Below are 72,089 nucleotides of genomic sequence, written 5' to 3' on the forward strand. Positions count from 1 at the left end.
ATGTATCATTAATAATATATATTTGTATCATTTGCATTGTGTATGGCATTAATTTGTGTTGCTGCCCTCATCCTTATGCAAATGCATTCCTTGTCATTTCTTACGTTCTCTTCAGCAACTATCTTCCACTAAACATGGGCCTGGGAAAATCACAATAGAGCAAATTTGGGCCCAATTATGCATCATTTACTAGTCATGGGAGCTGTCTCTTACAATTCTCTAAACTAGTTGATTTAGAAATTGCAACCACAGAACGAGTGATAAAATGATTTGCATTGATTTAGGTGAAATATTGAAAAGTTTCTATTGACTTACCAAACCATACAAAGAGCAAAATGCTTAATGTTGCCAGGAAGACTGACTGCCATATTGCCAGTAAGGAAGAACACTTGAGTGGGAAGACAATCATTTGGATGTTCATAGGTGTTATTACATCCATCATAAATTACCTTAAGGTCATCTTGATAAGATCTACCTAGCCAGAGACGGCAGTGATCCATTGGAGTTGCATTGCATCTACAATTTGAATAAAGAGCTCAATATTACGGGTGGGCACTCTATCGGTACAATTAGGAAGGTCATTAGTGATCAAACAGCAAAGATTTCAAGGTTCTTGATGGGACTTGTTGTGATGTTATCACACATTGCCCCATTGCAAATGGGGACCCCCCACTTTTTGCTTTCTAGCGTAGTTGTCTTAGTTAGTCGTCTAGCTTGGCTGTTGTTTCTTGAGCTATTAGCCCCTTGCTTGAGAGGAGATGCAGTGCAGCTTCTTGGTCAGGTCAAGGTATGGGTCATAGGAAAGCCTTCAAAGGTCAGGATGTCAAGCAAGTGAAGAAGTGGATGTAGGCTAGAGGTTGTTGAGGCAAACATGATTTGGAGGAGTCTAAGTAGAAACCTTCCTTGCTGGCTCAGATTCCCAGCATGCTCCTTGTCCTCCAAAAACCCTGACCAGATCTTGAGGATATTCCTCACCATCCCAAATCCACAATATAGAAAGATGGCTTGAAGTTTTTGAGAACAAAGTGTGGTGAATGAAGATGGGATGTTTTGAAAGAGATTTAAGTGGAGAAGTCCTCAAGAGGAATGTAAAATGACAGTGAAAGATGAACATTCCTGGCTTCCCTAGATCCACGGCATATCCTTGGCAAGTGTCCCTCACCACCTTCCCCCTCCATTCCATGGCACACTGCATCCCTTGCCCCCCCAAATCCACAGCATATTACATCCCTCACCCATCCTTCCCCACAGCACATCCTTCATGCATCCTTCCCCACGGCACATGCCTTATCCTCCAAAATCCCCGATCCTTCCTAAGGCACATTCCTTACTCCCTTCTTCGCACAACATATGCCTCTCCCCTTCAAATATGCGGCACATGCCTCTCCACTCTAAACCCACGGCATATGCCTAGCACCCTCAAATCTGCGACAAGGCATGAAGGTAAGATGTGGTGCCAAGGTGGATAAGGAAGGCCGACTTTGAAGCAAGGTGTGTCATTTAAACATCCTTTTCATTGAATTTATGGTGGAATGTGTTGTTTCTTCTACATATTGCATGGTTTCTTGTTGTATCCTCATGTTAAATGATGTTGATTAGATGGATGGAAGCTATTGTGGATGATTAATGGTGAAATTCGCATGTTCATGCTACTAGTATTTCACTAATTGTGAAGTATCTTGCATGGTCAGCTGAACTCTTTATAAGCTTAACTTCGATTGCTACTTACCCATTGATATGCATCACATTGATGGTCTCTATGTTGTTGGTGGTGATTTGAACATCATAAGATTACCTTAGAAAATCACACTAAACTTTGTGGAGTTGTTGCTTTGCATGGAAAAGAAAAGTCTAGTAGAGTTTCACTAAACCATTCATAGTTTCTTACATTCCTAGAATTAGACTAGCTTCCTAAACCCTATCTCTTTTTCCTTTTGTTTTTAAGTTAAGTGAATTTCCACATTCCAGCAACATTCAGACATTCAAGTATCAACATAAGTCCCCTTGTGATTCCAACAAATCACATCACAATCATTGAATCTATCCATGTATAAAGTCAAGACCTGACTATCAAAACCTTGGGGTCATCTCGTTTGATCACATTGTTTAGCATCCAAGAGGTCTTTGTTCAAGAGAGGATAAGATACTTAGTATTTTATTCTATGTTTGAAGGTGTCATAAAAACACATCAACAGGACTTCCTTGGCACGTACAAATATATGACCAAGAATTTTGAAAGAAAATTCTTCATACAATCAAATAATGCCTTGGAACAAACAATCTATAATTGGCAATTCTATGTAAAAAGAGCATTTTTGTCTCATAAGTACTTGATAGCCATAAGCAAGTTATACCTCTCTTTTTTCTTTACTTAAAGACTCTAGTTTGTAGTTTTTAATTCTTTCCATCTTTTATCATATAAAATAAGTGGTAAGCAGACATACTAGTAAGTTATACGACGAGTAGGAAGTGGAAGAAACAAAGCAAAGTGGCCAATAATGACAGCCTATCCCTTTTCTTCAGAGGGAGAAAATCCCATTAAATTCCATGGTGGGTTTGATAGAGAGATGTCGAAACCCTAGGGCCAAATGTGTTTAATGCATATTAAGTTTTTCACGTTGGAAGGAAGGTTTAAAGTCTACTATTGTCATTTTCTGTTGCTTAATCATTTTCACCACAATTCCATAATTAGTTTCCCTTTCTTTCTGTTAACTTCTCTGGATAACTTTATCAAAGATGCCATTGAAATGGCTAAATGCTCTAAGAAGAAGCCCATTCCCCTTCACTAGGGGCTTATCTTTGGTCTTTACCATTTTCCATTTGGCCTTGTGTCCCCTAAGCCGATTGTCGTTGTTGAGAGCCCCCCACGCTCTAAATCCCCTTCGGTCGCAACTATTCTGGATTCCCCTGGCAACCATAAGAGTAAGAAGCGTATCCAACATCCTAGCACTGGCAAAGGCTCCCCCTCTGAAAGCAATGTGAACACTAAGACTCCCTCACAGCTTGCCACCCCCACTACCTCTAGCTTTCTTACATCTCATTACGAAAAATCCACTCCCAAAACCCCTCATACTGTGCACTAACTGCCCAAGGTCTCTGCAACCTTAAACATGGCCTCTCTTACAAGAATTCGGGTAAAAGGGGAAAACTGAAACAAAAAATGCCCCCTACTAAAAAAGTGAAGACAAATTTGACCCAATTGAAGATTGAGGATATTGATACGGAGAAGGAAGCGGCTCAAGAAAACTGGGATGAAGAGACTAAGGACATCCGTGGTTCTAACCCCAAGAGATCAAATAGACTTGCGGGCCGGCCCATAGCTAAGGACAAGGAGATGATGAATGTTGATGGTAATTAGAAGAAGTCTGAGACAAAGGGGGAGTATGAAGAAACTGAGGAGAATGAGGAAAGCTTGGAGAACACTATCAGCAACCGATCAAAGAACTCTCATGACTCGGACAACACCAAGGTGGCCCCGACAGACCTGTCTAGAGATGCCCACCAGGCTGGTGATTCACACGCATGCACTAAATGCAATGCTACTGTTGCTGAACGCTCGGCGCTTAAGGCTAAGGTGTTGGACCAAGAGAAGAAGCTAGTGAGTGTCTCCAGATTTAGCTCTAAAGTCATGCATAGGTCGGCCACCTGCAGGAGAAGGAGCTCGGTAAAGATGGTGATAAGGACAGAAGTTATAAGGAACTGTTCAAGTTCATCACTGAAGAATGGGGCAGTCTCTTTGCTTAGCCCCATCCTGACTGTTTTTTTGTGTCTTTTTGGTCTCTTCATTTAAAAACTCTATTGTTGCTGGTTATTTACTCTACAAACTGTTCTGATATTAAGACTGGTTAATACTGTTAATGTGTTGTTAATGTGTTGTTAATGGCCTGCCGTTCTACTTAAGTTGCCTTTGGGCTGTTTTGTGTTAGGGTCAGCACCCTTGTTTTGCTGCTATATCAAAATCAAGTTAAGAAAAACAGAATATGAAAGGTTACTGTAAAATATCACAGGCATGCAGCAAATTGTGTTCAGAAAACTAGCACACAATCATACTCGTGGCTATCCAGCCATCTAAAACTTAAGATGTATAAGGAAAGTGTTATAAGAACAACTTAGTATTTCCTTTGTAACAAATAAATTTTAGACGGCTTCAAAGACGCTTCCCACAATCATATACCACTGGCCAGAGAATAATTATTTCTGGCAGTAAATGAATTAAACATGACTAAGGAAAATGTTTTGTTTTGCAACAAGAAATAACATGTACAACAAATGCAATAACCAAGTGTCGGCAGAGGCGCAAATTTTCCTAAGCATAAAGATGTGAATTCAAGAATGTTCTTACTTCATCAAAATTGGTTTCCAAAACAAAATGCGAAACATGAATGCTAGGAAATCTAAGAAAATATTTAATATAGTAATTTTACATAATATTTAATAAAGTGGTATATGAATTATCAAATTGTCTAAACGTTACCCAAACTATGGAATGTCAATTGACATATATTATCAAAAAGGAACCAAGACATGCCTTGACTTGGTCAAATTCCAACGTGCCTCTAATATTGATCGTTCCAACATGCCTCTAATATTGGTCATCAACTCCTACATAGCGTACATAACTGAAAAGAAGGATAAAAATAACCCTGAAGACCTGCATAAAACTACAGCATATCAGCAACATTTACTCAAAACTACAGTTCTTATAAAATATAACGACAATCAAAATTCTCTGATTGTAAGAAGGAAAGGAAATGATATAAGTAGAAAACAATGCAGTAAACCTCTTTGCATAAAACGCATACAATGAGTTAGAATCTCTTTACAAATCCTAGATATATAAAATTAATTGTCACCAAATTTCAATTACCCAATATGTTGCAAAAACTAACACTAGCCAATCAGTTTAGGAAACATTGACTCTAAAAATGTTCCCATGTTCTTGATGGTGTTGCTGAAATGGAATGCTGGAGTGCAGAGATTCAGCAATTATAGAAGATAGCCACAGTTGAATTAATTTCGGAAGTCTACATGTTTCCAGAGGTACTGATAAATTAAGAACTAGATCATCCTGACACAAAAGTTCTGTTGCAGGGTCATTTTTGCAGGCAGATGTTAAGTGTCATAATGGATGTCCTTATTACATTTTGAAGACCCTTGTGTAGATGAGGCAAGATATAAGCATCTGAACATGAGGTAATTGAATAGATCATTCTAAAAGCAATTGAATTGCAAAATCAATGTCAGTAATCCAATTCCCTATGAGGCCTTCCAGAAAATTCGTTCATGCTCATGAAACAATTGCAGCAATGCTGTGATTTATTTCAAACCAAAATAGTGACAGATGTAAGCAAGTTCATGGGCATTCATTGCATGTTGGTAAGAGGAAAGTAAAATGTTTCGCATTTAAACCTCACTACAACCTGATCGTGTCCAACCTTTCATTGCACCCATTGTTCCGGATCACACACATGACCATTAGCCTACACGGTTGACAAACTGTCTAAGAAATGAACATTTGCATTACAATCAAATTGAAGACCACCCGGCACATCATCCTGAAAATTGATTTTTTAACCTGAGACAAAGTAGAATACAATTGCAAAGAATATCCAAAAGTATCAAGTAGTCATGCCTTGCTCAAGATGCTGGTCTGATTGCAATAAAGAATCTCTTCTGCAGATAAACCCGTTTATGCCTCCTGAGCAACAGCAATTTTGTCATCCCAACCCTATTCTTCAGCTTTACCTCCACATTGGTCTGTCCGGGCCTCTATCATTGCCTTCACAACAAGTGCATTTTTATTCAATGATTGCTAAAATATTACTTTTCGTATCTTCAGTTTTTCTATAATTTTCATGAACTTTATATGCTGCTTTGAAATTTGAATTTCATCATATTACGGTTACCTACATTCACTTTTGCGAAAAAATAACCTTTTGGATGCTAGGTCAAGGAGGCCCATTATTCTCTCTGCACTTTATTTATCTAAAATAGAAATCCTTGTCCAAGTCTTGATCATATTCATGCCACTTGTCAAAAAAAATTCCGGCGCATAAATTCTATCAATCTCTTGAATAACTTGGAATAAGGCATTGGTTAGTATTATAGTTGGAATCAAATCAAAAGATGTGAAAGAAATATTTTCATGCTAGTGGGATTTGAAGTCAGGCGTAGGGAAGCTGATAAATCATTTTAGTGTAATGTAAGAGATTAAATGTTGAATCATCCTTCTATCTTATTATTATTAAAATATATGCAAAGTCGAAAAGGCCCCTGTAAAATGGGAGCAGCATAGAAATCTATAATAAGGGTAACCTTCATGCTTTGATGTAAGGGTGGATATTAAACATTAAATGAAGATAAGATCTGTAAATGACATCAAAATTGTGTGTAACGGTAAAATGGGAGCAGCATAGAAACTATGTTTTATAATAAGGGTAACCTTCATGCTTTGATGTAAGGCCGGATAATAAACATTAAAGGAAGATAAGATCTGTAAATGACATCAAAATTGTGTGTAACAAGGTGATAATTATTGAGGAATATTTTACATTGAATCTTGCATTTTTGTTTGTTGGATTGAAAGTTTTAGCCTATACATTGGCAGCCAGACAAAAAATTAATTTGTAATATTGGAGGAATTAAAATGCATGTAAAACAGGCATATAAGACGTCTGAATCTCTGATGTCGTCATAAGATCTTGGAGGCCTGTTACTGTCTCAGGTGTTGGTTCTTACAATGGCCCCAATCCCATTTGTGAGTTCCACAGGGAATTCTGTGAAGATTGATCTTCACAATAGTACAATCCTATGTCTGCCTCCTATGATAGTGGTTGGAAACTTCCTTCTTCTACTCTCCTTTCTTTTGTGGTGATCTGGGAAACTTTGTGAAAATGATTTCCTGGCATTTAATGTTGGTACAGGCCAGGACAGATCACAAAATAATGAAACAGAATTTATTCATCAATTGACAAAAGAGAGGGCGAGCAGAGAAAGCCTGAACACTTTCTCCAACAAAAGGTGGGCTTCTTGAATTCGTTGCTCTACATAGTAACTCCTGTCAGAGAAACCACAAGAGTTCACAGGATCCCAGGATCTCTGCAGCACCGATTTCCTTCCACACAAAAGTAATAATTATGCAATATTTTCCAAAGAATGGTGCAAGGGAACCTTGATTATGAGCATATGATATATCATGTACAATAAGGGAACCCTTGTATATACAGGGGAGGGTTAAACATAGGAAAACATAAGATTATAACATGTGTCTTAATATTATAACACGAGACACATATTAAATGCCCTAATCAAACTTCACCAGACTAGCTTGAGAAGGTTCTAAAACAAAACCGGATAGGTAGAAAACCTCATTTGCACCAACACCTCCCCTTATGTGCAACTTAAGGAGAATGAGAAAACATGCAAAGATGAGTGTTGGCTACAAGGACTGATAAGATGCCCATGTACAAAAGAATGTCTCATAAACAGAGATAAGAGAAAAAAACCTGTAAAAAAAAAAACTCCTGTCCAAAAGATAGAAAACAAGAAAAAGTGAAAGGAAAGAAATACTCAACATGATCCCCCAAGGACACTTCCATCACCAAGATAAAATAGATACCCCCCCGCCCCCCACATAGGAGAGAAGAAGAGAGACTATGCAGCCCCCCCACAATGTATAATCTCCTACATCAATGGGAGATGCTCGACAAGGGATGCTAAAAATGATCCAATAATATCGAACAATGTTCCTCCCCTTAAATAGAAACAAATACAAAGGTGCTTGTAGGATGTCTTCCCATTTCAAAAAGGAATATGAAGGAAGAAAGATCATGATATATGATTCTCTGAAATCTGCACAGGCGTTGCCATGTCAATATCAAAGGATGACACAATCAAATTAGGAGATACAAGCCTAATCAATGAAGAAGGTGACAAGCTAGGACCAGGTGGAAATTGATGAAGAACAAGATCCAAAGCCAATAATGGGGACAATAGCTATGATGGAGATATCATCAACAAGGAAATGAATGCCTTCAAGTATGTCTGTCAAATCTACAAAATGGGACTCACAAAACAGACTTGATATATTTATCAAGTACTCACCCTAAGAAGCTAAACTACAAGACAAACATGAATGTCCTGCAAAACTGAATCACGAGAAGCCGTGGATGTAGCAACACTGAACTCTAATAAAGCAAGAGAAGGAAATGTGATCTCACTGAAAGTTGTACAACCACATTCGTCATCCCATGATGAATGTCCACACAACATGTCTATGTATGAAAAATAGATGTGTTGGCTAATGTTGGAATGCAAGAGTCCTCAACCTTAGGATATTGACTTGTAGATACAGAAGACAAGCCCTTTGAATCTAGATTTGGAGTCATAGAAGCCAAAGAATCAATAGATGTCTTTGTAGGAGAGCATCAAGAGAAGCTCCAATGACATCACCACATCCAAGACTTTCCAAATAAGCAAATTCCTCTACTATATTATTGTCATATAGTAGGTTATTAGAATCATCAAGGGGTACAAGCTGTCCATAGTAGAATCTACTAGGAATGGACATTAATTTGCATCTCCACATATCTCCCAAATTACGGTCCAAAGAGCGTGAGGGCACTCAAAATGTGAGATAGAACACATAGTGCCAAAATCAACACTACAACCAATCAATCCTACAACATGATCATTCTTAATAGCCCATACTATCTTCCACAAATTAGCACCTAATTCAAGGACAAGTCTATAGAGAAGGGGCAAGAAATGAAGCCACTTGAGATGTTTCAGGATATCGATGCCAAGACTTATAATTCCCTCCACTCAAGGTGATAACAGAAGAATGAATTGAAAAAACTATTATTGGCTAAGATAGACTCCTCATGAACCAATTAACGATCAAATCATGTGAACATGGAATCGAAAAAAATAATGGTCCCATGCTAAAAAAAATTCAAAATACAAGTCGAGTACAAAAATAGATTTCAAACTAAAATAACATGTAGCTAGTATAAAATATAGAAAAAGCAAGTGGATGGCTGCAAAGTGCTCAGAAATAACTTTCCAATGCCTATAAGAAGTCAAATAATGGACTATGTGGGCGAAAATTATGCTTCCCAAAAGAAACTGCCCCTTTATAGATGAAAAAGGCACCCTATAACTATCATGGTGGCAAGTGGATAGCATTGCTCAAGGGAGGGGAGATTTGGTGGCAGATTTGGGTAGCTATTGGCTGGAATGGGCAAAGGTCTGGCAAAGCAACCAAGTGGAGCAATGGTTGTGGATTAGTGGCAAAGTTAATGTTCAGCGGAAAATCCGAGTGGAGAATCTAGATGGAACATTATTCTAAACAGCAATGCAATGGCAAAACCCATACACTACTCGATAAATCCAAGCACTCCAGAGCAAGGCCAAACCACCTAGTATGACTAGAGTTTTCTTATTCAAACCCATGAGGACCATGTTGTACTACGGTGCCTAACAACTATGTTGTTAGAATTGACCTAAGCATGACATGAGTTAGTCAAAATCTGACACAATACAATCAACCACACCCTTGCTAGAGGTGCCCACCTAGTCACTCCTACACCCATGAAAAGTGCCAATCAAGCAGTGGTGGAATCATGAGTTGTTTTGATCATGGGGAGGTAAAATGCCATAGATGGTGATTGTGTTTATTTGTATGGTCTATTTATGGGTTGATTTGATGGTGGTTATGGTTTTCTTAATTTAATTCTCAAAGTTGAGAGACTAAATCTTGTACTAAATTTAAAATGGTGTTTGTTGTCTCCCTTAAAATCTCTAAGTCTTGTCTTTCACGAAAGTAGTTTACGACTTGACCATGAAATTGAAATATTCTTAAGATGTGGGTCCTTACAATGTTTTGCACTATTTGTTGTAGGATTTGGGTTTGTTCTTGAACAATCTTCGATAAGCTTTTCCAAAATTGGCAAGTTTTCCCCAATTTTGTCTAATGTATGCTTTAATCGAATCTTCCCTCACTCCAAGACATATTGGGTGCAATCATAATTTGAGGAAGAAAGATGACTTGTTTTTATTGTTTGTTTGTTGAATGTTGAATGTTGTGTGTCTCAAGATGAAATCAAGGGCTTTCTTTCTTGGTTGGTTATGTTAACATTGTGTGTCTCTTGATGAGATCATGGGCTTTCTTTCTTCGTGTTTGAATGTTGAACATTGTGTGCCTCACGATGAAATCAATGGCTTTCTTTCTTGGTTGGTTGAATGTTTTGTATGCACGTCATGATGAGATTGAGAGCTTTCTATTTTCTTGTTTTCTAGATTTTTTTGGTTTTAATGATGTTTCTAATGCAATTTATGTCTACATGAATACAACTTTCTTTAGTATTTTCCCAAATTTTAAATGTGATGTAATTATCTACTTTACAAAAAGTAAAATTATTTTATGAGCGCAATAATAGGATTGCTTTTCCAAAATGCAATTTTTGTATGTTTATAGTCTTTTTGAGTTTAGATTTTGAATGTGAAAGTATCTAATGAAAGAAAAATGAATCTAATTTAACAATAATGAAAATGAAATTTAGATCTAGTAAAGCAATAAGATTCTAATCTAGCCAAGAGAAAATACCAATTTTACTTTCCCAACAGCAAGAGTGTTTGCTAATTACTAATCTAACTACCTTTCCAAAGCAAATAAAGAACCTATAAAACAATGAGCAACACTAGTACATGGATTCTTTTTTCTAGAGCAAAAACCAAATGCTTCATCCACTTATTTCGATGAAGGCTTACAACGGCGATGATGAGCATTTATTTAAGTGTCTTATCATATTAACTGGGCACGGATTCAGGGCTGTTTTTGAGAGTAATAATTGAAACCAGAGAAGAAAAATCAGAGCAGAGAGTAGGAATTCCAATGACTGTGAAGGAAAAATGGGAGGGAACAAAAAAAGGTTTGAACCAACCTCATGTTCGGATTGGAAGAAGAACAGAGAGGTTTGGGAGATTCTACAGGAGGGGGGTTTAAGTGTGTTTATGGAGAGGCTTAGTGGTAAAGACCCAATGGTCACTAAGCACTTTATAAAGAATTGGAAGAGTGGCAAAGTTTTGGTGGGCACCCAAATGATGACAGTGGATGAGGAGATTATTGCAAAAGCCACGGGGATGACAACAGAGGGCTTTAAATTCTATAGAGATCGTAGCGTCTCTAATAAGGCAGCGGATAGATTTCCTGTCACGGATGGCGAGAAGAAGAAAATGGTGAAGGTCGACAACTCCTATCACTCCCCAAAACGCATCTGTAGGCCATGGAGGTTCGTTTTGTTTGCTACAATAACCTACATTACGCTGGATGGGAGATTTACGAGAGCTTACAGGCACCATTTTGTGCTGCTCAACCATTTTTGCCATGGTGAAAAGGTAAGCTTGCCCTATTATCTTGCTTGTTCCATGGACCACGCAATTAAAGAAATGTAGAAAGACCCTAAGGGCGACCATGCTCTTCATCAGGGTCTTATGGTTCTAGTGTATAAATTGCTGAAAGGGAAATGCATTGATAAACCTATTAGAGGTAAAAATGCAAGGGATGAGGAAACGGAGAGTGAGAATAGTGGTTTTAACTTCGACTCGGAAACAGAAGGTGAGTCGGAGGAGTTAAGAAAAAAGGGGAGGAATAAGGGGAAGAGAAAGAGGATAGTGGTTGATCCTGATATCTCAGATTCCGAGGATGAGTCCTTCGATGGAAAATTCATCAAAAGCAAGAAAGGTAAAGGGACTGGAAAACAAACCCAGAGGAAGAAGAACATCAGCAAGGGAGGTAACAAAGATATAAATCAAATTTTGATTGCTTCTGATGAGGAGGCAGAGAAGGATAAAAATGACAATGTGCAAGGTAAGGAGGGGGATGATATCCCGGTTATGGGTACAAATGAGGATTTGAATACTCAAGGTTTGCAAAAAGATGACCAAGAGGATAAAAGGGGAAAACCTAGTGATTGTGTTGGGGATGATGAGAGTATTAAGGGATTTTGTGATACAGTCAGCAGAATGGTGAAAGACATAGGTAGCTTGAAGAAAGATATGAATGTTATCAAAAGAGCCACGATAGGCAACAAACCTCTGTCTGAAAACGTTAAAAAATTGGCGATGGCAATCAACAATGTTGAAGCCATTGAAAACATGGTGAGTAAAATTCTTGAAACTGAAAAGAAGGTTAAGGAGATGGAAGGAAATAAAGATGCGAATGGGCTGGAAATTGCTATGAATAATCTGGGCAAAAGAGTGGACAGGATGGAACTAACTGTGAAGAAGATAGCCGAACAGAATTTCCAGATTCTCAAAGCCTCTGTGGACAATATGAACATTTTGATTAACAGATTTGATAACATCAAAGATAAAGAGGGCAACAAGGACCAATTGGATAAAAAAGGTCATGGGAAGAGGACTAGAGCCAACACCAGGAATCAGGGTGACATCAAGGGACGAGAGCTGGATGATTTGAAGACCTCTGCGAACAACATGAAGCAGATGGTGGTTCACGCTGAAGACATTATGAAAAATATCTAGCTGTCTCAGTCTCAGTCTCTGTTTTTGTCTTTGTGTTGTCCTTTTGCTTTCTTTTTGCTGTCTTTTTGCGGATCTTTATGTTATGTGTTTTGAGATCCCTTTTTGGTTCGAATGGGATCAGTTTTTGTTGATGGAGTGATCAGGCACGGTTCTTTTAAGCTCTAATGCTCTCTCTTTTTCCTAATATGTAAAAGGTTTGGGTTCCTTTCAAAAACCTGTTTTTTTACTTAATCAAAACACTAGTACATGGATTGTGTCCTTAAAAATCTAGCATAGTATGCATCAAGACAAGAATACTAAGGGAATATTGGTGATGGAATGACAGAAACTTAGAAGCAAAGTTGCATGGACACACATGGATACAAATATGGATACAGTATCAGATACAGATACGGCCATTTTTTTAAGATCACCAATATGGATACGGCTGGATATGACATTCATAAAAAACACATACAAATATATTTAACACAATTTTCTAAGTTATTAGAGGAGAATTTCATTAATAGACACATAATTGCTACATAAATAATTATAGGAGTTTAACTTCCTACATTATAGGAAACTCCCAAACAACTTTCCCAAATATATTGAGTTGTTTTAGCAACTCAACACAATCGTATCTCTAATATATTAACCTACTTAACAAACTATTATATGCATCCTATGATGCAATATTCCTAACACCCCCCCATATTGCATCCTCCAAATAGTGGACCAACAATACTTGATGACCACGTTTAGTAGTTCATCATAAGGTATGAGTAGGGGCATACTCATCTACTCGTGACAAGCAATAATGGAACTAGCCTCACTATGCTCACTATACTTTCATCCAAAGATAGGGACTAACACATCTATCCAAGGTCTTACATCATGTTTGGATAGGGGCAAACACATCTATCCAAGATCAAGGTTATGAACGGGGACACAAATATCTGCTCACAACAATTATGATTGGGGACACACATATCCAATCATAATCACCAACTCTTATGATTAGGGACAAACACATCCAATCATTTACATCATCTTGTGAATGGGGACAAACACATCCATTCGAAAACAACCAAATTGACCAATAATAGTGATTGGGGACAAACACATCCAATCATTTACATCATCTTGTGAATGGGGACAAACACATCCATTCACAAACAACTAACAATCGTGATTGGGACAAACACATCTAATCACAAATACAAACTTTTGATTTGATTTAGAAAATATATTCCTCCTCACTATTTTCGTGTGGAGGGGAGGGTCTTCAGTAGCCACCTCAAAAAGGCATTCTCCGTCATCATCTACAGCCAATGCCTTATCTATATTTAGCTTGCCATCAAGACCATCCTTCACATGTTGAGTGCAATTCATAATAATGTGTCCCTTCTTGCATAATGATTTCCCTTTGATGTAGAAGAACTAGATTTGGAGAATTGTTAGGCATATTTTTTCCATACAATGCAATTTCCTCTACAGAGTCAATTTTCTTAGCTCCGTCAATCAAAGTAGATATTATTTCTTCTAGGGTAGCATCTACTTTGTTTAATGTGAAAACAATGTTGCCATAACTAGGAGGCCTGCTATTTAACAAAATAGCTTTTGAATCATCATCATCATCTACTTTAGCATTTATCCCAGCTAGTTGATTCAAAAAGGAGAAAAACTTACTGATATGTTCAACAATTTTATCACCTTCCATCATTTTTTAGCCTGAACAATTTCTTCTTTAAATTCATCATTGCACTCATTGCTTTTGATCCAAACAAAGCATTCAAACCATCCCACACTTCCTTTGAGGTCTTTGTTAAGTTGATATGGTGCAGATATGATCTAACAGTCCAAGACCAATCAAAGCTATTGGTCTTTGATCTTTTGCAATCCATTTTGTGCTTCCATCGACATCATTTGGCCTTGTTGTTGCTCCACTTACTACATCCCACAGATCCTTTTCAATAAGGATCAATTGAAATTTGATTTGCTATGTATTAATAATGAACCCTCAAATTTCTCTATCAATGTACCTATTTTTCTCCATTTAAAGAAATACTATTTGACTCCCCCCCATAAAATAAATAATATTGAAGGTGTCAACTTCCACCAATAATACACCTTAACACTAATACAAATTTGACAAAAAGACCCTATTTTTAATACAATTTGACTCGATCACACTTAGAGACACTAAAATGATAATAACTGATGATGACAACCTATCATTAAAAACTGCTAAAAAACTTAACTTTAATCGAAAAACCAATGTAGCCAATAATGGTGAATATACCTTTTCAAACAAGGTTGAGTTGGTTTTGTTGCCCTTTTTATAAAGAATAATTGTTTTCACCACTTTTCAGACGTTGCATTAGAAGAAATCGAAACTGCCACAACTGACTCCTTCATGTCCTTCATGTTGATGGGGATGCGCTCTACAACAGGTCACACTGTTGGATCTCAAATCAACAGATTGGATAGGTCCTAAGGAAATTGCAACTCCTATGATCAAACCCTCCAATTGACTTGACCAACTTATAGAGTGAACCTATTTGGTTACTAACTCCCTCACTTTAGGCTCTGCAAGACCTAGGCGGGTATACCTATTCACTAGTGGCTTTCGATGACTAATGCTTTTTATAGCAGATTAAGTATCTTGATCTAAATTCTTCCCTACCTCAGAATGGCATAGGTCCCTAGGATAGGTGGCTTTTAGATGAGTTCAAGATTGTTGTTGTGGAAGCTATTCGATCTTTGTACTTGAAATTTATATGTATACTATTGCTAATTGGTTCTGTGAATCCTACTCACTTATCCTATAATTTTAATGCAAAGGTAATTAATATGGTGACGGTTGTGATTTGTAAATGTTGAAACTTAGTAGCTTCGGTCAGATAAATGATTGAATGAGAGACTTCATTTATCTCTCATTCAATCATCTACCTTATCGATATAACTACAATTAAATATATAGACCTCATAATCGATAATATTACTCATGCTGTGATTAGACCAGAATTATAACTACCATAGCTATCATATGGTAGCATCGATTAATGCTATCATATGATAACTATAATAGTTATCATTCTAAAATGCATGTTAAATACCGATCATTTATTTGTTAACTTATCCCGATCATTTATCAGGCATCTATAACTAATTCATGTTGCACCGATCATTAATAGATATCGACATATTAAATATCGTGACCGATAGCTATCGGCATAACTCACGATAAAGAGAAATGACGTGACCGATAGTTATCGGCATTAACATATGCTAAGTGTTAATCTTAATTGAAACGATGTCTATGCACCGATCAAGGCATAGATATCGGCATATTAAATATCGTGACCGATAGCTATCGGCATAACTCACGATAAAGAGAAATGACGTGACCGATAGTTATCGGCATTAACATATGCTAAGTGTTAATCTTAATTGAAACGATGTCTATGCACCGATCAAGGCATAGATATCGGCATATTAAATATCGTGACCGATAGCTATCGGCATAACTCACGATAAAGAGAAATGACGTGACCGATAGTTATCGGCATTAACATATGCTAAGTGTTAATCTTAATTGAAACGATGTCTATGCACCGATCAAGACATGTCTTGATCGAGCATGTCTAAAAGACATGACTGATCAAGGCATGCCTTGATCGGTGAAGCACGGGACTATAAATAAATGCAAACAGAGTGTTGAGGATGCATCGAAATTATTAATGTTATCTTCAGCAACCTATGACATAAGAAACAGAGAATATCAGTAAAGAATTAATAATATATATAACTTCAGACTTGAACATAAATTTGAATATCATATACAGTAAATGACCAGTGTCTTATCTGTTGTTTGGGCTACAGAGTCTTAAATTTTTTTAGGACTTAATGTATGATTTGTGAGACAGTTTTTAAACCTACCCCCTTTGGTAAATCTATCAGTCACTGTTTCTTATTAGATCTGCTAAATGTTCATATCATAAACCGCTTGAATGAATTTAACCTTAACCTTAAAGGACCATTGAAGGAAGAACTACAAGGAACAATTACAATCCACAAGTAGATCCTTTTAATCCAAATTTATAACATAGGAACATAAACTTCACTGTAAAAATACGAATTACCTTATCTCCTTTAGATAATATCACAAACAACTGCCTACAGAAAATGAGATAATCCACAAGACATATGCAGAAGAAAAACAACTAATTCTATTAAAACTTCAAAGTGGTACAATAGTATGCCAGAGGCTATAGTATATGTCCAGTATCTAATATTCTAATAATATCTTCATTTTACAAAATTTGCTCATATAAATAAGTGAGCAACACCTATTCTATGAGAAGCTATGTCCCTTCATCATTAACAACCTGATTCCAATTGCTTAACAAAGTGAAAGATAAAGAGATTAAGCATGCTAAGATGATTAATATAAATGTCACTCTTATAGCATCTAACAGCCACACTCTTTCTTTTCATATCTGTCTCCAATGAAAAGAGATCAAACACTGCCTGGTTGACATGTGGGGCTACATCTTCATCCTGGTTAAATCTAGCCACGGCTTTCTCCTTAATCTATGCAAATTCCTTTTGCCATTGCTCTAATGGAGACAGTTCACCTTCCTTGTAGACAACCAGTATTGTTGCAACACAATCTTCGTCCAATATTTGGAGATCTTTATTCAGTGTGTCTGTGTATTTGTCATGCTCCATCAAGTATTGGTCCCCTTGAACTCTTTCTTCTGCAGTCATGGCCTCATTGTCCTTCAATACATCTTGCAATCTTCCCTTTAATCTCTCATGCTCTTTTAGATCTTTCACAGTCCCTGTGTATACTTTCCAATATTGGTTAGCATGTGGCAACATAGCTTTGAATCTGTGCTCAATGACATCATTTGCCAATTTGTTCAACTTCTGTTGGGCATTGGTCAATTGCTTTGCCAACTTTTCAGCCTTTATCCTCCAGTAGGCAGCATCTGATATAGCATCCAAGAGCCTTAGGTCGGGTTGAAAACCCATATCTGGTTCATATCCCCCCATAATAGGAGTCTTTTGTGACAACTATCCTTGTAGCCTCTGGATTTCTTCAGTAGCCTTCTCATACAAGCCTCTGTAAGTGTTGTTCTCTTTGACCAAAAACTCTGCTTGTTCCTAATTCAATTTTGCTACATCCACATTCAATTTGGTTGTGATCCTGGGATCAGTTTTCCCAACTTGCTGGATCATCAGGTGGCCAAAAACTTGATCTGTATCAACAAGTATGGGTCTCTTCTTCTTCGGATACAAGGCCCATATTATGAGAGCCTTTTGATCTGGATCATAGCCTGAGCCCATAAAGATCTTGTCTATCTCCTCTGGTATGATCTGCTTGTTGGGATCTTGCTTCTTGAGGAAACCGTCAAACAGTAATGCAGACCTCATGTCCCACCCTGAGTAGATTAGCACACCAGCATCCTTGAGTAGCTGCCTTCCTTTCTCAGGTGTCATTTCTTTCTTAGCAAGGTCCACCTCTTCTTGTAACCTTTGGGCTTGTTCCTCCTCTGTTTTCTCTTTCATAGTATTCCTAATTTGTATTCCTTTGTGCTGGTATAAAAATGTATCAAACTCTTTAGAGGAAATGAAATCATCATTAGCAATGAAACCTTCATGTACAAACATCCTTATATCTCCAACATCTTGGAAATTGTACTGTCCCGTCATCAGATCCATCTACACACCACCCTCAAATCTAGGAGGATACTCTTCTCTAGGGGAGTCAACTGGAAAAACATTAGAAATAGATTGAGGAAACAATTGGGCCAAGGGCTCTATATCCCTGATAGTTTTGATGTGCTTCCCATAGATATAAGCAGGCACTCCCTCAAGCAACTCTAGCTCATGCTCCATAAGTTTATTTGCTTGATCTAAGGGATCTTTGATGTTTTGAAGCATGTCCTCGTTTATTCTCCCTCGGAAGAGCTTCCATTTGTAGGCTTGTAACACTCGCTCATACTTAGCCCTTTTTTCATTAGCTTCTTCCCTTCTTATGTTTCTGATGAAATCATCAGGTATGAGCGATACATGCTCTCCAGCCTTAAGTTTCTGGGATGACCTCGCTGCCCCTATGTATCCCTCTGGATCAAAGTTTGGCCTAGGGTCTCCTTCTACCATCTTGTAATAATCCAATTTATCCTACAGCAAACCATAACTCTTTGAACTTTTGACAATAAAATCTAAAAGACCAGTAATCCAGGCACGATGGATTGTTTTCCATGATCAGTGAAGTGTTGGGCACTTACCATTGACAACTGCCTGACAATCTCTAGGCATGCCATTCTGTTAGGCACAGTGATAGGCAATACATATGGTTTTCCCTCAAATCCATACACTCTTATTTGAGTGCAATCCGAAAAGCAGTAAAAATCTCCCCAATTGTGCTCAATTGCGATGTCTTCACCATAATCCTTTGGCCTTAAGAATCTCTTAATTTCAGGAGACAAAGCATGATCACACGGGTGTCCCAATAATCTGTGTAGTGTCTTAACAAAGTATTCCTCGAAGTGCCAGTACTGGTTGTTGTTGTATCTTTGGTCCCATGAAGATATCCATAGTTGCACAGGCTTTCTTATCCCAGCCTTATCATATGCCCTGATGTATAATTCATCTGGCCATAGCCCTTTGTCTTGTCCAACATACAACAACATGTGCATAAGAACAGAATAGTACTTGTAATGTACATTAATCACATCTCCTTTCAGTTTTTCTAGTCCATGATTGATGGCATCAACAAGATAAGTAGAAAAATCAAATAACCGGGGATCTTTAGATTGCAAATCTGCACAGATGACCATGCCCGCTACATCCATCAAGGGATGAGCCTCTATTCCCAGAGCCTGAGCAGCGCAGTAGTATGTATACTTAAAGTAGGGATGAAACAAATTGACATCATAGGGAGCTTTGTCATCTTTACCAAATGGTACTATCGATCCTGCAACCCTAGGTCTATGGATAGGGAGTCTCCACTTTTTATAGATGTCCTCTAGGTTGAAGTACTCTTGTGCCAATTTCTTAGTATCAATTTGCTCTTCGAATCCCCAATCCAAATCAAACACAGTGTCAATAATTTCCTTGGTAATTGATACTATTGGTCTCCCCGTATAATCATATATAGTCCTGGTCTTGGGGTCATAGTTGTTGGCTAAGGATTTCATGAGTTCAACATTCACAAAGACATTAACCACTGCCAATTTCCCCAAATTCAACCTCCACAAGTTATTCACAAGCTCAGGTGCCCTCCTTCGTATATACCCATAAATAAACAATTCATGACCCCTTATCTCTGTCCATGTATCTCTTAGGCCTTCAAATCTATCCTCCAAACCTTCCTCATCTATTTTAATTTTCTTAGACCTAAGGCTTGACGCAGGACATTGGTCAATTAGGTCCTGGGCCAGAGAGCGCCCTTTCTTTTTCTGCCTCTTAGGTTTGTCTTCCGGGGGTTGGGTCTCTTTAGCTTTCCTAGCCCTATTCCTTTTAGAAGATGACCCCTCCATAATCACTACAGAGCTCTGAGAGTGAAAAAACTTACTTGAATTCTGGGTAGACCACTCGTGAATTTGATCTCGAATCATCTCGACTCTCCAAGGCTCACTACGAAGTCTTCAAGTGTTGCTCAAAAGTGTTTCCTCTTTTGTCAATTTATCAAGCATTCATGGAGACTTTATCAGTTACCATTACCAGTTGCACAACGGTCACAGAGGCATTTATTTGAATTTATGATGAAGTGACTTTTTTAAGCTTTGTATTGATCCTCGCAGCAAAAAGTAATCATTCGTCTAGTAGCACTTCATATTGTCCATCGATGCTCATCAATTTTATGGCCGCACCCTTTTTCGATGGAATCATGTACTTCGGTGGCTTAACTTTATCTTCCCTCGAAATGTCATGTTTCATCAAAGTCCCCTAAGTTTCGATGAAACCACAATGCTCCTTAACGATGACGGTAGTTTCATCGAAACTTAGGACCTATTACATCAAACTCAAAAAGAACATCTAGGTGCTATTACTAGTGGATAGATTGAATTAAAGGACCTATAGGTGACCGAAAAAACCAAATAGATCATGGCCAAACACCCTTTAAGTTCAGGTAAAAGTGTTGTTGCAAGCGTAAAAGTATGTTCTCTTCTATAGATTGGGTGCTCTTTGCATGATCTTTTATCTAAAGTTGTTAATTCTCCATTAGAAGACAATTCTGAAGTGTGATGAGTGCACCCCTTTATTTCACAGAGTAGAGCAGGAGGTAATTGCCTCTATTTATACAATAGGTTTTAAAAGTCCTTTGCAGGAAGTAAACCTGATTGGTTCTTTAGTTTTTTTATAAACTAAACTTTTAGACCTTGAAGTGGAGGAATTTGAAGTTGATATAATAAAAATCTAATATTCTTTAATATTCTCATACACAAAACTTTTAATATTCTTATTGTTAATATAATAATTTCTAGATAGAAAAAAGAAATAAATTAATAATGTTACTAAGTAGTTGTTTTTATTTTTTAATACCAGGTAGTTGCAAAAAAAAATCTGAAAACAAATTAAAACTCTGAAAACAAATTAAAACAAGTCACTCTTGGAGAAATTTCAAATGGACAACAAAAAAGTCTTTTTTTTTAACAATTCAATAACAAATCAAACAGATCATAATATTCAAAGAAAACAAACATTCCAAGATCTTTTTTGGGTCTTCATGCAATAATGATCTAGATGAAGAAAAATAAGAAATTGAAGAAAAAGTTAACAATCATGGCAAACAAAGGGAGTAGAAAACAAAATTTCTCATTTAATGGTTAAATAAATTAGTTTGGTTGAATTGTGTCAAATGGATGGGGAAAAAATATGAAGTGTGAATATTGTGGAAAATATAAGTTATTTGTGCCAAGGGATATAGGAATGGTTGTATCAACTTATGAAAAATCAATTATGCATAAAGATCCCCACGCAAGATGAATTGACGTTATAGAGAAAAAAATGAAACATATTCCAGATCAAATTGTTTGTATTGAGAATATTAACAAGGAAAGAATAATTGCAACAATGAAAATGACTTATTTTGTCTATCAAAGAGATTTATCTTTAGCTAAGTATGAAAATACTTGGGAGTTCCTCCTAGACATAAATACTCCATGTATGCCAAAGTCACCAAAATTATGTTTCACACAAATCAGAAGGCTGAAAATGATTTTCTTTATTGTATATCAAAATAATTTATCAAGTTCAAAGAAAGAATATGTTAAAAAGTCATTCTTCAAATTAATGGCTAATGAAACTGCATAGATAGCAGACTCAACGGGTACTCACCATTTTGTTTGCCTAAAAAGTAACATACCGAATTTTTTTTGGAAAGTACTTAACAATTTTTTGGTGAGTTTTTTGAATGAACTTGGCAAGTCCATGGAATAAACTGGCAGGATGCAACAAGGACACGAGACACACTTGAGACCCACAAAAAACACTGAAAATCTGCTTTTCTTTTGCTTCTAAAAGTCAACACACCCCTTTCACTTACTCACATAACATTCTTACATACATTTGAGCTAGTTGTAAGAATTTTTTGGCGAATTTGAAGGGCAAATTTGAAGAATTTCAAGGACAAGTTAGCAATTTATTTTTGGTTTTTTTTTTTCCAAGCATTTAAATTCATTTTTGCTGCTAAATCTAGCATGTAAATTGTAAACAATTCATAATTTCATAGTATTTAGTCAATGTTACTAGGGGATGTGTTTCCTAGGTGAAAACCAGGTGTCTTGGATACGGAAACATCCTAGGGACAGGGGGACGGTAAGAGAGGTCCCCTCATGTATTAACTATTAAGTTACATCATGTATATGAGTTTATGAATTTCAACTCTCATTTGACCTCTCAATTCTATGATGAATGATTTATCATTGTTATCATAAGAATATTTGAAATTTCACTCTATATTTTAAATTTTCCCTTACTTTTATATAGCCATCCCCTGTCGTCCCCAAACATGGCCAAAAAAAATCCATACCTGAAAACCGTCTCCCCGTCCCGTAAACTTGGGGTAACATAGTATTTAGTAGTATTTATGCCATTACTTCCAAAAAAATGGATTTATAAGCAAGTTTTTGTTGATTTATTCTGATTTTTTGAATGAATCCACTGTTTTTTTCTACAAACAAGTTATTTTGCTGGTTTGTGCTTCTTTTTGGGAATAAAATCAGAAGGTTATACTGAATTTATGCTGATTCATACTAATTTATGCTGATTTATAATAACTTACGTTAAATTTATGCTGATTTTTTTGTATTTAAAAAATAAAAATGTTATTCTTTGCACTTGTAGATTAGATACAATAGCAGATAGAGAACCCTTTGGCTTTGGATCAAGCTCCCACTGCATCAAGCTCAAGATCAACCTAGTCAATACCAATTACTAGAATTCATCCCCCAAGAGCTGGAGACTCCACTTGGAAATATGTCATACAAGGACTGACACCTCAAACAGTCATTTTCATAACATTCTAGAACCTATATCATGGAGGCATCAATCACCTCAAATACCATCTTGCAAGCATTACTCGTCCCCTACGACAAGAGTCACAAGACCACTGAAAAAATAAAATGAGAAATGAATGCACACCTTCCATTGATGGAGAAAAAAAACTACCAATGGAGAAGACAAGAGTAGCCATAGCAACATCCATAACTAGTGTTCATGGTCCTCAATTGCAAGCAAAAACGAAAGATGATACAATATTTGAAGGTATAAGGGCTTTGTTCGTGGTCCACACATACAAAATACATCAACATCCACCTCATATATTTCAAGTAGAAGACCTACACGAACACTGCAAAGCATGTTCGTACCCAAAAACACGCCTAGAGAACAACGGTCATTGGAAGGTACAAGATGGAACAAGGAGCTGCACCGAGAAGAAAATAAGCCATGTGTCAACGTTTGGTATTTCAACAACCTTCCTGCACCAAGAAGCAAATAAGCCATGTGTCAACGTTTGGTATTCCAACAATCTTCCCTTCAATGTGGCTAACAGACCATACTAAGAGAATTTGATAACTGCATTGATGGTGACAGGAAAAGGCTACAATGCACCCCTCGAAAAGTCTTAAGTGGGAAGTTGCTCATGGATGCAATTGAAGATGCAAAATTAATTGTGGAAGAATAAAAGAAACAATGGTGAAAGCATGGCTGCATTATTCTTTTAGATAAGTGGAAAAATGGAAAGAACTACACCTTTCTCAACTTTTTGGTAGCTTCAAATATTAAGTAATTTTTATAAAATCATTTAATGCCTCCGAAAAGGTAAAAAATGCAAAAACTTTGAGTATAATGTTGGAGGAAGTTGTCTTAAAGGTAGGCACAGAGAGGGTAGTACAAATTATAACTAAAAATACAACATATATGGTGGCTAGTAGATTGCTCTAGGAGAGCATTAATCATTCTTTTGGACCCCTTGTGCAACACATTGCCTTGACATTCTTTTGGAGGACATAGGCAAAATTGATTAGGTGAGACTAGGAGAGGCATTGATCATTCTTTTGGACCCCTTGTGCAACACATTGCCTTGACATTCTTTTGGAGGACACAGACAAAATGATTAGGTGAGACTAACTATAGAAGATGCAAAAAAACATAACAAAATTTATTTATAATTGCCATTGAGTTTTGTCATACCCCCACCTGAGATTATGATGCAGGACCACCGGAGTAGTTCAAACCAGCATTTGGACATCGATCCCGGTGAGACATCGATCCCTGTATTGGCCTGGTATTGGTTTGTTCTTACCGGATGGTTGGAAAGGAAGTTGAAGCAGCTTGTAGACTTGTTCAAATCGCCGAATGTGAGGCAGTGCAGGGCTTGCAAGTAGGCCGTCGAACCTAGAGCTTGAACTTGAGGCAGTTAGTGAGTGGAGACTTGAACAGATCGTCGAACTGAGGCAGGCTGCAAGGTGGACCGGTGGATCGCCAAGGAGAGGCAACCGGACCCTATAGTCAGACCACCGAACCCCTGAGGCAGTTGCAAGTACCTACTGACAGATCGCCGAACCAGATCAAGTGATGGGACTCACTTTTCAATTAACCCCGAGAGTCTGATGCAAGAGCACCGGAGTAGTTCAAACCGGCATTTGGATTTGATCCCGATGAGACATCGATCCCGGTATTGGCTCAGTATTGGTGTGTTCTTATAGGTTGGTCTTGCAATGTGTGGCGAAGATGAATCGGGTTGCGGGTGGTTTCCGTAACTTGTGGATCATTGAGCGATGTTGTTTTGGGCCTTGTCCGATGTTCCCGGAGGACCGCGTGAAGTTTTATGCATTTGAAGATGTTCTTGGTGATTTGGTCCGACATGTTATTGTTTACACGTTTCATCATGAACCGGTTGGTCTTTGGCCGACTTGATCAAGTTGTTATCGCTTGTGGATGGTATAAAGGGAAAGTTTAGAGATTCATTTTGCAGGACAGAGGTCGAAGGAGGAAGAGATCGAGCGAAGATGTAGTTTCCAAAGAGATTCTGGTCTGAGGGGACTGAAGTCCGGAGGGACTGAGGTCCGGATCAATGCAGACTGTTACCAGAGGCTTATTTGTTGAGCAGAAGATTTGCGGGTCTTAGATTTGTGTTGTATGGATTGTTTTGTAATCCTGGGTTGAGGTCCAGCATGTGTAGCCGCAAAAGGCATATATGGTTGTAATGATTGATTTATCTGGTTACTGGTTCCATCGTGCGTTACTTCTACTAGTTAGAGTTGCTCTTTATCTGTTTACCAGTTAGATCTTGTGTTGTATTACCGGTTGTCGGTACCTTGCATGGTGTTTTGTGTTATGGGCTGCAAGGCGGGGATGTCCTTCATTGGATCTCCCTACCTTGACTGCGTCAAATTAGGGCTTTATAAACACAAATCGCAGCATTAAATAATGAAGCATGAGGGCTTGAATGAATGAAAGGAGGGCTGACTCAAAATAAAAATAAATAAAATTGTTGAAATGGATAGCTAGTTCGGATTATATTTTAATGTTGCCTTGTGCCAATTAAAATTTAATCATATTGTAATAACATGAACAATTACATGTACTATTGGGCTGGTCCCAAAATTGAACGCATTGTAACTTGTAAAAGTTATGTAGGCCTCAAATTGAGCGCTAAAAGGCAAATTGCAAAATTATGTAAAAGGACAGCAATCTTGCCCAGCCGACTTGGATAAATCATGAGTATGAATCTTGTATACAAACAAGATTCATTTCATACATCAAATATATCATTTTCGTCAAGCGAATTTCTCATATGCCTTATGCGAACTAAATCTCCTATCATTCAAGTTGTCATCTTGAGCGAATCTGATCCAGGACAAAGATAATTAGTTTGAGTGAACTTGGGTATCATTGTGCGAAGTTGGTGAGCGATCTAAGCCTCCATTCTGCTGCGACCTGATCTGATTATTGAGCGAACGTGTTAGGCATCTTGCTGGGTGAATTGGTGTCTTCATACTGCTGCGTTCTTCCTCTCCAAGTAGCGCCGATATTCTGCCCCTTCTGAGACAGCAAGATTGATATTCTGCAACAGCATTAACATTGATTTGAGTTGGGCCAAATCTCTGTGAATCTGCCCTAGATTGATACCACAATCAGATAAGTAATCTGATCTATATTGTTCATGTAATCTGCTTATGAATAAAAGATTTGATCTGGATCTTTGATGCTGGGTTTTTCCTCCCAAGAGGAGGTTTTCCCAGGGTATTTCTATGTCTTCTGTTTCATAAGTGTTTGCATTTCAAATTAATTTCTAAGTTTACTTAATATTGTTCACTAAAATCAACAAAAATTAGTTGTGACTATTAATGGGGACAACTAAGACTAATTAAATCCTGACTAAAGGGCCGACCAAGGCAAAAAAAGGAAGGACCAACCTAGAGCAAAGATTTAAGAGATTATCAATTAATTATTCTACCCAGCAGCAACCATAAAAAGGCATAATGAAGAGCCATGACTGAAAGGAAAAGGCAGCAATTGCAAACAAATGTATCTTTTGTCACGCTGGAAGATATAAAAGGGAGGAAGTCTCATTGGGGAAAGGCATCAATTGAAGGAGAAACAGGAAAAGCAGTAAATAAGTAGTCTCATCTAGATTAAGAGCAGAAATCTGAATTATTATTATCAGCCTAGAATAAGTGAATCTATATGTGGAAGTGTGAATTTAAGAATGCAATATTTATTCTTGCTGAAATTATATAGGGATAATTGTAAGCAATTGCATTGTTTCCAATTTGAGTATTGTTTCCCAATTTAAGTAGAACTAATTATATTTCTATTTGATAAATATGTGATGACATATTCATATAGTTAATCTTATTTGAATTGAGTAAAAATCATTGCAAAACAGGAAGGCTGATCAACCTTTCAATTTCAAGAGAGGTGAAGACCCAACATACCTGCCATCAAATATGCCACCCATAGAGGGTTAAGCCTTGTGGGCCAGGAGGCGCATGTGTGCTCCCGGGCTTGATGTAGGGAGGTAGGCTTTATACCCTTATCAAGCATGCCACCCATCGAGGGTTAAGCCTCATGGGTTGGGAGGCTGATTAGTGCTCTAGGCTTGATCGAGGAGGATGGAGCGCCTCCAAGGTAGACTGGGGGATGGAGTGGATCATTTTCCACCCATACTCTCGCAATACAAGGATAGCTATCCTTGAGATTGCGGTTTGCAAAGTTTCTAATTCCTAATATGTTTATGTTTTGGATGATTATTAATGCTATTGATTAAATATGCATTTATATGTTATTGAATTCCTAACCCTTATGAAAATAGTTGGCCTCACAGATTACATTTCAAATGTTGACTAACATGATTACAAGACCTAAACCAGGATTTATCTTGTTAACATTTCAATTGGTAAATTTATACTCTTAACTGTATTACATTTCTTATTTCAACTGAACTTGTTTTAGAGCAAAATATAAGAATATCACCAAAGGGGGCATTACAAGTTTTTAGTTTGATGAAGGCTAACACCAAAGGGAAAGAGCTAGTGCGATCAGGTGTCACAAGATTTGCAACGATCTTCCTAACGTTGAAAAGCAGTATTGATTTGTTGACTTCTTTGAAAGAAATGTTTGTGAGTCAAGCATGGCTAGACTCATCATTTTCAAAGAAACCTAAAGGAGAGAAGATCGCAAGGATTTTATTAGATAATCTCTTTGCATAGAGAGCTACAGAGATCGTCGAGGTAACCTCAAATCTTTGACTTAAAATCCAAATTGAATATTTTATTTTAAAACTTTACAAGTATTTACTTTCATTACAAATTTGTAACTTTAATTTGTTTGTATTTGTAGGTGCCAAAGCCCTTGGTTAGAGTTTTGCACATAGTAGATAGAGATCAAAACCCAATGGGATACATTTATGAGGCAATGAATAGGGCCAAAAAGCCCATCCAAAACTATTACAAAGGGGATAGACTTAAAGTTAAACTTGACCTCATTTGGGAGATCATTGATCAGAGGTGGAACAATCAACTCCATTGACCCATTCATACAGCGGGGTACTTCCTCAACCCCGGTTTTTCTATTTGGAAAGCTTCATGGATCCTATTAAAAATGTTATGGAGGGCCTCATGACATGGATTGAGAGGATTACGCCCAAGGTTGAGGTAAGAGACATCATTGTTCAAGAATTACATAATTATAGGATTAGTAGGAGGAAGCTCTTTTTTTCGTCACTAGTTATTTGAGGAAGAATCACTTAGTCACCAAGTAACAAAAATTGGAGCCTTTACATATATCTTACATGTTAAAAATTTCAAATTCACAACTATTGATAAAATATGGTTTGCTTACTAATTCTTCAATATCTTATTTTGTAGGTTCTTAGTGAAGAGATTAGGGTGCAAATGCAAATAGCTCAAATCTTCAAAAATTGGCCCTATACATTTTTTGTCAACCTTGTAGTGCTTCTTGTTGTGAACACAACTAAAATTTGTTTTAGGCCATTCACACAAAGAAGCGGAATAAATTAACTCAAAAATGCCTCAATGACCTTGTCTTTATACAATACAACCTTCAATTTCAAACAAGCAAATCAAAGGAGGCCATTGATTTGGGTGACAATGACCCTTATAGCGATTGGACAAGGCGGGATGAGGAGACCTCATTGTTTACTACAGGTGAGATTCTTAAATTTGAGAGGCAAGCAATGGAGATTGTGAATGCAATAGGAGATGCTAGATTGTCATTGGATAGCATTAATGAGGAAGAGGAGTCATTGCCATCAGCAAGACGGAGGTTGAGATAGAGCCACAAACACAACCTTCTATGGCAAATGAGGAGCCATAGCAAAGTGCATGGATTAGAACTTCTCCCCAAGTTTTCACTAGACAAGGGAAGAGAGAGAGAGAGAGATGTAAAATATTATAAAACGCAATTTATGAATTATGATGATAAATTTCAAAGTAAATCATCATAAATTCATTAAAGTTTTGTATCAAGATTCCCTATAATGATGCAAATTTGTTACTCAGTTTGTATTCAGTTAAAAAAACTTTTGTACTAATTTATGGACTCACTGGGTACATTTTATCTTTGAATATTGCAACAAGAAGAAAAAATGTGTTTTTAAAGAAATTTAAACAATTTTTTTTAAGTCGCTGATTTTTTGTCAAGTCAAAGTCTACCTACTACAGTTGAAAGCATTGATTGTAGCTTGGAGCAGCACCTTTTTTATACAAAATACTTAACTTCAAAGGGTATTGGACTATCAATTTATGAATCTCATAGATGTGCCAATTGAAAAAAGAAAACAATATATAATACGCTAAAAGAATTTATAAATGTCAAGGTCTTCTGTTTAAAAATGTAATAGTTGTTTTGACAAATGGCGCTTCAACAATGATTGGATATGAAAAAAGGTAATTTTCATTTCCAAAAAGGGGCACTCCAAATCTTACAATAGTGCATTACATAGCTCATTATGAATCATTGACTACAAGAGATATTTCTAAAAAATTCTGAAGTTTTTACATATGAAAAAAATTGGAAAAAGTGTTTTCATGGATCCAAACCTCTCCAAAAAGAAACAATAAACTTAATAAATTTTGCTTAAAACTATGCAAATTGATGCTTACAATGTTCTATGATCCACATAGTTAAGTGATTATCACATTTGAAATAAATTGAAAAAAATGTATTCATGGATCCAAAACTCTCCAAAAAGGAATAATGAACTTAATGATTTTGCTTAAAATTATGCAAATTTATGTTTTTACTGTTGTTATAAGCTTGTAAAGCTTATGTCAACTATATTAACTCTATGGAAAAAGACAAAAAAATACACATTATGGTATGATGAGGCATAGATTCACTCTACTCAATATAGTTTTCATATGATTATCAACATCTTAGGTGAAATCAATAGGTTGAAAACACATTTCAAGAAACAAATGTAGACATTACAATTCTTGGATTGACCCTTGATGAAACTATAAACAATTTATATAGATGTCTTCTACAAAATTCTTCGGACAAACATGAGGAGTGCCCCCCCTTGTCATCAAGGGGGGCAATACTCGAAGGGTTGGTGCCTATGATAAGTAATTTAATTTGTATATTGCCCCTCTATTTCACTCATCCCCAACACACAGAGTGAGAGGGGACTGACCTAAGGAGGGAAGGACCCACATCTCTAGATGTTCAGGGTGAGAGACCCACGGAACCCAAAACCCACATACCTCCAAAGAACAGCATTGGATAAATTAATTGTGATTTAGACTGCCACTCAAACTAATCATGTTTGTCCACAGCAATTTTGTTGATGGTTATAAGTTGTCATTGCTCATCATTTTTTTGCAAAATTGTTGATGGTTGTACAATGACACCATCACTTGTACCTTCTACAAATATTTTTTTCCTAAAAAACATATGTACAAATTGTTTATAGTTTTGTCAAAGGCCAACCCAAGAATTGTAATGTCTACATTTATTTTTTGAAAGGTCTTGTTCAACTTTAAATAGTTCACCTTACAAATCAACAAGCATATGCAAACAATATTAAGTAGAGTAACTTATTGCTTTTTCATACCATAGTGAATATTTTAGTTATTTTTTCATAGAATTAACATGGTTGGCATAAACATTATAAATTTATAAGCTTTATAATAACCTCGCCTTTAGATAACCATCTAAGTGTGTGGATTTGTAAAATATCCAAAACATCCATTCCTTTTTGGTGAGTTTTGGAACCACGAATGCACTTTATTTGCATTTTTCTCCACATGTGATCACTTCTAAAATCTTTTTAAAAGTATATGCAGCAACCAATGGCTCACAATGAACTACATAGTGCATTGTAATAAGATTTGGAGTGTTCTTTTTCCAAAATACAATAACTTTTTTTAATATTGAATCATTGTTGAAACCCCATCTAGCAATATAGATATTATATTCTTAAACAAAAGACCTCTAACATTTCATTGTATCATATATTGATTTTTTTGTCCATTTGACACATCCATGAGAGTCATAAACTAAGAAACAAGTGGTTTAATATCATTTAAAATTAAATAAGTTGTATAAACAAAAATATTGCTCCATGCTATAATGACCATTTATCTATTTAAATCCATTAAATATTTTGTTATACAATAAAGAAAATCATATACAACTTGCAATTTGTGTATCAAACATGGTCTTGTGACTTCGGCATTTATGAAGTGTTCATGTCTAGGAGGAATTTGCAAATATTCTTGTACTTAGCTATAGGTGGATCTTCTAGATAGATAGAATAAGTTGTTTTCATTGTTGCAATTACCTTTTCTCATTGTTCCACAAGGACACATCCCCCCCGCAAAATCCCCACATTCCCAAGATAGGGACACCTCCATGATGTAGGGACTTGGGGGGGGGGGACATCCCCCAAAGGAGGGGGCATTTCCTTGATACCCCCTAGTTTGGGAACAACTTGGGGACTCTAAGACATCCCCAAGACGTCCAAGGAACTCCAAGGAGTCCCCTATCCATCCCAAGGACTTCCAAGTGTCACCCATGGTAGTAAAATAAAATAAAAAAATTAATATTTTTTAAAAATTAAAAAGTTTTTTCAAAATGTGTGCCACAAACCCTAACCCTAAGCACTCACAAAAAACTTATAAATGGGCATCTAATTGTTAGTGTAGGTTTTTTATTTTCCTTATGTTAGGGAGTATGTATTTTTCCTACACATATTTATTAAGCTTGCTTAGGTTATTAGGAGTGGTTTATATGAGGACACGTGGCGAAATACTTCAGCTACATGTGTAACTCTCCACCTCACATGGGTAATTGAGTTACACACCCTCTTTTGGCTGCTTGTGCCACCTCTTATAACCACTATTTTGTCATTTCCTAAGTGGGTTATGGGGTAGTTGGGTTTCTCGCCCTCTTTTGGCCTTATGTGCCAACTTTCTCAGCTCCTTTCTTGTCTTCATGTAAGGAGGTTATGCCACATGTTTTGGCATTTACCAAGGTGGTGAAACCTCCCTCTTTTTGGGGGGGAATAGGAATTAATGCACCCCTTGGATGTATATGCTATTATTTTTCTATATAATAAGCACTATACTCACCTTCACAAGTTCAGTGATAGCTTGGTGAGTCTTCTCTAAATTCTCTTCTTTGTCTATTTTTCTCTCATATCAGATTGATCTTCATTGAACTATTTTGATCTTCGATCATCAATTGCTTGGAGATTTGCATGTGTTCTACAGCCAACATCAAATCCTGGCTCGGTTCTCGGTTCTCGCTTCTCACAGAATCTAACACTAACTTCTAAGCCTCAGTTCAAATCACTCCTAAGTTTATTGTAAAAAGTAAGTGATAGAATTGTGAAAATGTTGTTCACCATGAAGGTTTGTATGGTTTTTAAGGCCTTAATTTGTGCTTGGTGGTGGGGGCTCTATCCCCAAACCCCTCAAAGGGATGTTACCCCTTGACTTTGTTGAGGGTTCTACCTCCAAAATCCCATGAGGGGCACTACCTTTCGACCCTATTGAGGGATTTGCTCCCAAATCTCCAACCACCATTATTAATATTCAATGTAATCAATGCCATGTTTTTAATGTTTAAACTTTACTTAGTATGTCAAAGTTTCATTTGTAATTCTTATACTTATTCCATACACATATTTTATAACGAAGTTTTCAAATACTATATGTATTTGCACCACCAAACCACCGCCTTGCCACCCCCACACCACCATCTCCAAACTTAGGCCCTTGGTCCCCTCATCCCCAAAACTCATCCCCTTCTCACCCCATTAGGAAACTCCATGGAACTATACTTTTTCTTTATTAATATTTTCAAATATAAGTGTGATTTGGAATAGGCTTCTATTGGCATAACTGGTGAAGATAATGATGGGGAGATTGTTGGCATATGGAGATGTTGATGAGATGAAGATGAGCGGTAAAGTTGATGGAGATTGTTGGCTAGATGATGATGATATAGATGTAAGTTGTTTGATGACTTTATTTGTGTTGCCATTGATGGCAACCATGTTTGATTAGTCATCTAAGTCATCTAGACCTACCGGTATAGCCTAACCGGTAGTGGAACCGGTTGACAGCAAGGTAAACAGACGATGATCAAGTAATCGGTACGGACGATTGGTGGAGTTAGACGTTGCGGTTTTACAGGAGTGTTGAAGACGGGAGCATGCACCTATGTTCCAAACCGCATCAACAGATTCAGTGTATTGAGTGAGTTATGATTGACTATTGTGAACTCTATGAAGAAGAACGTATACCGGTAACAGATCTTTAACCGGTAATGATTTAAGGTTTGGCGGTGGATCTTATCATAATCATAACTTAGTGAAGACGTATCAGAATCCGTGTGTAATGATAAGATTGTATTTGAGCGCGTACAAGGATCGGATTTCTTGGGAAACAACAAAGTGCTTAGTAGAATGTGACAAGGGTTTGATTGCTTATCAAATCGATGTGAGGTGATCATTCAACAGTGGAAATTGTCTAGAAATTTGTTGTAATGATCTGTAATGTAAATTCATTGTATCTTGTTGATGTAATTAGAGTTTGTAGCCACCCTAACTGAAAAGTGTATTTAGGGCTAGTTGGAGAAGAGATTTTATGTCGGTGATTTGAGAAGGTGTTGCCGAACAAGATTGAAGTGTCTGCATGTGTGTAGCAGAGTTGTGCTGAAAAGGATCTGTACTAGCAAGCAAGGAAGTGTTGTAATCAGATAATTTGTCCTGTTGTTCCCTAACAGTTACAGCAGTTTGAAATCCCTTAACTGGGTAGATCCTAACAGATCTTATATTGTAAATCCCTTCACCGGGTGGCTAATTAACTTGAGTTTGAAATCTTCTAACAAGGTTACTCCTAACAGGGTAGAGCTCCTAATAGGGCTGAGGCAAAATGCATTGACCGAGTGACTCCTACCAGGGTCTGCTCTTAACCGGGCATATTGTAAGCTCTTAACCGAGCTAGGCCTTTAACCGGGTGCATTCCAAAAGAGTGCAAATATTTTGTGAGTGCTAATTCCCACCGTGGTTTTTCCCATTTGGGTTTCCACGTGAAAAATCTTTGTGTTCATATGGTAGATGCATTGTTGATTTGTGTATTTGTTATCTTTACATTGTTTGCATAATGATGAACACTTGAGTGAATGGTTTGTTAAATCTGCTAACCAGATTGTTTAAGTAGTTACCGCTAAAGGTTTTTGAAGTATTGCAGAATTGTTTTACTACAGATTCACCCCCCCCCCCCCCCTCTCAGTAGTAACTGGACATAATAATAACAATTGATATCAAAGCCTAATTCCCTTAAAGGCTTAACCGCTTGGGAAGGATCTCTAAGGCTAACATGGGGGAAGGTTCAATGAGTTACAGAGAGCTTTCACACAGGCTTGCAGAATCTGAAGAAGCCCTTGGTGAACTAAAGGTCAAGTACAAAGCTTCATTGGCCAAGAGAAGAGAATAGGCTAAGCAGTTGTTGGAACTCAAAAAAAACAGTTCATCTGAGGAAGCAAACATTAATGCCTTGTCTAATGAGGTGGAAAAGCTGAATGATGAAAAGACAAATCTGAGGAGAGAGTTGGAATCCCTTACCATCAGGATGTGCCAAGAGTTGGAAACCAGAAGAACAGTTGAAGACACAATAAGAGATAAGGAGCATGAGATCGTTAAGCTGAACTGAGAGATTGGTACCTTGCATGCACATCTTCATGAGGAAAAGGAAGAAAAAGAGGAAATACAAGCTGATTTAGACATGGCTATGTCTCTTAAAGAAAGTCTCACAAAGAAGAATGAGGAACTTACCAAGTAGTTGGCTGATGCAAATGAGTTACTAGCTAAATTCAACAAGAGCACTGCTATGCTTGATGAGCAGATTCAGACACAAAGGTAGAACGGAGATACACATGGCTTGGGATACACAACCTTTGAACAAGGAGAGCCATCTGGTACCAAGGACATCATACATGAAGCCAAATCTGCACCAAAGACCAAAAAGAAGAACACCGGTAAGAGAACCTACAAACCAATATGTTTTAATTGTCATAAGGTAGGTCATACTGCAAATGTTTGTAGAAGTAGATCCAGTACTTTTGATGGATATAGACCTAATGCATATGAAGGATATAAGTCTAGTACTTTTAATGGATATTGCTTCAATTGCAACAAGTATGGGCATGGAGTTGTTGAGTGTAGGTCAAGAGTAAACAATCAGAGATCTTACATGAATCAGAGGTCTAATGGTGAATGGCAGAGATCTTACAATGACCGGAGGAACCCTACTTGGCAAAGACCTTATGTGAACCAGTCTAGTCCATATGAAATGGAGAATAGATGGAATGTGACATGTTCAATCTGTCGCAACTATGGTCATGTAGCTATGAATTGCCGGAGAAGATCTAATAGAGGCAATGTTGGACCCTGGAGAGCATCTGGAATGGCATGTTTCCACTGTCACAAACCAAGACACATTGCAAGGTTTTGTAGAGCTAGAATGAACAAACCGGTTAATCAGTCTGTTGATCGGAAAGGAAAGAAGAAGGTAGATGTGGAAGAAACCAAAAGTGAGATGAATAAGATATGGAAGAAGAAAAGTGAGGAGAAACCATCAGAGGACTCCAATTCTTCACCTGGTGTGGAGAATCCCTCACCAGAAAACTAAGCTATGTATGAAGCTTAGGGGGAACATATTGTCAAATCCATTTCCGGACCCCCTAAATGGTGTGTGGTAAGTCAAATCTGCATGTTTTGATGCAATATGATGTTATGAAGTGATTTTGAACTGGTTACATTTCAAACCGGTAAATTGGATGTGGTATGTGAACCGGTAGCAAGTTCTATGGTTGAACAGTGATTAGGGTATGTTCAACCGGTTTAGTAGAAGGCAAATAAAAAGGTGTTTTATAGTCTCATTTTTCACTTAGCATTTTTGAGAGACATCTGGAGAGCGACAGAAACATAGAAGAGATTTTGACTGCTACTTTGGCGAAGTTGATAGCGGATTGTGAAGATCTGTGGAAAAGAATCGGTGGAAGAGCATTCAAACCGGAAACCCTAGTTGCGAAGAAGTTTGATGCTTTCAGTAAGTTTAAGGCATTCAAAGCCTTAGTGGAGAAAGAAACCGGTAAGTTTGATCCTAAGAGTGATGAAGGAACTTTCCTTGGCTACTCAACTAAGACCAAAGCATTCAAGTGCTTTAGCAAAAGAACCAAGAAGATTGGGGAAAGTGTTAATGTGAAAGTTGATGAGTATTCTAACAAATCTGATGATACCAGCAAGTCTGATGCAGTAGATGAACAGAAGCTAGTGATTATCGAACCGGAAGTTCAAAATGATGCTGAGCAGAACAGTGTGGAGGATACTGCTCAACCGGTAGAAGATGAAGAAGAACAAGAACAAGAAGAGACTTCTATACCGGAACCGGTTATACCTAGATATATAAAGTTGAATCACTCTACAGAACAGATAATTGGAGACAGGAATGCTGGAGTATAAACAAGAAGAAAGATCGGAGAAAGTGCTTGTCTGATTTCCACAGTTGAACCTAAGACAGTGAGGGAAGCTCTCAAGGATGATGATTGGATAAAGGCTATGAATGAAGAGCTTGATCAAAATTCAAATAGAGAAGAACAACACTTGGTCACTTGTCCCCAGATCAGCTGATAAAAATGTGATGGGTACTAAGTGGGTGTTCAGGAACAAATTGATTGAAGATGGTGAAGTGGTTAGGAACAAGGCTAGACTAGTTTGCAAAGGATATGCACAAGAAGAAGGTGAGGATTATGGAGAAACCTTTGCACCGGTTGCTAGACTTGAAGAAGTAAGAATGCTACTTGCATTTGCAGCATTCAAGGGATTTAAGGTTTACCAAATGGATGTAAAGTCTGCAATTTTTAATGGAATTCTAGAAGAAGAGGTTTACATTGAACAACCGGATGGGTTTGCATTGACTGAAGACAAGGACATGGTATGAGAGACTCCATTCACACCTGATAAAGATTGGATTTCAAACAACCGGTGAGGACAGCAACATTTACTTGAAGACAGAAGGAGACAAGTTATTGCTTGTAGAAGTGTTTGTAGATGATATCATATTTGGAGGAGATGATGACATGAGTTTAACTTTTGCAGAAGAAATGAAAAAGGAATTTGAAATGTCTTTGAAAGGAGAAATCAAATTTTTCATTGGTTTGCAGGTCCAACAAATGAAAGGGGGAATATTTATCAGCCAATCTAAATATGTGAAGGGGGTATTGAAAACCTTTGGAATGGAAGACTGTAAACTAGTTGGAAGCCCTATGGTTACTGGTTGTAGATTATCCAAGGAAGATGATTCAGATCCAGTAGATGAAACTGAGTATAGATCAATGATTGGTAAACTACACTATGTTGTTCATAGCAAACCGGACATTGCTCATGCAGTTGGTATAGTGGCTAGATTTCAGAAAAGTCCTAAGAGACTCATATGGTGGCAGTGAAGAGAATTTTCAGGTATCTTAGAGGAACTATTGATTATGGATTATGGTATCCATACAAAGGAAACTTCTCTTTGAAGGTGTTCACAGATGTTGATTAGGCACGTAATATAGATGACCGGAAGAGCACAACCGGTGGTGCATTCTTTCTAGGAGGAAGACTGGTATCCTGGACTAGTAAGAAACAAAGTTGCATTTCTGAGTCTACAATAGAAGCAGAGTATGTGTCTGCATCTATGAACTGTACTCAAGCAATATGGATGAGCCATGTATTGGAAGGATTCAAGGAGACTATGATAAAACCGGTGGTCATATATTGTGATAATACAAGTGCAATAAGTATTTCAAAGAATCCTGTATTGCATGCTAGAACAAAGCATATTGAACTGAAGTATCATTATCTGAGAGAAAGAGTGCAGGAAAAGAAAGTTGGGATGGATCATGTGTCAAGCAAGGAGCAGTTGGCTGACATTTTCACTAAGCCATTGCCTAAAGCAACCTTTGAGTATCTCAAAGGCAAGCTAGGGGTTATACCCCTACAAAAGGTCAACTAAAATGCTGTTGTAGCATCAACCCAATGGACTAATTGAAGATCTTTCACTGTGGATTGATGAGAAAAGGGTTACTCCTCAAGGGGAGCAACAGAGATGAAGAAAACACTTGCAGCAAAAGATGAATTTGACACTTTGCACCTTTGGCATTGTTGTCAAAGGGGGAGAAGAAAAGTGATAGGGGGAGAAGAAAAGTAAATGAGGAGAAGAACACTGAAGAGCGGGAAGAGAAGAACTGATGAAGGGAGAAGGAAGATCAAGTACAGCAGTCATAACAATTAGAGTTCCAATTTGCATGATGAGCTTTTGGTGAACTTTTGGTATTGCTATTTTGGTGTTGCCATCAATGCCAAAGGGAGAGATTGTTGGCATAACTGATGAAGATAATGATGGGGAGATTGTTGGCATATGGAGATGTTGATGAGATGAAGATGACCGGTAAAGTTGATGGATATTGTTGGCTAGATGATGATGATATAGGTGTAAGTTGTTTGATGACTTTATTTGTGTTGTCATTGATGGCAACCATGTTTGCTTACTCATCTAAGTCATCTAGACCTACCGGTAGTGGAACCGATTGACAGCAAGGTAAACAAGAACAGAGCGATGATCAAGTAACAGGTACGGACGATTGGTGAAGAGTTAGACATTGCGGTTTTACAGGAGTGTTGAAGACGGGAACATGCACCTATGTTCCAAACCGCATCAGCAGATTCAGTGTATTGAGTGAATTATGATTGACTATTGTGAACTCTCTGAAGAAGAATGTATATCGGTAACAGATCTTTAACCGGTAATGATTTAAGGTTTGGCGGTGGATCTTATCATGATCATAACTTAGTGAAGACGTGTTAGAATCTGTGTGTAATGATAAGATTGTATTTCAACGCGTACAAGGATCGAATTTCTTGGGAAACAGCAAAGTGCTTAATAGAATGTGACAAGGGTTTGATTGCTTATCAAATCGATGTGCGGTGATGTGCACTGATCATTCAATGATGGAAATTGTCTAGAAATTTGTTGTAATGATCTGTAATGTAAATTCATTGCATCTTGTTGATGTAATTAGGGTTTGTAGCCGCCCTAACTAAAAAGTGTATTTAGGGCTAGTTGGAGAAGAGATTTTGTGTTGGTGATTTGAGAAGGTGTTGCTGAACCAGATTGAAGTGTCTGCATGTGTGTAGCAGAGTTGTGCTGAAAAGGATCTGTACTAGCAAGCATGCAAGTGTTGTAATCAAATCATTTGCCCTGTTGTTCCCTAACAGTTACAGCAGTTTGAAATCCCTTAACTGAATAGATGCTAACAGGTCTTATATTGTAAATCCCTTCACCGGGTGGCTCACTAACTTGAGTTTGAAATCCTCTAACAAGGATACTCGTAACAGGGTAGAGCTCCTAATAGGGCTGAGGCAAAATCCCTTGACCGGGTGACTCCTAACAAGGTCTGCTCTTAACCGGGCATATTGTAAGCTCTTAACCGGGCTAGGCCTTTAACTGGGCGCATTCCAAAAGAGTGCAAATATTTTGTGGGTGCTAATTCCCACCGTGGTTTCCCATTTGGGTTTCCAAATCTATGTGTTCATATGGTGGATGCATTGTTGATTTGTGCATTTGATATCTTTACATTGTTTGCATAATGATGAACACTTGAGTGAATGGTTTGTTAAACCTGCTAACAGGATTGTTTAAGTAGTTACCGCTAAAGGTTTTTGAAGTATTGCAGAATTGTTTTACTACTGATTCACCCCCCCCCCCCTCTCAGTAGTAACAAGGGCCTCATAATAACAGCTTCATCTTTTTCTTCAAAGCATCAATCCATCTTGTTTAAGCATCTTTATGCATAACTATTTGTCATTAGCGAAAAATGAATTACATTCTATTTGATGCAACTATTTCATCATCATGTACACCGTGGCCCAAACATCTTAAACTTCTCACAATAATTTCATTTCATAATTGTTTACCCATCAAATTTGGCATATTTAACCAAACAAATTTATTTTCATATTCAATGCAAAAAAAATATCTTCTAGACACTTTGTGTACCATGATTACAAGCACACCTTGTATTCATCTAGGTCTAATTAAGAGCCAAGATGGACTAGCTCCACCTAGGGTCTGCCTCAAGCACCACAAGTATTTGACATAGCATCACCTCTTTGGTGACATAAAACTATGATTGAGCAACTTCCTGATGATGGTTGTAATTGTTGGCATTATTGCCAATGTGGGAATGAGTATAAAAGCTTGTACAGTCAAGTGAAAGCTCACCTATGCACTATATTTGTCTTAGGAATAAGAGTTTGTCTGAGGGATGAATTAAAAAAATATCAAAGGAACAAATAACCAAATACATCAAAGAACAAGAGAATGTTGGCATGGTAATAGATCAATGGAAAGAGAACATACTTTTTCTAAGAAAGAATTACAAACACCTCCTAGTGGCTTATAACAGCCAACTCACATCTTTTCATACCACCATCATCATTCCAAAAAGACAATAACCCCCCTTTTTTCACTAAAAGAGGCCCATTAAAAAAGGCCTTCAAGAATGAGACAAAGAAGGTTGCAGATAAGAGAATTACTCATTGCATTTATAGCAATGGGCTTCCTTTCAACCTTGTTAGGTCACTACATTGGTGGGATGTGGTGACAACAATTGCCAATACACTGCTATTTACAGTAGTCATGGGTATGAAAAAAAGTGTGCACCACCATATTGGCACGTCATTAAATGCAATCAAGGATAGATGCCTTGAAATAGTAGTGTCCACCATTTCTAATGAATTGAATGATTGAAAAAATAAACCGCTAATTAATGTTATTGCACTGTCACATAAAGGGGCGATGCTTTTTAAGGCAGTGGATTGTGAGAAGCAAGTGAAGAATGGAACTTTTATTATCAATACTCTCATACAAGCCATTGAAATGGCAGGCCATAAAAATGTTATCAAAATCATGATGGACAACACTAAAATTGTAGGGAAACTGCTTTAACAGTGGATGGTATATATGGATATATTTTTTGAACAAGTGCTGTCCACTCTCTCAACTTGATATTACAAAAGATTGGCATAGCGATTGAGTGCATCAAAGAAATCTATATGGAAGCCATGGAGATTTAAATGTTTGTGAGAAATCATCCTATGTCACAAGTCATCTTCAAAACCTTCTCCACCTTAGAGTTGTTTAATGTTAATTTATTCTTTAGTATATTTTTAAATTTTAGATACATCATCTACTTTTTAATTTTTAAATTTATTTTATTTTTTACACCATGTTAGATTGCCAAGACTTGACTTGCATCACACAATCATCTTGAGATGACTTGTGAAGATGCAAAAGCATTAAGCATCATGATCATCAATATTCTTTGAAATGTATAGAGGCAATCACATACGAAAAGGCCCCAAAAAAATCAAAGCATTGATAATAGATGTTGTGTGGTGGGCTCATTGTAATGTCCCCACTTTGAAATATAATTTAATAATAATAAAATTAAAATACAAAGGAATAAAAAATAAAATATAAAAGAATATAATTATATATAATTAAAATTTGATTAAAGTTAATGAATGGTCAAAAGGCATGAAATGATAAGTTGTGACTCCCCCAAATATGAGGTATAAAAGGGAGGAGAGAACTCATTTGAAGAGGGGATAATTTGGGAATCAGAAGTGAAGATTGGATTTAAATAAGAAGTGCAGATCTGATTGTGAAAGGTTGTGTCCCTTTCAAAGGGCAGAAATAATGAAGAGTTGCACTCTTTCAAAAGGGTAATAATGGTGAAAGGGTGTGTCTCTTGTTAAGGAATTTAGATCAGAGATAGAGAATACAATAGTCTGGTAATATGTAGTGAGGATAGACTTTAATAAGATCACTGCAATGAATATGTTTTACCTCCGATGTGTATATATATATATAACTCTAACTATTAATCTTCTATGATAATATCGACAGCTTGCTGGTTCGTGAAACTGCCACAGTTATTGGTTTCAGTTCATAGCAAGTGTCGATGCCTATAAATAAAAGGATGAAGAGTCATGTCCACGTAGGGGCATGACTTCTACGTGGCTTATGCCACGTAGAGTCATGACCCTACGGGGACATGACCCTTCGTTCAATGTCGTTATATATTACTTGCTTCAATCAAAATGAAGCTATATCCTTAACACTCCCTCTTATCAAAAGAGGATTGAATTTCATAATTAAGTTTTAAGGAACAACATTCTAGATATACACATTCATTTGACATGATCATTCACTTAGTAACACTTACTAGTGAAATATTTCATATCTCAGAGAGATATGTCTGAGATATGGATTATCTGATATCCAGCACTCTGGGACAACAACTACTTTAAGTCTTATCAAATTACAACCCTGATTCTAGTGACAATTGTAACATTGTCATTATCACAAGCGAAATAATTTTAGTATCATGATATCCGGCACATTCTGGGACAGCAAATTAATGTAGTCAATCATGATATGATTGTTATCATAATTTCCGACATATTTCGGAACAATCATTTAATGATAACAATTCAATAACTCATCATAGCAAATTTAGTATCAAGATTTCCAGCACGTTCCGGGACAGAAACTTAATGTAGTCAATCTTGATAACAGATCAAGCTATTGTGAAAGTCGTCACCTTACAATAGCGATCTTACACTTACATCACATGAAAGATCGTCACCTTCCATGACATAACACATACATGCAATATTGCATTCAAGATATTCATGAATATATCAATTACATATGATTAAGATTAATATCAGAATTTCCATTATAATTTAGTCATACCAAGTTTACCTCTAAAATACTCCACTTTCAGCTTTGCAAGAGGTTTGGTGAATATGTCAGCACTTTGCTCTTCAGTGCTGATGTAGGTCAATTTGATGACATCTTTGTCTACCATATCTCTTATGTAATGGTATGAGATTTCTATATGCTTGGATCGATTATGAAAAACTGGATTTACAGAAAGTTTGATGCAGCTTTGATTATCACAATGAATCGCAGTGGGGTTTAGGGGCTTCCCAAATAGTCCAACTAGCAATTTCCTTAACCATACTACCTCACGTGCTCCCATGGAGGCAGCCATATATTCGGCTTCAGTGGAACTCTGAGCAACTGCTGACTGTTTTCTGCTAAACCAGGATATCATAGCTGATCCAAGACTAAAGCAACACCCCGTTGTACTTTTACGATCAATGGAACTTCCTACCCAGTCGAAATCAGAATACCCTTGGAGTTGTATCTCAACATTTTTATACTTCAGGCCAAGTCCAATAGTGCCATGCAAGTATCTCAGAATATGCTTAGCAGCCATTAGGTGAATCTTCTTAGGTTCGCACATGAAATGACTTAACACATTGGTTGCGTAACAAATATCAAGGCGAGTGTTTACCAGGTACATAAGAGATCCAATAATTTGTCTATAGTATGTAGGATCTGTAGGTTCTGAATCTACTGCTTCACTTTTGAGCTTATGAAGATTTGTTTCCATTGGAATGGATAGAGGCTTACAATCTATCATACCAAATCTGGTCAGGATATCATTGGTGTATTTTCCTTGATTTAGGAAAATATTATTCTCTTTTTGCCATACTTCTAGGCCCAAAAAATAGTGCAGTAGACCTAGATCCTTCATATCGAATTCAGCCACAAGATCTTGTTTGCATTTTGCAATGAGGTGATCTTCTCCTGTTATCAACAAGTCATCAACATAGAGAACAAGTATTAACATGTCACCATCTGATATTTTGAAGTATATGTTAGAGTCTGCTTCATTTTTGGAATATCCTAGTTTGGAGAGATAACTATCTATCCTTTCGTACCATGCCCTGGGAGCTTGCTTAAGGCCATAGAGAGCTCTTTTTAGTCTACACACAGAGATTTCTATCATGTGTAGCAAAGCCTTCAGGTTGTTCTATATATACTTCTTCCTCAATAACACCATTCAAAAATGCGGTCTTCACATCCATTTGGTGTATCTTCCACCCTTTGGAAGCTGCAATGGCCATGATGTCAGAAGTATATCGAGCAACTAGAGCAAATGTCTCTTCGTAATCAATTTCAGCCTTTTGAGGGAACCCCCTAGCAACGAATCTGGCTTTGTGTTTTTCAATACTACCATCTGGTGCATATTTGATTTTGAATAACCACTTTGATGAGACAACTGATTTGTCTTTTGGTCTAGGTACAATGTCCCAGACATCATTTTTTAAGATAGATTGGTATTCCTCAATCATTGCATCTTTCCAAGCTTGACATTTTAAAGCCTCTTCAACATTTGATCGTTCAGATTTTGTAAGTTCGGTCATGAGGGCAACATAGCATGATTGACTTCTTGTTTTCTTATTCTCTTTGAAGATTTCATCGGGTTCCACATTATTTTCTTCAATCATCTTTCTTGCCCATAGTGGTCTTTTCTTGTTGTTAGGATTTTCAGCATTCTTGAAATTAGGTGATTGAAGTTCATGATTTTCTATGCTATTCTCCCTCTGATTTTCAATTGTAGGATTTTCATCTGATTCTGCGATTAGATCATCTTCTGCACTTGGAGATAGTTTATAAGCAGCATCTTCTTCAAATTTGACATCTCTACTGATTTCAATGGATCTTCGTCCTGGAATATAGACTCTGTATCCTTTAGTGGTTTCACTGTAGCCAACAAATATGCCTTTCTTCCCGGAGGGTTCTAGTTTGGTTCTCTTTTCTTTAGGAACGTGAATATACACATGGCAACCAAAGATTCTTAGATGGCTTAAATCTGGTTTAGTTCCTGTAAAGGCTTCTTCAGGTGTTCTATTCTCTAGGGTTGAATGAGGGCATCTGTTTTGAATGTACACAGCTATATTTGAGGCTTCAGCCCAAAATGAGATATGTAGATTTTGATCATGCATCATGGCTTTAGCAGCTTCGATGATGGTTCTGTTTTTTCTTTCTGCAACTCCATTTTGTTGAGAATTATAAAGTACAGAACACTCCCTCTTAATCCCAACAAAAATGCAGAATTCTTTAAAATTTTCAGAGATATATTCACCCCCATTATCTGATCTTAGAGTCTTTATTTTCTTCCCAGTTTGATTTTCCACTAGGGCCTTAAATTCTTTAAATTTCAATAACACTTCATTTGATTCTTTGAGTTTTATGAAATAGATCCAAGTTTTCCTAGAGTAATCATCAACAAATATCACGTAATACAAGAATCCCCCTAGTGATGGTAATGACATTGGACCACACAAATCAGTGTGGACAAGTTCTAGTACAAGTTTTGATTTGTGTTCACTTGAGGGAAAGGACCCTTTTGAGTTCTTCCCTAGAGCACATCCTTTGCAAGTTCCAACATGATCAGATTTTAGATTGGGTAATCGTGTGGTAATTTTTCCTATAGAAGGTAGGGCACTAAATCGAAGATGTCCTAATCTTCTATGCCAAATTTCATTAGAGTTTGATACTTCATGATTTAGTGCTTGTTTTTGAGTATTACATAATTTGTATAAACTACCATCTCTAGATCCTATAGGAATAGTATTCTTTATGTTAGAGTTTTTAGGCCAGAGTACAACTTTATCTTCATGGAAGGTGACACGATATCCTTGATCAGCTAGTCCTGAAATAGAGACCAAATTCCTTTTGATACCTCGTACAAAGAGAACATCTTTCAATTGTAATGTAACTCCTGTTCTTAATTGAATTGAGCAGGTCCCAATTCCTTTCACTGGATAGGTAGAATTGTCTCCTATTGTAACTTCTTCAGTTGAGTGGCCTTCAAAGGTTTCGAATTGATCTCTAAAACCGGTTATGTGTCGAGATGCTCCACCGTCAATTATCCACATATGTTTGTTTGAGTTTAGTTCGCTTGATAAGGCTAAGAAAAATAGAGGATTCTCTACTTCCTTGACTTCAGCTATGGTTGCTTGAGCTTTCTTTCTTTCTGGGCAGAACCTGTGAGTGTGTCCAAATTTATCACACTTGTAGCATTGAATCTTGGAGAAGTCTTTGCTTTTGTGATTATTTCCTCTCTTCCGTTTGAACTTCCTTTTCTTCCCTTTATTGCTTGTGTTAGCATGTAGTGCTTGAATTTATCCCCCTTTGTTTGGACCCAATCCTCTTGTGATTAGTCGAGATTCTTCTTGAGTACAATCATTCTTGAGTTGATCGAATTTTGGTAGTGTCAGACGAGCACTAATGCCTTGAATAAAGGATTCCCAACTGGATGGTAATCCCTTAAGTGCTATTAGAGATAGCTCCATATCATCTATATTATTCCCAATAGTTGACAATTGGTCTTTTAATTCTGAAATCCTCATGAAATAGGATGTGATTGTTTCTCCTTTGTTCATGTAGATATGCATTAATTGTTGTTTTAAAGTGAGCAATCTACTTGCATTATTTATTTCATATACGTTTTGAATGGTCTTGAACATATCATAAGTTGTAGTTAGTTTTGAGATGGTTGGGAGAATGTGATCTTTAACAGCATCAATTATGATTTTCTTAGCCTTGTTGTTGTGTCTTTTCCAGGTTGTTTTCTCTGGCTTGTCTTCGGGCATCTTAGTATCTTCTTCTATGTATGCATCTAGTTCGATTTCTTGAAGAATTGTTGTTATTCGAATTCTCCATGAGACGAAGTTGGATGCGCCTTCGAGTCTATCCTCCACTCTAACATTGTTCACCATGATTGATTTTCCTTTGATTCTGAGTGCAAGTCTGAATTTTTTCTAGAAAAGAGGTGTCACTATTTTATTATTTCTCTACCAACATGGCTCTGATAACATGTTAAGGAATTTAGATCAGAGATAGAGAATACAATAGTCTGGTAATATGTAGTGAGGATAGACTTTAATAAGATCACTGCAATGAATATGTTTTACCTCCGATGTGTATATATATATATAGCTCTAACTATTAATCTTCTATGATAATATTGACAACTTGCTGGTTTGTGAAACTGCCACAGTTATTGGTTTCAGTTCACAGCAAGTGTCGATGCCTATAAATAAAAGGATGAAGAGTCATGTCCACGTAGGGGCATGACTTCTACGTGGCTTATGCCACGTAGAGACATGACCCTTCGTTCAATGTCGTTATATATTACTTGCTTCAATCTGAATGAAGCTATATCCTTAACATCTCTTGTCAAAGGGCATACATCATGAAGAGGTGTGACCTCTCCCTCACATTAAGAGATATAAAGGAAAGGAATCAAAGCATCTAGGGAATCACCATCAATCAGATCAGATCAGATCTGTTATCAAGTTATAGGCAGTAACATCTTTGTTCTTGGTGGTATGCATAGGGATGTGTTGAATATGTACGCTTAGTATATGAAGCCTAATAATGTTCTTATGCAGAATTTAGTAGTAATATTAATTTAGACTACAATATGTATGACAGTCATGATATACATCCATAGTACAAAGTGATATTGCCATAACTTTGTCCTAAGTCGTAAATCTATTCTAATCCTTCTATTCCCCAAGGGGGATGGGTGCTGCTAGGGAAGGGCAGAGTAAAACCACTTCAATAGAAAGCCCCAAGGGTGAAAGGACTCCTCCTGAAATCTTGGCTGCAGGCCCCAAAGGTGAATGGACTGAGTTCCGGTAATCTGGGTTTTACATTAAGGAGGTGGTGTCAAGCGCCCTAGGCAGCCAAGCCCTCTTCTGGGAACGGGGTCAGATTGGTTTGGATTTAGGCATCATAAGTTATATTACAGAGAATTAGTTAGTTATGCTCAATTAATCGTGATAAAAGGTAGCAACATAGATGTTGCTCTTTGGGAATTGGCAGCCTCCTTGACAGCCTCCTAATAGGGGACATTACACTTGTGTGGATGTGGAATATGTTTTTAGCTACGTTACCCTGAGTTTCCAAGACGGGGACGGCAAGGGACAGCGGGACACGTTTCCGGGATGGCAAATTTTTTTGCCAAAGTTGGGGACGGCTATATAAAATATAGGGAAAATTTAAAATATAAAGAAAATTCTAAATGTTCATATGAAAACATGGATAAAGCATGCATATATAGTATATACATTATATTCATAAGAAAACATGGATATAGCATGTGTATGATACTATGAAAACATTTTAGAATGTAAATTCTGAACATACAACATTGTCAATACTCAAATATGCAATTATGCATTCATAATTCAGAATTTCGATTCATTCACATTGTCAATATGCGTATCACTTTGTACTGCTGCCATATAGTTTCATTGTCAATTACGATATGAAAATCAAAATAGTACTAAGTAAAACTAAATACAAAAAAGCAAAGTATAATGCTGCCCCTAAACTGCATCTCCTAACATTGCATCAAAATCAGAGTCCTATGAGTCTCTGCCACTGTCATATGGTATAACTTATGAAGTTATGAGTTAATATTTTATTATTTTCTATTTATAATTTATAAATTATTTTATTAATTTTATATGTTTGATATGAAACATAGATATTAAAATTTAAAAATGTTAACATTTAATATTTATTTTTAATAATAACAATTTGAATTAATAATTTAAGTTTTAACATTAGCTTATATTTAATATTATTATATTAATAATTTGATATTCATATTATTAATTCATTATATAATATATTAACATTAACTTATATTATAATATTAATAAATTAATAATTTATTAATTTGAAATTGTTGCCTTTTAATTTTTTTATAATTGGAACGATTTAGGGGGCCCATGTTAGAAAATTCATAAAGAAAATTGAAAATATGACCTTTTTTTTAATATTTTTTAGTAGCCCTGGCTGTGGGGGGCGTCCAGCCGTCCTCGGGATGTACAGACGTCCCCCACAGCTAGGGCAAACGTCCCCCCGTTTCAGGGACATCCCCTCCAAATTCTAGCAATTTGGGGACAGGGGGAAACGTCCCCTGGCCATCCCCAAGTCCCCGAGACTAGGACGGGGGTTTTCAAGCCGAGGACACGTCCCTGGGTTACGCAAGTTTTTAGTAAACCTATCATAAATATGATTAGGTATACTAATATAGATCAATCATGTTTGAGTAACATTTATGATGGCATGGACTCCATGATTGAAAAAATATGAACCATAATATAGACATCAAGGAGTATGATGACATAGAAACATTTTTCAAAAGAGAACAAAAGATACATTGTTGACCATTGGAACAAGATGACCATGCTCTTTCTTCTTCTAACATTTAGTTTGTTGCTAAAGTATCATAGCATAGAGATACTTACCTTGTCGATGAGGGTAGCACCATAAAAATGAAGAGGTTGCTATTGGTTACAAGATTGTATTTAGAAGAATATTCTTAGATAAAAATATAAAAAGTATTGTTTTGAGTGATTTTTGGTGACTAATATCTTCAAAGAATCAAGATGTTTGCACTCATCAAGACAAGTACAAGAAAGACACTCATGAATGATGTTACTTAGATGGCGAACTCTCTATTTACTTGCAACCTCTTGCAATAAAAGTCCTATCTCAAATATGCATCTTCTTTATTTTTTAACTCTCATTTTTTGTTGCTATAAATTATATTTATGTTTTATAATTATAATGTTGTGTGCAAATTCAACAATTTGTGAGTTCTTTAACTGAGCAAAATTAGAGTATTACTCCTTTATCCACTCAATTAAGCACAAGTGATTGAGTGCAAAAAATGTTAAGGATTTAGTCTTTGTGCACTCCTACTTGTATCTCTTGTCACATAGGAAACATGATTACAACAAGGGGGTAACAAAGAATTAAGATCTAATTCATGTGTGCCAACTTTGACACTACTATGGCATAGTTTGCCAAAAGAATTATAAATGAGGCAGCTTCTACCTGTGACAAGATTAGTAGTGGCATTGCAACTAATCTGATTCAAATAAAATTGAACCAGATGTTGACATTAATGCTCTCAATGAAGAGCAATATGAAAATTAATAAATATTGATTGAGTGCAAAAAAATGCATAGTTTGCCAAAAAAAATTATAAATGAGGCAGCTTCTACATGTGACAAGATTAGAAGTGGCATTGCAACTAAGCTGATTCAAATAAAATTGAACCAAATGTTGACATTAATGCTCTCAATGAAGAGCAATATGAAAATTAAAAAATATTGATTGAGTGCAAAAAAATGCTAAGGATTTAGTCTTTGTGCACTCCTACTTGCATCTCTTGTCACATAGGAAACACGATTACAACAAGGGCGTAACAAAGAATAAGATCTAATTCCTGAGTGTGCCAACTTAGACGCTGCTATTGCATGGTTTGCCAGAAAAATTATAAATGAGGCAACTTCTACATGTGACATGGCTAGGAGTGGCATTGCAACTAATCTGATTCAAATAAAATTGAATCAAATGTTGACTTTAATGCTCTCAATGAAGAGCAATATAAAAATTACTAAATATTGATTTTAATTTTCCTTTTGTATTGACATTTGACAAATGACTAAATAATGAATTTATGAGTATTTTCTTTATTGCAAATTAAGAGGTATTTAAATATTTTGTTTATTGGCAATTATGATTATTATTTGATAGGTGAGAGGTATTTTCCATAACGTGTCACTTTAAGTTATTAATATCATGATTCAACTACAAAAATTTTGAGTCAAACTCATTGACCCACACTTAATGAGTGGCGATTCACATGAACTCATCTCTCATGAGAGTTAATGGCCCACCTAGCACTTATTGCATCTAAGTGATGCTCATAGGGGTTAAACATCAAGACTTCCTAAGAGGTCACTCATCCCAATACTACTCTAACTCAATTCCTAAGATCAAGCCCACTTAGCTTGCTACCCTATTTGCAAAACCTTTAACAAGTATGCGATTGAATCCTAATATTATAAAAACTAACATAATGATTATTATTGTTTTTATAGTTTTGAATATTAATATATGACCCTATATCCATATTCAGGAAGAAGAAGAAGAAAATGCCGTACCAGCATATCCGAACAGCAAACCCCCATACTAACGAAAACAAATGCTGTACCCGTACCCATCGCCATACCAGGAACAGCAACTTAGGTTGCACCAATCAAGAACGATATCTTGAAATGCAAAATATTAATAGGGAATCTCTCATTAATAGTAACTTCGAACAACTAAAAGTAACGAATGATCTGCTAACCTAAGCAAAGCATGATAAGATACTCAACTCTTGGGGTTGAAATCTGGTAGATTGCCCCATTTCAAAATTTTCACCTAAGGAGCAGGAGAGATGGATGGACAAATAAATTCATATGATCACATCATTTCCATCTTTCACAAATTCCTCCGTTGTACTTTCTATGTTTGTTGTTTGGTGATTGAGTGTGAATTTATATATCCATGGTGGCAATCATATTTTTGGTGGGTTCCATGAAATGAAATTATTATATCCGCAAGGATAATGGGACTGAAGGAGGGAATACCTGGAGAGAGGCCACGGCAACTACGAGAATTAACACTGAGACGCGTTACGAGTTTTGCTGAAGAGACTGCATCGTGCAGAGGGACCATCGTCCCTGCATATCTTCGTCTCTTCATGTCTTGACTACCATTATTTTCGAACAGATTTCTCCCTCGGCGTGGGGGCCTCGTTGAATTTGACGATGTTCTGAATGAATTAAATGCAGACCTTGCAGTCCTTGAAAATGAGAATGCCCCATTTCGAGCCGCCATTCAGAAAGCTTTTCAACCGTATTAAAGATTTAATTTTGCAGTAGCTCAAAAATTTGAACTGGAATCAGGTTTTTCGGGTTTTAAAAAGACTTCTACCCAACCTTATCGTCCGACCTGATTCTTTCTCGACAGTTAATTTCTAGAGGTGTATTTTCTTTCGTTGGGAAAAAACCATAGGGGAGAAGAGCCCGTAGTGGCTCGAGATGTGGAGTGGGGATATTTGTGTAGGGTTGCGGAACTCGTGTGACTTCTGAAGTAGTCAATATACGTGATAAATATTAACTCTCGTAGTTTGGTGTGCAATGGGTATATATCATGTGAAAGGTCTATTTGGAAAAAATTTGGTTTATTTTTGCATCAATTTGTGTAGGATATGATGTCATTTCGTAGAGCATTTAGGAAATGATGTTGTTTGTGTAATGATGGTGTCGATAGAGAAGTGATAGATTTAAATGAACTATGCATTCATTAAGCAAATGATGTTGTTTGTGCAACAAATTTCTCAATAGAGAATTGATAGATTTAATTAAACTATGCATTCACTTGGCAAGATACAAACACAATTGAAATAAATCTTTGAACTAAGAAGATAATTAAGGTGCATTACCCACAAGCTTATGTTATATTTGCAATAGGGGTGGGAATGAAGAGGGAGAGATAAAGAAGAGAGGAGCAAGTGATGGATAGTGTGTCGACTTGAATTTCATCATCAAAATACTACTTGCAACATATTAGTTTCACAAAATACAAAAGAAATGCTACAGGAAATCCAAACTCAACCAATGAAACTGCATGAAATGAATATTAAAATAAAAATATTATTTTTACCTTCATGATTTAAGTCTCATTGTGTCTTGACTCCATTGTTCTTGGTTGCAGATGATGTGCTCTCAGACAAGCACTGATAGCTTCCAAGATGGTATATGAAGAATGGACTGATAACTGATACTATGGTATGCAGTGCTAAATGATTATGCTAGATTAGAAAAGTTAAATTGCTTCAAGATTAAAACTTGCGGATGCATAAATTTTCACAAATTGTTAACTTGAAAACTCACTTGAAGACTAACTCTTTCTCAACTCAAACTCTCACAGATGATGTGTCCTGGATCAACGGTCATGATCAGATCTGCAAATTTGGATGGTTGTGAGTAAAGGTGAAGGTTGAGAGAAAGGGGGAAGGAGAAGACAAGTGTCACTCATCTCACCTTGACTGAGTTGCTGACTGAGGGAATCTAGGGATGGTTGGAGAAGATTTAGGCATGAGAGGACAAGTGGACTCAAGTCCTTCCTAAGATATAGGGATGTTGGAGAGAATATAGAAGAAGGTTAAGAAATATGTGTATGTACACAATATTTCATTTATTTTGGGAAGTTGAAGATAAGTGTCTAATAAATGTTTATTTATTTTAATTTTGTTAAATTAATTTAGTCACATGATGGATGAGTTGGCAAAGGAAAGATGAAGTGGAGATGAAAGGATCAGTTGGAAAATGGGTTTAAATAATTTAAGAAATTATTTAATATTTGAGACTATAGGATAGAAGAATGACCATTAAATATTAAATATTTAATTGATTAAAAGAGTAATTAAATATTAGATATTTAATTAATTGATGAGAGGAAAAGGATAAATGAATTAATTAATAAAATATTTCAATTAAATTAATTAATAGAAAGACATGAAATGAATTAAATAAACTAATCTATTCAAATTAACTATTTAATAGAAGAATAATTATTAAATAAATATAAAATATTTATTTAATTGCTCATAGCCATTTTTATGTGTATACATTTTGCCCATCTTTAAAATGATGTCAAGACAACATTGTTTCAAAGATTAAATCAAGTCTTGATAGTGCGCCTGGTGAAGATAAAAATCCTGATTGTGTGCCCCCTTGGAAGATTGATCGTGAAATCGTTGAAAATTTTGGATAAACGATTGATCTCACGATAATTGAAAAGGTCCTTCAATTAAATTCATTTATGAAAAATAAATAAAATTGCCCCATTTAAAAACATTAATTACCCTTCCAAATGGTAAATATAAAATTAACCAAAGTTAATTTTAATCGCATTTGCATCCTTGTCAGCTTGTGAAGAGAATTGTCTTTAGTAAGGTAGCAAAATGGTGATTTCATTCGAGAACCATCGATTTGAGCGCGTTCGACGATATCAGCGACCTCCTGACTATGGTTATCTGGTATGTACCTTATCCCGAGCTTTTTTTGCAACCTGTCGTACGATTTTTCTTGTTTTTCGGTGCATGTGAGGCTATTTTGAATTTTTTCGATTTTCGGCTTTATGTTTTAACGCTTTTGTTTTGCATGTTAGCGCTTTTGAATTGGATGTTAACACTTTTGATAGTTTTAGCGCATATGTTTGTTTTGTTCACACCTTTGTGATTTATGTTAGTGCTTTTGTTAAGTCAGCGCTTATGCTTTGAGTGTTAGCGCATATGTTAAAAAGGGTAGCGCATATGACTGTTTCATGCTTTTGTTCCGAGGATTAGCGTTTTTGTTAAAAATATTAGCACTTTTGTTTCAAATGTATTTGTTTGATGTTGTTCATGTTACGATTGATTTTGATGATGTGATTGATGCATTTGGATGCACAAGTGTGATTGATAGGTATTCAATTGATATCTTGATTGATAGAGATTTGATAATTTGAATGATAGGATAAACGATTGATTGATTTGATTTGATTTGATTGGTAAATTGATAGATTAGCTCTGAGAAACCGATGCAATTTCTGATGAAGAGCATAACAGAGTTTGATTGAACCCATTTGATTGATAGAAAACCGTGATTGATAGGTTTAGATTGATTTGATAGCCTGATTTGCTATATTTGAAAAGATGTACCAATTGTTGATGTGATAGATTAGCGATCTCTTTGATTTGATAGATAGATGAGTGATGATTGATAAAGATCAAATTCTCTTGGTAAACAGGAGAAACTCGATTTTCTCCAGTGTCGAGAGAAATTCCCGGCTATGCGCCACTTAGTGCCAGAGCTTACACAGGCTAAGATTAGACACATAGATGTCTACGGATTACACCACTTGTTATATATGCTTGATATTACCCATAATAGGGGATTGTTGACTACCTTAGCAAAGAGATGGCATAGAGAGCATAACACTTTCCATTTGCCCGCTGGTGAGATTAGTGTGACACTTCAGGATGTCTATAGGATTCTCCACATCCCTGTGACTGGTGAGTTAGTCCAATATGATTTTCAGGATCGTGGAGGGACAGAGGCTTGCAGAGTCGTATTTGGTGATGAGAGCATTTCCAGAGGGGAGATCCGATGGGAGGATATGATTATGTATTACGAGACGCTCCCAGTGATTCTTGCAGGTTTGATTGGCGGATTCATCTATCTAGACAGGAGATCTCGTGGTTTTGTTGTTGGTTGGGGTGAGATTCTTTAGAGCATGATGCAGCATCGGACTCGATATGCGTGGGGTGTTTGTATGCTCGCTCATTTGTATCATGATCTTCATCAGGTTGTTTTTTATGAGAGTGCTAGTCTATCGACAAGATGCACACTTTCACAAATTTGGTGTTGGGAGCACATTGCTATTACTCGACCTATTCATCATAGAGTTTGTGGTGAGAGGTAGCCATATGTCTATTTATATACAGGTATTCTTACTCAGCATAAGCTGGGTAAGATGGAGTATTGGCGTTGGGTTCTAGATTCACTAAATAGTGTTATTTGGAGACTGTATATCGATTGTCAGCCATGGATGGATGATGCACGAACATTACCATATATTATGCAGAGTAGATATCTCATTGGTCGTATGCCATACATTATTGAGCGGCAATTGACTAGTCATATTTTGAGACAGTTTGGTATCATTCAGTACATGCCTACTGGTGTCACGATATATGCATGATGGTACAAGGATAGGCAAGATTGGGGACCGTCTTTGTCTTTTGAGATAGCATGCGCAGAGTTTCTGGCTACTCCTAGGGTGGCTTATGATTTGAGATTACACATTCTATATCATGGGCTTACTGCAGATTATGCTCAGTACATGCTTGCACACCCGTTTCCTCGGATTACCGATCCAGCAAACCCTCCTCCCAGCTCAAGAGATGAGAGGGATGATTCAGATGATCCCATCATTAGGAGACGGAGACGGAGGCGGGAGCTAAGAGATTCTCAAGAGGCCAGAGGTGATGGAGATGAGGGAGGAGATGGAGGCAGAGGCGATAGGAGACCTGGACGGAGAGGAGCTCGATTGAGAGTTCGTGGAGGACCTTTTGGACTAGTTGGCGGGATTGGGAGACCACTTCCCATGGGTGGGAGAGATGTAGGATGGATTGGGAGGGATACTAGCAGAGTAAGTATGAGATCAGTGAGAGGGTTACCCTCTATAGGAGGAGGTAGGATTACTGGACTGGATGGGGGTTGCGGGAGAGGCATTGATTTTGGTCAGATTTAGGTAGACCCTAGGGTTATTGCAGCTCACAGTGGAGAGGAGGAGGATCCAAAGGATCATGTTCCACTTATTAGATGACAAGTTATGAGAGCTACTCGGGTTGATATTCTAGTAGGTGGGAAGGGAGGTGGAGATGAGGGGATTGAGGGTCATGTTCCTCAGCAGAATGTGCTAGAGCAAGAGACCTTGGATAGTCTTAGAGCACAGATAGAGCAACTTAGAGCACAGGTACAGACACTCATGATAGAGAGAGACATGGTTGTTAGGAGACAACAAGATACTCAGGGTCTCCTTGATCGCATTCAGCAGGTTGGATCGGGCACTTTCTCAGCCCATACCATTAGAGTACTATTTCGGGTCGGGAAGGAGACATCACACTGGCGATGATTATATGAGGATTTAGTCACAAAGAGCCAAAGGGCGGGTAGATATCATACCATTGTGAGGATGGATACTAGAAGCGGTGGAGTCATGGGACCTCCTTAGAGGAGTGGTGATCGTGCAGGACAGGCATCTGGAGGATCTTCTCGTCCACAGCCACAGAGGCGGACAGAGTCAGTGGTAGTGGCACAAGACAACCTTGACTTGATTTATATTGATGAGGCAATTGTATTTTTTATCCGATATCATTGTATACTTGGACTTTTATTGTTTGATGATGATCTATATGCAGACATGGACTCTATATGATGATCTTTTATTATGCATGTTACTCTATATGATGATGATCTATATGCATTGATTACATGGATGATTTTCTTTCCTTTTATGATGATGATGTTCTATATGATGATGAAAAAATGCTTTTGATTTTTTTTTATGATTTGGTGATCATGGATGCACTTGAAAATGATAACTAACTTAAATAATGCAAATGCAATGATCTATATGGGAACGCAAATGAATGATTGATTTTATTTCATTTTTAATGCGTAGGATGATGTAAATGCAAATGATCTACATGAAATGTTTTATTTTTATTTTTATATGTAATACTTATAATGATTACAAATCTAAGTGCAGAGATGCAACTAAATGATCTTAATGAACTTCAATGATAATGATCCTAATGCAAATACTAATGATGATACACTACAGGAATAATGAAATGCACTTAATGGAATGCAAACTAATGCAATGATTGAAATGCAACTAAATGAAATGAATGATGATTGAAATGATCCTAAAGATGAATGAACCTACAATGATCAAATGCAAATTGTTTTTGCTTGTCCAAGTATACTCAATCTTTATTTATGACCGTTGATTTATGAATGAAATGAAATGCAACTAAAAATGAATGCTTATTATGCAGTTGAATAATGAGCTAATCTAAAAAACGATCTAACTAAAATGATACTTCCATTATTCATATGTTGTCTTGTAACAGTGTTTGATTTCATCATTGAGCTTTTTAAAATGTTGTAAGAAAATACAAGCAACTTGACATAAAGATCCAAGATGACCTGAGTATTTCTTACATGGATTTTGATATAGCAAGTTAATACAAGCAACTTGATATAACGAATCAAGGTGACCTGAGTATTTCTTGCAGAACAGACAAGGATTATCCCCTTTCATGCACGACTCGAAACGTCCTTCTTGATCTTTTGCCAATCATATCCTTAGACAAGTATATACCTTAATAAGAGATAAATCACAGAAAACAATCAAAGAAAAATAATCATGTCCCATCATAGCTTCTCTAGTCATGGACATCCTCGAGTTGCATAGAGTACATGATTTAGCAATAAATACTGAATCTTGTACGTCATTCACATGTTCTCATGGTCACTAACTGTTATAATCATCTTGATGAATGATCATTGATAATCATTTATTACTTGTTGGTTGATTGTTTGTTTTCTAAGTTTCACAATTCAGTTGTTAGAAAATGCCTTGATCTTCGTTGCTTTGTTGCTCGTTATTTGTTTCAAAATCCTAGGTATTTTTGTTTTTTCTAAGTTTTTTGAATGTTTTGGATTTTCAAAGATTCAAAAGATCACCTTTGCAAAAGGAATTAGGATTTTGCCCCCAACGGAAACAAAACTTTATTATGGATGTATGAAGTTGATCAAGATCCAAATTATGGCAGGATATAATGCCGATTGATTGATTCTGATAAAATCTAAGATAGTGACTATGACAAGTATGTCAAAGATTGATAACTATTGTTAAGCTACATATTTCTTGATAAATGGTTCAAAGCAATGGATGCGAAAGATGAAATGGATGAGCTAGGATAAACAGAAGCGATAGATGCGATAGGATGGTGTGGATAAGTGCGCAAAAACGATCTCATAGATGGAAGAACTCACTTTTTAGATAGCGCCTGTTTACCAGGATTTCACTATCTAAATTTATTGCATTTTTTATTTATTTTTCCGTTGTTTTATACTTTTTAGGGATTTTCTTCTTTTCTGATTTTTACTGATTTCTTCAGGACTTCATATGCTTTTTATTGATTTTTTCTAGGACTTTACATCTCAAGCATAGAATTTCTTTAGATGGATAGAATTGATAGGTTCATCAAACCAATCACCTTCAGGGGTAGATAACTTTTATTCTCCTGAGCCATATGCTGCTACTATGACAAAAGGACCTGGCCAATATGGTTTAAATTTACCCTTCTTTTCTCGGTCTTGTTGATTTCTTAGATTCTCCCTTAGAACTACATCTCCAATCTAAAAAATGTGTGGCTTGACTCTGTGATTATAACTTCTTGTCATTCTCTATTGATATACCTTCAAATGATATGTTGCATTTTGGCGACGTTCCTAAATTAGCTCAAGTTCTTGAAGTCTAGAGACTCGTTCTTCTTCTTCTGGTATAAGACCTTTCAAGGAAACTCATAGAGAAGGTATCTCTACTTCTATTGGTAATATGGCTTCTGATCCATAGACTAAGCAATATGGAGTTGCCCCCGTTGGTATGCAGATGCTAGTTCGGTATGCCCAAAGAGCAGGATTTAGCTGAATGTACCAGTCTTTTCCAGCTTCATTGACCGTTTTCTTCAATATTTTCAAGATAGTCTTGTTTGATGACTTAGCTTGACCATTTCCTTATCGATAATATGGATTAGAAAACCTATGTTGGATATGGAATTGCTCACATAGTTCCTTCACATCTTGATTCTTAAATGGTCATCCATTATCGGTGATAATGGTTATAGGAACTCCATAGCGACAGATTATATAATTCAAGATGAATGATGATATTTGTTTTCATGTCACTTTTGTCAAAGGTACTACTTCAATCCATTTAGTGAAATATTCAGTAGCAGTCATAATGAACTTATGTCCATTAGAGGATGAAGGATTTATCTTACCTACCAAATCAAGGCCCCATTGAGAAAATGGCCATGATCCTGCTATAGGATGTAATTCTTGTGTGGTGCATGGATGATATTACCATGGATTTGACATTGTTTATATTTATTGGCACATGTGAATGTGTAGCGTCGTAAATTGTACGCACTTGCTAGGGTGGTACAATTTCACACCTAGTTTAGCACCCGCCTTGGCGCATTTTGTATTTTGCATTGCATTTCCCCTTTAGCACTTAATTAATCAAATTAATTAGGTCTAAGGTCCTATTTCATCATTCTCTACATCATAAAGTTGGGCCCTTTCATTAAAGTGTGCCCCTTTCATTTTATTCTTCCAATACATCATTTAATCAAAAACCCTAATTAGGTCCTATTTCGAACTTGGGGGCTTGATTTCGGGGGTCAAAACATCTCGAAATCACCTGTAACTTCGGGATTCTCTCTAAAATCATCATATCCAACGGCCCTGAAAATTTGGTGAAAAGTTGTCGGGACCGTGGCGCCCGGTGCACATGGTCCCGGACATTTTTCCCGAAATTTTAGGAGCATGATCCAATCATAAAATAAAGCTTAACCCCAAGAAATTGGCGGGATATTCAATCTCTAGGTCGGCCAAAATATGAATTTGCGACCTAGGGTTTCATACATAAGAGCTCTCTTTCTTCATTTGAAAGGATCCGATTTTTGTTTTCAGGAACTTCATATGCAGTGAAAGAGCAGATCTTTGAAGACTTCAACAACATCCAACATCTTTCTATCAAGCATTTATCAATTTCATTCATCCATTTAGGGCTTGGAAGACATTGAAGAACAATAGGAGATTACCGACTGAAGATTGGCTTGTACTCCTCCCTTGAGGGTGGTACAATTTCACACCTAGTTTAGCACCCGCCTTGGCGCATTTTGTATTTTGCATTGCATTTCCCCTTTAGCACTTAATTAATCAAATTAATTAGGTCTAAGGTCCTATTTCATCATTCTCTACATCATAAAGTTGGGCCCTTTCATTAAAGTGTGCCCCTTTCATTTTATTCTTCCAATACATCATTTAATCAAAAACCCTAATTAGGTCCTATTTCGAACTTGGGGGCTTGATTTCGGGGGTCAAAACATCTCAAAATCACCTGTAACTTCGGGATTCTCTCTAAAATCATCATATCCGACGGCCCTGAAAATTTGGTGAAAAGTTGTCGGGACCGTGGCGCCCGATGCACATGGTCCCGGACATTTTTCCCGAAATTTTAGGAGCACGATCCAATCATAAAATAAAGCTTAACCCCAAGAAATTGGCGGGATATTCAATCTCTAGGTCGGCCAAAATATGAATTTGCGACCTAGGGTTTCATACATAAGAGCTCTCTTTCTTCATTTGAAAGGATCCGATTTTTGTTTTCAGGAACTTCATATGCAGCGAAAGAGCAAATCTTTGAAGACTTCAACAACATCCAACATCTTTCTATCAAGCATTTATCAATTTCATTCATCCATTTAGGGCTTGGAAGACATTGAAGAACAATAGGAGATTACCGACTGAAGATTGGCTTGTACTCCTCCCTTGAGGGTTGGGTATGATTTCATGTTGTTTTCATGTCTTTGCATAAGCTTCAAATATCCTTTATTCATGCTTTAGATCACTTTGCATCTTGAGTTAGAGCATTTACATTATCATTTACAAGCAATTAGGATTTACTTTCTAGGTTGCTCTAGTTTGTTTTCTTGCATTTAAGGACCTTGCACACACACTAGGTCTGCACACACAATACATTTTATAATACAACTTGGCTATTCGTGGAGGTGGAAATCACCGAAGCGGGGGTTTGACTAAGGCAAAACCCTATATAGCCGCCCAAACACCTTTTCAGATATAAGTGTAGGTTTCGAGACTCGGACGATGCCGCAGGTTGCAGATCCGGGAGAAGCAGACTTAGACAGACTTTCATACCAAATTTTAGATCAAAAGACCAGGACAGGGGCGTGGGGCACCCTGGTCCTGCCAGGACAGGGGCGCTGGGCGCCCTGGTCCCTGGGACAGGGGCGCTGGGCGCCCTAGTCCTCCTGACAGACAGCATTTTCAGCATTTTTGACAGCTTTTCCAGAGTGCAAAACAGCAGTTTTCGGAGCAGTTTCAGGGGCAGAATCAGGACAGTGGCGCCCGCGCCCCCGTCCCGAACATTTTCAGTCAGATTTTAACTCCGGGTACGCATTTGCATTCTTGTCTTGTCCTTGTGTTTACAGCTTTCCATTGTTTAAGTTCAATTCTGCAATCTCGTTATTAGTTCATACTTGCACTTTGGGGTTAGGGATTGAACTTGCATCATTTCATCTTTCAATTACAACAAAGGAATAGAAATCCTAATAGGTAGCCCGTGGCTCTCTCTTCCACAAAAAGAAGTAGCCAATTGTGTGATACCTCTAGGCTCTTTCGTATTTCATAAGTGTGTGGTTGAAAGTGAGATTAGGGCATGTTGGCTTAGTGTCACTTTTTCTCCCACACAGAATGAATCTCTCTCCATAGTAGGCCAATAGTAACCCGTACGAAGAAGTTTCTTAGCCAGCGTTAATCCACTTGAGTGTGTGCCACAAATACCTGTGTGAACTTCGTTAAGAACTTTCTCATATTCTTCTTGTTTGAGACATCTCAATAAAGTGCTATTTACGCCTCACCTATATAAGGTATCAACAATAATAGTATAGCGGGATGACTGACGGATAAAATTTCTTCTTTGATTGCGGGATAGGTCAGGAGGAAGGATATTCTCTTTCAAGTATTGATAAGTTTGGTCATATAAGGATTGACTGGTTCCCGATATATGGCAAATCATGTAGGTATACTACGATTGAATGGTAGGGGTTAAGATATCTTCCTCCAGGAATTCATAATGTTGTTTATTCTCTTGATTCTACAAGAGAGATGCTATTGTAGCCATTGTATATGCGACTTTATTCTCATTTCTTGGGATTTGAGTGAATGATACTTCTTCAAAGTGTTCTTTAAACTTTTCTACCAACTGTTTGTAGGGCATGAGCTTGTCATCCTTAGTTTGATAATCATCATTTATTTGGTTGATGATAAGTTGTGAATCACCATAGACATGTAATTCCTTTATATTTCATTCAATAGCCATTTTGAGACCAATAGTCAATGCTTCATATTCTGCAGTATTGTTTGTGCATGGAAACCGCAATCTATATGATTTTGGAATTGTGTGTCCCTGAGGTGTGATGAACAAAATTCCTTCACCTGATCCATATTGTTTATAAGAACCATCAAACTACAAATCCCAAAATTTTGTACTTATTGTCAGAATGTCTGCATCAGGAAATTCAATGTGCAATGGTATGTCATCTTGTAAAGGTGCTTCAGTTAATTGATCAGCAATGACCTATCCTTTGATAGCTTCTCGATCAACATATTCTATATCAAACTCACTTAGTACTATAACCCACTTTGCCAATTTGCCTATCAAAATTGACTTGTTCAACAAATACTTTAGTGGATCGATTTTTGCTATCAGTTTTACATAATGAGTCAGCATATAATGTCATAGCTTCTGAGTTGCAAATACAACTGCTAGGCATGTCTTCTCTATGGATGTATAATTTAATTCATAGCTGACAAGTGTTCTACTGATGTAATACACCGCTCTTTCTTTTCCTTCTTCATCATGTTGTGCTAGGAGAGCTTCTAATGATACATTTGTCATTGAGATATAAAGTATCAATAGTTTCCTTTTGACTGGTGATATAAGTACAGGAGGAGTCATGAGATATTCTTTGATTTTCATAAAAGCCTCTTCACACTTTTGATCCCATTTGAATGGAATGTTCTTATGTAAAAGATGAGTGAATGGATGACATCTATCTGCTAATTGAGAGACAAATATTTTGATTGATTGCAATCTTTTTTGTAAAGAATGCAATTGACTTATGTTCCTAGGTGACTCCATTTCCATGATAGCTTTGACCTTTTCTGGATCTACTTCAATTCCACGAGCTAGTATAATGTACCCAGGAAGTTTTCCAGAGGTTACTACAAATGCACATTTCTTTGGGTTTAATCTCAACTGATATCTTTCAATCCTATCAAAGATCTTGCTCAAGATCTTCAAATGTCCTTTTCTTGTATGAGATTTTGCAAGTATATCATCTACACAATCTTCCATAAATGTATGCATCATATCATGAAAAATTGTTGTCATAACTCTTTGATAAGTTGCTCCTGCATTCTTAAGCCCAAATGGCATAACATTCCAGCGGTAAGTACCCCATGTACAAGTGAATGTTGTCTTTTCTTGATATTCAGGGGAGATTCTTATTTGATTGTATCCCGAGAATCCATCCATTAATGAAAACATCTCATGTCCTGCTGATAAGTCCACAATTATATCAATGTTGGGTAGTGGGAAATCATCTTTGGGGCATGCCTTGTTCAAATCTCTGAAATCGATGCAGACTCTTATGCTTTTATCTGGCTTTGACACTGCCACAATACTTGAAACCCATTCTGGATAAGCAACAGGTCTTATGAAACCCACATCTAATAGCTTCTTTAACTCAGCTTTTACAAGGAGAGTGATGTGTGGATGCATCTTCCTTAGCTTTTGTTTAATTGGTTTTGCTTTCAAATCCACATTGAAATGATGCATAATAAGATCTGGATTAAGTCCAACCAAAATTTATTTGTCTTTGTCTAAAGAATTTTGTGTATTCTTTCCTCCCTTTATCTGATAATGATGTAGTAGAATGAAGTATCTTGGGATCCTTTGGTGTGCCAATGTTTATTGCTTATGTTGGTTCTATTAGAATAGCAGATCTCTCCCGAAAATATGCAGGGAGGATGTCAAACTTTCCATCTTCTGGCACCTCAAAGAGGTTTTCACCGTTAGATATGTCCTTTATTTTTCCTTTTAATTGATCTAGTGTTGCCATGATATGATTTTCAGCACTAGGTCTTTTTCCTTGTTTTATTTCAATTTTGCGACTGGAAAGTTTGGCATTCTCCTGACTGCAAGAAATGTTACTTGATTCTATGATGGAAGATATCTTAGGTGTTATGGGTTCGACAACATTAAGATACACAGTTAAGTCATGGTCATTGGAAAAGACATCCAATTTAGGGTTTTTTAGGTTATCCCAATCAATTAGTTTTGGATGAAGCAAGGGTAAGTCATAGTCATCGTCATTGTTAGGTGCTTCAATGTTCATGACATAATAGTCATAATTTGGCGTAGAGTAGGTAATGTCATAGATAGAATGATCTTGAGGATAGTCTCTCCCAAGTGTTCTCCAATTAGTTCTAACAAAATTAGTATTAGTATTTTGTGGTTCACACTCAAGTGACTCTTCATCTGACGTTTGTCCCTCAAACGAATGGATTATATAAACACACACATCTTTAGTACTACAAGTTCCTTCTCGATTAATTTCAATAGATTCATTTGTATTTTGAAGTTGACATACTTGTGCACATAATATAGAGGATTCTTTAGCTAGCTTTTGTCTTCTCTCAAACTCAGCTTCTTCTCGACTAATAGTCAATCCTACTTGACTATCTCTTAGTTCTTCTATGGTTCTTCCATACCTTAGTACATCTTGCTCCTCATTTGATAGAAATCCAATATTTCTTGATGCTTGATCTATATATGTTTGTGCTTCTTGTGGCGTTACTTTTTGGTCTTTTTCATCCTTTTTCTTTTGTTGTCTTGTATATGCCTCTTTTCTCTGGATTCTGAGTTCTTCTTGTCTTCTTTCTAACTCTATCTTTTGTTTTGTAAAAGACAAGTCTTCATTTGTGATAGCTTCTTGATCTTCATTCTTTTCTTCACTTGATACACTAGACGATACATTTGCACCCCATTCATATTCATTTGAATCTGTCTCTGAACTATTGTCTAGGATTACACCATTGTACCATACAGGAATATTGTATGGTGCAAATAGTTCTCTGATTTCTGCCATCTATGCTTTTACTGCTTCTGGAATATCTTGTTCAAATTTAGCATTTGCTCATATTCCTTGAACTTGTTTACAAGATTCTTGTTCTCTTTTGATTGCAAGTTCTTCTTGTTTTTGTTTATTGGCTACTATTTATGTTGCTTGATGTAGCTTTTCTTGCCACTGTTCTTCTTTAGAGACTGATTTCTTTCTCCACTTTTGCTGTTGATAATTATGTTGCTTTTGATTTATTTTTAGATAGCCAAGTCCTGATTTGTCTTCTTTAGATTGCGAGTGAGGACAAATAGGTTCTGAAATACCTTGATGTCACTCACCAATTGGTCATTTTCCTTCATATCCCATTTTTTGCATGATCTTATAACCATTGCCATGTTGCTCTATGGTAATATTGACTTATGCAATTGTTGCTATGGTTTCATTTTCATCTTTGTACAACCAACCAAGAATGTCCTTGTCTTCAGTTTCTTCTGCAAGTGTTCCAGCTCTAACAAATGCTCCATTAAACATTTCTTTTGATTTTTCTAAGATCCGAGGTTGGATATTTGTAGGCTTCCCATATGATTTAGGTGAAAGTGGAAAATTATGCAAAGAATATTTTCCCGTTCCTTCGTCATTTAATTTGAGTTTTTTTCTTGGAAGTTTCCCATAACTTTTCTTAAATTTCTTTGGTAGGATATATTGATTCTCTGTTATGTGGAACTCTTGTATCTTGTGTTGGCTTTAGATTATTGCAATTTTGGCTAGAGTCTGCAATTATAGTGACCTCTTGTCCCTCATGAGTTAAATTTACACATTGGTGATATGTAGAAGGAATTGCTTGCATGTTATGAATCCATGGCCTTCCTAGAAGAATGTTGCAAGAGAGATTCAAATCTAAAACCTGACTTAATGTATTCCTTCCATAGGTCCTATTTTGATTGGTAACAACACATTTCTTTTAGAACAACACTCCTCTTCATCATAAGCCTTAATGGTTATTTTCTTTTTTGGATCTACTGCATTTTTTGAATATCCCAAAGCCTTTATTAAAATTAATGCACAAATGTTTAAGCCAACTCTACCATCTATGAGTACGTGTTTGACACGAATTTTATTAATGGTGACTTCAACATGTAAGGGAGTATTGTGAGGATGTTGCAAGCATGCATCATCATTTTCAAAAAATGATAAGCAATGAGGGGGCAATAAGGTGTCCCGCCATGTTTTGGAACTGATCTACATCCAAGTCTTTTGAAACTGTTGTTTTCGTTAGAGCTTTTTCTAAAATTTCCTTATGCATAGGTGAAACTTTCAGAAGTTCCAAAATTGATATTTGAGCAGGTATTATTTGCAATTGTTCCACTAAGTTATATTATCGTGAAGTGGAGATTGATTCGTTCGTTATACCTAGAAATATGACCTTTGTTTTGCTTCTCATAATAACATCGATTGGTTCTGAAGGTGTGTTATCTGTAACGATGATGACATTTACCACATCATCATATGTATAAGTGTAGTTCACTTTAGCTTTGCCTTTGTCATCTTTTGATTTAGATTGTTCACCTTTTTCATAGTTTGGAAGTGGAGTTTTGAAGGCTAGGTGGGACTCATTTATCTCATGACTATCCACTGTGATAGTTCCATTATCAATTAAATCTTGGATAAGGTGTTTCAATCTTTGACAATCAATAGTTTGGTCTCCTTTATTTCGATGGAATTGTAAAAATGATTATCGTTCCACCAATTAGGTTTGACTTGTGGTTCATAACTTCTTGCTTCTGGTAAAATAATCAGTTTGTTTGCAAGAAGAGTTTTCAAAGCTGATTCCAAGCGTTCTCCAATGTTTGTGAATTTCCTGTGAGGATTGGAGAAGAATGACTTGGATTTATTGTTTTCTTGATTGTTATTGTTTGGGATTTGACGTGATAGATTAAAGACTGGTTGTTGTTTCGTAGCATTATTGTCGTCATTTCCTCCATTGTTGACATTCCTATTCTTTGATTAGAACTTGGGTTTGTCATTGTCATTGTTGTTGTTGTTGTTGTTGTTGTTGTAAAGCTTTATCTCTCCTTTCTTTACCATCGCATCTTCTATTTTTAGACCATTCTCAATCATCTTGGCAAAAGGAGGACATTGCATTTTTAGACAATAACTCATTTCACTGATAAGATTATCAATGAATATGTCCATCTTTTCTTGATCAGGTACATCTCTTAGATACCTATTAAACATTCATTTCCATCACTGCAAGAAGATCATGAAAGATTCACCATTCTTTTGTTTAACATTGCATAAATCTAGCATTTTTATCTCATTCCTTACATTGTAGGAGTATTGTGAAATAAACCTATTCACGAGTTCTTCAAAAGATTTGATTCCATATGGTAATCTTGAAAACCATTCCATTGATTGTTTATTTAAACTCCTAGGGAATAGATGCATCAGGTAAGTTTTGTGGTGTGCAAATTCCATACTTATAGTACAAAACTCTCTAATGTGATATTGAGGATCAAATTTCCCATCGTATTTATCATATTTAGGAATCTTGCAATGCTATGGAAATGGTATCATATTCAAACTATTATTAAAAGGATATGGGTAGATATATTCCAATGAATACTTCTTGGAGCTTGTTCCATTATGCATATCTTGTATCTGTTGTTGTAGAGTTTTCATTTGCTGAGTGAGATTTAACAATGGATTATCCATACGGTTTCTCCTTGTCTCTTCGTAAGTTCTTCTATCACTATGCTCTCTTCTTGTGTCATCATGTTCTTTTCTTGTTTATTCGTGGCTTTCTTTGTTTATATCTTCGTTATTTGGATCATCTGTGTTTTGAGTATTGCTTGTCTTTGCATCTTGTTTCAAGCCTTCTATGTTAAAGTCTTGTGGCAATTTAGCTCCTAATTTTGCCAACATCAAAAGATATTTTTCTTTTTGCTTGGCTAATAATTTTTCCATTAGTCTATCAAATTTGAAATCTTGCTCAAGGTCTCTAATGGTGTTATTGACCGCCTCTTCATCAATAGTCGTATACCCAAAAGTGTGGAATGTTGAATTATCTTCTTCTTTCATTTCTTTTTGTTGTTTTCTGAGTTGTTCGTGTTGAGCTCTAGTCCAAACTGGCATGTGATTGTATCAAATTTTTTGAAGTTTTCTAAAGACAACTCAATAGGTGATTATTGGTTTAGGAAGGTATGCTTTGTTGATTTTACTATTGTTGTTTGTTCATTGTGATAAAGCGTCTCTTTGTTGAAAAGAACGTCCTTGCAAAATTTCTCCATCAAATTATGTCCCGCAGCCACGTAAATAGTGATGAAATTGGTGTAGGAATGTCCTATGTTTTAATAAGATCTTATGATTGATATACAAGAATCTTATTCTTTTCTGAGTAACTTTATAACTAGGTTTTCTTTTCTTAAGGAAATACTTAAAAGTCATATAAGCATATGATAGTTTACAAGTTTGATTGATTCCAATGCGAGCGCAATTTTGATTTTGATATAACCTAGGTTCAAAATAGGAAAGATATATCCAAACTAATGAACACAAGGTAGATTGATCAAGTTTTGTGATAGAGGATTTGATATATCCTGATGAGAAACTAACAATGATGTTGATTTTTGCACTTAAGATGTTTGAATCAATAGCTTTTTGAATGTTTTATACTTATGGAAACCTTTTTGGAAATAGCATGTTGGATTAGTGACCCAGTTATCGAACTAGTTTGAAAATGTGATAGTTTAAAGACAATTCTACTCAAGAAGTGTTTTGATACTGACTTTGAAATTTTGTTTTGATATGCTTTGTTTCAGATGTGAAAAATCCTTTGTGCTAACTTTTTTTTGGTCAAAAGTGCTAACTTGTGGGATAAAAGCGCTATTTTGTTGCTTGAAAGTGTTGCTTTGACTGTGTTTCCAGATTTTTATTTTTTTTCAATTTCTCCAGCAAGTTGTTGGATTTTTTCTCATTTTTATATGATGGCTTTCTTTAATTTTTTACCATTCCAGAGCATGTTATAGACATAGAAGACACAATGTTTGAAAAACAAAATGCACAAGCAAGTACAAATCTTATGGCAGGATAAGACAATAATTGTTGAATCTCACATGGGGTTTCCCCTGAGGTTAAGCTATTCAAAGCAGATATTTAGATGCTTGACCCCACTGGCTCCACCCTCAACACTCACTTCTCCGGGGCAGCCAAGCACCAGTTTCCATGAAAACTCCCCATGACAAACTTTATATCTCTACTAAAAAAAGTATGTGTGTGAGCCGCTTCAGAGGTCTAACCTCCTGCGCCAACAATTAGAAGGATTTTGGCAACTAGTACAAGTGGTTTTTAGTAAAGGCTTTTGGTCAAGTGGCCATACATGAGACACTTTCAACTCTGTAAATATAGAAGGTTCCTAGCCTATAGAGGTTACACTCCATAGGGTTTATGGGGAAACATAGTGTCGGTATGAACTTATCAACACATGTTGCTTGTGACTTTTGTCACAAACACGATTTATTTAGAGTGGATCAGAAGGACTCAGTATTAGCCCATTTCCACTTTGGGTCGTTCCCCTCTCACTGGCCCCCTCAAGGCAGCTCGGGAAGGTAGGCCCTCTAAATATTACACATAAAAGAAAGTAGGTATGGTTTTTTGATCACCATATGAGGGTGAGAGCATACTTACCTACTACTTCATCAAGCACAAAAACACAAGTTTATTTTAGCCTCCTAAACTCTATGTGCATCTACTTTAAAGAAGTCACTCAAAATGCAAGTTGCATGTTGTCAAGTTATGCCCTTAGTTAAGCTAAATGAGCAAGATATGACATGTTACTTTCCAAAATAAAACTCTTAATTAACTATGTGAGGAAATGCATGAAATTTGCTAAAAAACAATCCTACACATAGATATGCCAGTAGTTTAAAAATTTTAGTTCTTGGACATTCGGACCAGCAAAAAAAGTTTGTTAGTTGCAAATAAAAGCGCTATCCTAACAAATGCGTTGTCTTTCACCTCAAACACGCTAACCTAGAGGACAAAAGCGTGAACTTGCAATACAAAAGCACTACTCTACGGACTAAAAAGCAAGAATTCTCTAATAAAAACGCTAACAAAATGACACATGCATTAACCCGTGAGACAAAAGTGCTATTCTAAGGATTAAATGTGTTGATTTGCAGACAAAAGTACTAGCCTAAATGTCAAATGCGCTAACCTGCAAGAGAAAAGCGCTAACCTATTAAATAAAAGCATTGTCAGAACTCACACAAGTGTGAATCTGGATTACAAATGCGTTAAACTTTGTTTTTGCGAGAACTAGACATGATATTAGAAAGATATATGCGAGGCTCCAGCCCCACAGTGGGTGCCAAAATGTTTCAACTTGAATTTCATCATCAGAATACTACCTGCAACATATTAGTTTCACAAAATACAAAAGAAATGCTACAGGAAATCCAAACTCAACCAATGAAACTGTTGGTGCCCAAAACTACAGATTGGGAAACCAAAGACTTGCCTAATCCTCAGTTGATCCAATCAGCCTTGGCCAACGAACAAGGATGGTCGAAGACCAAATCCCTCTGCACTTTAGGCTCCACTAAACCTAGGTGGGTGTACCTTACACTCTCAAGCACAAAAGAGGTTTGTTTTGAGTGAATTTAAACTATGGGAGTTAGCAATTGCAGGGATGGCATAAGGTTTTCCTGCAACTATGCTAACATAAATGCTTTTTTATTGAATGCCTTTAAAACTGATAAAATAAGTGTGAGTATAGTTGTGTTATGTAAAAGATTACTGTTAGGACTTCAAGCCATTATGAATAAGAGCAATACTTATAGAAATTAGAAGATTTGTTTCTTTGATAAGGACCTAATGCATACAAACTTATTCAACAAAGATTAATAACAGACCAGTGCCTTTATCTGATAGTTAATGAATAACTTTGTGGACAAGAATCACTATCAACTCAAGAGACAATTATAAGACCATCACTGTGAAGGTTTCATTATGTGTTGCATGAGCAATAAGACCCAATTTTACATTCAATACAACATCATGTGATGGCACATCACAACAAATCCAAAAGATTTATCAAGAGGACATATGATTTCATCGAACACAAAATTACACACAATGATCAAAAGATAAAAACATGAAATCTTGTATATTAACTTCAGGAATAAGAATGTACACAAAAACTGCACTTACAAATACTCTAATTTATTCAGTTTGCACAGAATAAACTCCTTATTCCTTTTAGACCTTTCTAAAACATAACCCTTGCAGCCCAGCCAGCGGCATAATTCTCTAAAAGATGAAAAATTATCCCCCCTTTGTTCTGTGTGACTTCCCTTTTATAAACATAAGGGATAGTTATAGACAATTTCATTCCCAAAGGACACACCCTTTGGTTTAAGAAATAATTACAAATGAAAACCCTAAAATACATACTAAATAAATATTTTAATAATGTTTTTTATTTTATTTTTTGGCTTGATAAAGTTCCTCGGCTTGATCGTGCAAATTTTTAAATATTCATTATCACCCAAAGATCTCCTGCACATATGATAAGCCAATCAAATTCCTTGATTTAAGAATTAATCATATTCTACCCTTGA

The 72,089-nt window shown here is 36.6% G+C and overlaps 1 protein-coding gene across 1 annotated transcript; it reads right to left on the bottom strand.

Moving 5' to 3' along the window:
- Nucleotides 1-4,383: 4,383 nt before the first annotated feature.
- LOC131034896 (uncharacterized) lies at nucleotides 4,384-52,006 on the bottom strand. The gene is made up of 2 exons (XM_057966511.2): nucleotides 51,500-52,006; nucleotides 4,384-4,651 (listed from the first exon to the last, which is right to left on the bottom strand). Exons 1-2 carry the CDS (start codon nucleotides 51,747-51,749, stop codon nucleotides 4,596-4,598), a joined length of 306 nt encoding a protein of 101 aa, XP_057822494.1. The 5' UTR covers nucleotides 51,750-52,006; the 3' UTR covers nucleotides 4,384-4,595.
- Nucleotides 52,007-72,089: the final 20,083 nt, after the last annotated feature.

This window comes from Cryptomeria japonica, chromosome 5 (assembly GCF_030272615.1).
Source record: "Cryptomeria japonica chromosome 5, Sugi_1.0, whole genome shotgun sequence".
Classification (NCBI taxonomy): domain Eukaryota; kingdom Viridiplantae; phylum Streptophyta; class Pinopsida; order Cupressales; family Cupressaceae; genus Cryptomeria; species Cryptomeria japonica.

Coding starts and splice junctions, on each gene's coding strand:
- LOC131034896 (XM_057966511.2), bottom strand. CDS start 51,749: ATGGCGGCTCGAAATGGGGCATTCTCATTTTCAAGGACTGCAAGGTCT. Junction 4,652..51,499: donor TTGCCGTGGCCTCTCTCCAG/GTATTCCCTCCT, acceptor AGTTTTATGCAG/GTCTTCAGGGTTATTTTTAT.